Below are 70816 nucleotides of genomic sequence, written 5' to 3'. Positions count from 1 at the left end.
CGCCCCTCCGACGAGCGCTGGGACAAGTGCCTCCTCGTGGAGGTGTAGTACGTCGAGCCAGTCGGCGACGAAGTCTAGGCTTCCGAAGAGAAAGGCCTGGGATGGCTCGAAGACAGGTGGAACCCACATCCCAATAGGTGGGAGTGCAGGAAACTTCAGTGAGCTGAAGCGAGTTGTATCGCTTGAGCCCGCCATGGCGAAGGTGGCGGAAAAGTGGGCCATCCGATGACCAAAAAGTGTGAACGTACAACATCTTCCCCACGAACGGCGCCAACTATCGGTACAGAAAGTGAACAACCCATAAATATTTGTAGTTTTGCTGTACATTGTGATCGGAGGTGGCCTAGCACTCAATGACATAGGGTTTATACTAGTTCAGACAACGTGCCCTACATCTAGTTTAAGTCGGTCGGTGACTTTATTCCTTAGCCTAGGTGCTCAAAGTTTGCTATGGGGTTATAAACGAAAGGGAGAAAGATGGGGGGTACAAGAGGTCCGGTCGAGCTCTGGTCTGAAGGGCCGAGAGTGACGGGAGCTCTGCTATATGCTAAGTGTTTGAGCATATGCTCGAGGTTTGAACCTAGTGGTTCTCCTGTTGTGTGTGTTGTTCGAGTTGTTGTGTACTGATCGATATATCTGTTAGAAGAGAGCACATCCCCTTTTATAGATGAAGTGGATGGCCTTACAAGCGAGAGGGGGAGTGTGTACGTATGCTAAGTCTTGTTGCCTACGCCGTCGGGTGCAAGATGATTGTAGGCGCCCATAAAATTGTTAATGATAGATGCATGTGGGAGGTTGCGTCGTCTTCTTCTGGTATAGCAGACGTCGGTGCCTGCCATACTATTGATGTCTAGAGGCATGCATGGGGTTTTACCATGCTCGTCCGGTATGGTAGTTGTTGCGGGCGCCCACAACACTATAGGGCAAATATCGGCGCCTACAACACTGTCCTGATATGCCTGGAAGGTTGCAGGGCACTCTTTTGACATGTCCTGTCGGTACTATCCTGTAGGTGTATAAGGTATGGTCTTCGGTCTTGCGGTTGACTTGAGTGCCCTGCCTTACTTGCTTCGTACGTTTCCTGGTCCTCACCGAGCGGGCGTCCCCAGTCGGTTGGTCCTAGTTGTCTCCGACTGTGCCGGTCGGAGAAGAGCTATAAGCAGGGGTTCGGTGCATCCCCGGTTGAAGACGTAATTCGGAGTTTGGAAGCGGTGTTTGGTCAGGTCTTCTGGTCCAAGAGGCGGGCCAGAGTCGAAAGCGAGCGTTGTTCCTCTTTGGCTAGGCCTTTCGATCGGAGAGACGGGCCGAAGTTGGAAGCGAGCGATGTTCCTCCTTTGCGGGGCCTTCCGATCGGAGATTGGATCGCCCTTCTGGTATGTCATTTTAGGTGTTTGTGCCGGCCCATGAGTTGCGCAACATTTGTCTGCTGGGCTGAGCCTTTGTTTGGGAAGTCGGTCCATGAGAGACTCCGGGTTTAAGAACCCGACAGTCGCCCTGGGCAAATTTAACCGAGAACCAAAAACCGAACCGAAAAAGCTGGAACCGAAACTGAAAGAACCGGAACCGAAAAATTTGGTTCCTTATTCGGTTCCTGATATTGAGGAACCGAAATAACCAAAGAAAATTCGGTTCCTACTCTCGGTTAACCGAATTAACCGAAAGAACCGAATTACATGAATTATACTTCACTTACTTGTATTTGTAAGATTAGGTTTGGTTTATGTGTAGTGTTTTATATTTGAACTGCTATATATTTATGTTACTATATTGCTATTATTTTTTTATACATTATTATTATGAAAAATGAACATAGTGTTGCATAAATATGCCTTACAACAGGTATATTTATTGTTGTCATGAGGTCTTCTGAAAAAAATTCGGTTAGTTCAGTTAGAACCGGAACCGAACCGAAATATCCGAGAACCAAAATGCTCGGTTCCTAAAATTTTTTGGAACTGATCGGTTCCCATTTTGCAAGAACCGAATTTCATCAATAACCGAGAGAACCAAACCGAAACCGAACTGAGAACCGAACGCCCACCCTGACCCGACATGCCGACAGTATGATTTAGAAAAAAAAAATCTAAACCTAGTTTCATATGAGCTAAAATAATTTTTCTATAAAATTTCTAAGATTAAACCAAGTTATAGGATTTTTAATTGCATAATTTTTTCTGACAAAAATATATTTGGATAGATTATTGAATTTTTATATTTTTTATAAATCTATTTCTAGTTTGATTTACCTTATTGAATTTTCAACTTAGTCTGGATTACCCCTCTGATGTTGCGCTACGAACAGTAAAACCACCATCAAAACCAATTCCGGTGTAAAAGTAACTAACTTTTAAAAGTTAAAAAGATAAAAAATTGATCGATAGATTAGATTAGAGAGGGAAACCCGGACGACCCACACGAGTAGACCTTTTCCGCAATTCCGCTCTAGAAAAGGAATGAGGCCTGTGTTTTTAACCAGGCCCAAGAACAGCGTTTGAGGTCCACCTCACCTACTCCTTTTCCCTCAAAAAAAAAACAACCTTCCCGTCCCCTTCCACCGGCCACCTCACCAACTCCCCCACAAAGCCGCCGGTCAGGCGCCGACCGACCGAAACATCGTCTTCCAAAGTGTTCGCTGCCCGCCTGCCCCATTAAGTCCTTAACTACTCTGCCAGACTGCCACCAATCCGGGGAGGAAGCAACCCAGCGGGCAGCGGACATGGCGGCGGCGAAGATAGCGCCGTCGATGCTCTCGTCGGACTTTGCCAACCTCGCCTCGGAGGCTGAGCGCATGGTCCGCCTAGGCGCCGACTGGCTACATATGGACATCATGGTACGATCCCCTTCCCCACTCCGGCCAATTCCGTCTCATCCATCGCCGAGGCGCAGTACCGCTAATAGGAATACGGTAGCGGCCTCTGATCCGAGCGATAGTATTTCTGTGCAGGGTTGAGTACGCTGTAATCGTGTCCTATGTCGTGGGCAGGATTGAGCTACCTTTGACTAACTTGCCGTTGGATCCTTTTTTTTCTCGAACTTAGAGCTGGCGAATCATTTTGAAGAAGAGTTTGCAGTTGGATCAATTACTATGCAAATTAGGTTTTATGCGATACTGTGGCATTTAGAGTGATCGATTCTCGATTCTGTAGGATTTGTTCAGAATTGGTTGTTGGCCCTCTGGTGTATTACTATGTGCATGTCTTCATGGAAAAAGTTAGTTGAATATTGACTTTTAGAGTATGAAAATCATGCTTGCTTTAGTATCAGTTTCCTCCTAATGCAGTAATGCTGTACTCAAATGTACTGATTTGCTACTGCAAACTGCTAGCTCTCGTTTTGTTCATGGTACTTAGTAGTTATCCGCTCATGTCTTCATTTTCGCTAAATTCTGCCGCTTCCATTAACTGGCTTTGTTTCTGTTCACGTCTGTATGATTGATGATATAAATTTTCAGAATTGAAAGCTTATCCTATGCTAACTTCTGTTCTTATTACTCATATTTTCTTGTAGGATGGGTGAGTTGGTCTCTAATTCCCAATGTGGATATGTTACTTCTATTGTGGTTTGCTACTGAAGTGTCTAGTGGTGATAACTCTCAAGTATCATTCGCCTTTTAAGCCGCTAGCATGACTGTAAGGTCGCTTACCCCAGCTTACAGGAAGTGATTTATATAATGAATACATGCCTGAAAGTAAAATTTTCATACCCAGATTGTCACTGTCCAACTCATTCAGACCCTCATTCTTGTTCAGTTTTCACCTCTTCTTGTCTGCTTTAGACATCTTACTTATCAGAATATTCAATACATACAGCAGCATTTTGTGGAGTCTTATGATAGATTTTCTCTACAATTAAATGGAGTCCTGCACATAAAAAGGGCATGGAAACAATAATACGGAATGTCCTATGGACCAACCTGAAAAAGAAAACAACATACTTTTGATTTCGTTTTTTGCATATTTTTTTGGAATGAAACCCTGTCATCGATAAAAGCATAAGGGGTCTGCAAGTTGCAAATAATGAAAAAGAAAGTACTGGTAAGCTTTACTCAGATATTTCGGGAACTCTTTTGATGCCCTTTGAGAAAGAAAGTATCAGTAAGCATGAAGCGTCCAACTGCCAATCAATATGCCATTCACTTCTATTTGTTGGATTTGGATCAAAGATCCAACATTCCTTGAGCGTAAATAGAGAAAATGAACACTTCTTTTTTCAAGATGGTGAAAGATACTTGCTAGCATAGTCCATTATATGAAAGATACACTAGAAAAATTTATCTCCAGCTCTGAGATCCATGCAGATTTGGAGTTTGTAGGATAAAATAAAGTGTTTTAAACACACATGTTCAATCCAAAATAATGACAAAGTTGCTTAACTAAATAATGCCAATGTGCCCACAGTTTTGGCCCCAAGAATCTGTAGAGCTAGGAGTGAGGAAGCTCCAAAAATTATTGGATCTGGAGCTGTGCGAAATATGGTCTAATTACAAACAAGTGCCAAGTTTTTCAGTGCCATTACTTTCTTTACCGGGGGTCAGTTTTTTTAAAAAACCCCTCTCAAGTATCATCTTAATGTTAAGCTATTTTGATGTCTGAAAAAGGATTGATCATCCTTATAAGTTATGAACTTTGAAGGACAAACCTCCAATTGTATTTGAAAAAAAATGACGATAATCACTTCTGAAGCTATCGTTTAAGTATTTTATTTTAACTTTTCTGTCTATTTGCAAATGCAGGCACTTCGTTCCTAATCTGACTATTGGGGCTCCGGTGATCCAGAGCTTGAGGAAACATACCAAGTATAGTCTTTTGATCCTTTGCTATATGGATGGCTTCTTATTCTGCATAGTCCCAGTGGTTCTAACTGTTGGTTTTTAGAGCATATTTGGACTGCCATCTTATGGTCACAAACCCTTCAGATTACGTAGAACCATTTGGAAAGGCTGGCGCTTCTGGATTCACATTCCATATAGAAGTTGCTAGAGGTGAACACACATCTGTTGAATGGCCTAGTATTTTCAGTTCTCCTCTTCTTATGGAAAAACTTGATGCAGACAACTGGCAAGATCTCATCCAAAACATCAAATCAAAGGGTATGCGGCCTGGTGTATCATTGAGGCCAGGTACTCCAGTGGAGGAAGTTTTTCCCCTGGTAACTTCAAGCACTCACTACACCTTGTGAACTTACCATGTTATACACAGAAAAGAAACCTTTCATACTAGGTCGGAGTAATGGTGTTTTATTTTCACATGCTCTTAAAAACTCTTGAAATTTGTTGTGAAATGGTGTTTGTTGATATATGTACTTACAATTCTAGCGATTATGTCTTTGTTAACTGCTAAACTCTTTTGATCAAGTGACCATTTTGCACAAGTACCTCTTATTTCTCTTGTTCAGATGTTCATTTATTATGACCACAATACATTTGATCACTAGAGTAATTGTACTATGCAGTGCATTCTTAATTCCACATTAAAGATCACTCTTTTGATCAAGTGTGCTGCTTAGACCTGTTTCCATATAACCTTTTCTTCCATCGATCTATAACTTCCAGAACCCTTTTCAGTTGTATTTCCTTTTCTCTGAATGCGTGACATATGGACATTTCTTGCTATGGATTTCGTGAAGCTACCGACAGTTGTATTAACAATTAATTTTACAGGTGGAAGCAGAAAATCCGGTAGAATTGGTTCTTGTGATGACAGTCGAGCCTGGTTTTGGTGGTCAGAAATTTATGCCAGAAATGATGGATAAGGTTTGTTCTCATTGTTCATTATTCTATATTTCTGATGTTGAACAGTTATGTTCACTTTCTGCCATCTGTGTGAATTAGGTGCGCACACTGAGAAAGAAGTACCCTTCCCTTGACATAGAGGTATAATATCGTCCGTCTTCTTTGTCTCATAGGATTTTTTCTCTCCATCATTAATTTCAATTGGCTGAAAATACTTTATGATTTGTTATATCAGGTTGATGGTGGTCTAGGCCCTTCAACCATAGATGTGGCCGCAGCTGCTGGGGCCAATTGCATCGTCGCTGGAAGCTCTATATTTGGCGCTGCGGACCCAGGAGCCGTCATATCTGTGCTGAGGAGGAGCGTTGAGGGCTCTCAGAACAAAAACTGATTTTGGTGCTTCTGCTGCCTGTAAACTAGTTCCACCCTGGCACGTCAGATGAGCTGATCCTCAGCGAGAATAAAATTTGATGTTGGCTTTGATGCCACTATCATGTAACCCACACATTTCGTTTTCGAAGGACGCGTAAAGCTGAACTTCTTTTGCAATACGCTTTTTGTCTGCTCTGATTATCTTCTTGTACCCCGAAATATAGCGCTTGCTGTGCCGTCAAGAAATGGCGAAACATTGGCATGGCTGTTAACAAGCAAGTAAACACGGCTATAAGAATCGTGCTAATGTCTACATACTTGTGGATATCTCGTCATTATGCACTTTCTCGTTATAGACCATCTGAGCTGAGCCCTCCACCACTAGCAAACACGAGGATACAATTTAGCACACACCCCTCGTGCAGTGCATGGGAACCGTTTTTAGGCCCCGTTTAGATGCAAAAATTTTTGGCTTTTGGCTACTGTAGCACTTTTGTTTGTATTTGACAAAAAATGTCCAATTATGGACTATTTAGGCTTAAAAGATTCGTCTCGTCAATTACAGGCAAACTGTGCAATTAGTTATTCTTTTTACCTACATTTAATGCTCCATACATGTACCGTAAGATTTGATGTGACGGGAAATCTTGAAAAATTTTAGATTTTGACTTAAACGGGGCCTTAGTTTACTACTGGGACGTCGATACGGCACCTACCATCTGGTTAGTTCGCTTGACCTGTATATTGTAGTATACAATTCTGGACAAATCCTATAGATGACTGTTGATAGTGATATCGATACATTCGCACTCGACGGTGCATGATGACAATGCTCGTCCTTCCGGTCTGCATAGACAAGTGAACTGCCAAGCGCATAGCTGCAGACAGGCGAAGCGAACCAAAGCATCCGATCTGCCGGTCTGCCACTCTGCACTGCGCTTGATCCGTATGCGCCTATGCGGTGTGCCGGTGTGCGCCCTACACTTCTCATTTCCCCCTCACACCAGGCCTTCCTCCATCCATACTGGCCACCGCTGCCCACGCTTCGCCTGCGGGTGACGTGTTTAGTATAGAAAATCTTAGAAAATACGGCAAGGGAAGATCATATATCTAATATATTTTCTCATTGCGTTGGTACAAAAAATTGATCTATTTGGTACATTAAATATTGGGAAAATATAAGAAGAAAAGGTAAACTATAGTAATATGCTAGGACTATCGCTTGTCTTAAGAATAGTGTTTTTTTTTCTCACAACAGATAGGTACGCTCTCATGTTGCAATTTATGGATAATAATTATGTCGGTCCATAATTAATTAAACCACTGATCTACCAGTGGTCCGAGCTATGCCAAACACACATGCTGTTATTAATAAAATCTGGTACGATGAGCAAACTAAATAATAAGATCTGGTAGCAAATAAACCTATATTAGTGGTGATTGGTGAAGCTGGTAATGTGCAATCATCATATTGATTAGACATTTCACCTCCATTTTAATTAATTTTCAGCTTGACGGTAATGGGTCGTTTTCTCCAATAAGTAAAAACACAATTGAAAGTTCTCAGTGTCAAGCCCTGTTTGGTTGAGCTGCGGCTTTTAGAAAAGCTACTGTGGGCTGTGAGCTATGAAAAAACAGCTATAACAAAAGCAGAAGACCGTTTGGTTAGCTGTGAAACTATAGGCTTTGTAAGGCCTGGGAGACTGTTTATATACAAATTGCTTCTAAATAACTAATTTGTTCATTGATTCGCATGTAAATGAATATTTTAGAATGAATGAAAAAAATAAATTTTTTAAGTTTTGCATCATCTTGTTGATATGGTCCACAAAAATATAACAAATACTTTTGTACAAAAGGTAAAAGGACTTGTCATTCATCAGTATAATTATCTTCCTCTTGCATTAACAAAAAAGCATCAAGAGATGGATGGATGGTTCACGCTTGTTGCCTGTATAGGGTAGGTATAAGTGTATTCTAGGTGTATTTCTTCTTTTATTTTTCTATAGGAAAACGGCGAGGTGACATGGGTGTGGCCTTGCTCGTCCATTACACAGCACGGCAGGCACAGAGCACACAGCAAGCAGAGCAAGCATTACCGTGCAGGCGTGCAGCAGGAAGGGATAGAGGAGCGGTGGAGGGTGGTTCACGGCGAACGGCGGTGATGGCAGAGGAGCTCTGCTGGAGCTGCCCGCTTGGCTCAGAGAAGAAGGGAGAGGCGGGGATGACCATCGCGCTGGTGGGCAGCTCCGGCTCCGGAAGACAGCGCGTAGGAGCCTGCGCTCACCCATGGCAGCCGCGAGGCTCGCAGCTCGCTGTGGCGGCCACGCCCGCGCAAGCCTGCGACGGCGGCGGATCCCGCGGCGGCGGCCTCACCCGCCGCTGGGGCTCGCCGGGCAGGGCCGCGCGCCGGAGCTCCCGCTGGAGCTGCACCCGCACCGGGTCCGCGCCCGCGCCGGGGAGCCTGACGCCGCCGCCGGCCTGCAGAAGTGGAGATGCACGAGAGGGAGCGCGACGATGCTGCCGGAGTGGAGGAAGAGGGCCACCGCCGGCCTGGAGACAGAAAATGTTCAAGAAAATGGTGTCCAAATCAACTTACAGGTGATATACTGTGAGCGATACCCGTGAAGATAGAAAATATTTAAGAAATAGTTTTTATTGATAAAACCTAAAAAATTCTTTCACGTGGTATTACATTTCTATACGTGGTATCAATCATACGAGACGATGATTTTACAAGTGATCCTCAACTTTAAGCAATTATCAAGTGAAAAAAGTTCCCTCACATACAAGAGCTCAAATTTATCTACTGAATGACCTATGCTATGACATAGAGAGAGGTACCCCACCTATTGTTATAAGGTCAAAGATTCTACATGGATGATCTCAAGAGCTATGGTGGTGTCATTCCAACATATGGTAGTATTTATAAAAAATAAAGATTCAAGTGTCGACCATCTATCCCAATGTAATCCTTTGTATCAATGAGAAGCACATCTTTTATGGAAATTGATGACAAAGGAGGAGAAGTTGGAACAAAGATATGTAAATGCATCATGGGGAGAAGTAGAAGTTGGACATGGACAAAGAGGGAGCAACATTGAAGAATTAAGAAGGATCAAAATTCTTGGACAAGAGAAGCACACAAGTAGGGGAGTAAGCTCATGAACTTTTATTGTTTGCATTTGATATATGCATATTCATGTGTTTGCTTACATGGCATAAGTTTTTAAATTTGATATGCATGCTTGTGTGGTGTATGCCAGCTGTAGAATTTGATTGATGATTTAAAAACTAGCATGCATAGGATGGTAGCTAGACTTGTGTTTTTCAAGCAAAAACTAGAACCTTACGTATAATGTTGATCTCACGTAGTTTCTAGTGTTTTTGTTGTCTAGCTAACCGTGGTGCTAAGGATAAACTTAAAGGTGCAACTCCGATTGGTATCACGCATCAAATGTTAATTATTTACACCATAGCATCATTGGTAGTAATTACTCTTCCACAAATCCAATCTATGCATATGTGCGATCTTTAAACCAAACACTCTAGCATATATGTAGGGGGAGCTAATACTACTAATTTGGGTTTATAGTACTTGTCCAAAATCATTTACACGTGGTAAACTTGCTTGGACAAGAAACATGAATTCAAATGAGCTCAATTTTCATATCTTTGTAGAGTTGTCATCAATTATCAAAAAACTGGAGATTGAAAGGTCCTTGTTTAGTTTTGATAATTGAGTGACAATCATAAGTGGACTAATATATGTTTGAGTGAGATACCCAGGTGAATAGTCCACAAGTACATCATGTGTGAGCAACCTATGCCATGAAGGTGAAATAGCTTGGATATGTTGTAAGGCTCACACATGTGATGAAGGAGCTCATTGTATATGATACATGACATTGAGTCATGTGACTAAGGTGGAGAAGATCAAGACAAGACTTAGATTGATGTACCTATTGCAAGCGTGAAGAGCAAGTTAGAGGCTTTGGAGCGATGGACCGCGTGGCGGTGAAGCTTGAGCAAGACTTAGCGCCGATGGATGAAAACAACGGTAAAGAGCAAGTGAAGTCAAGATTGATGAACCAATATGATCATATGATGATACAAAGTGGATCATATCATTTATGATTGGTTGGTGCATGTGTTGCATCAACATCGGAGAAGATGGAATGGAATGCGCAAGGCAAAGGTATAACCTATATGACATTTCATTTCACCGGTCATAGATGTGTAGAGAAGTTTATGACCAGGTTTAGAATAGATGGCCGTACTATTAAGAGGGGCAAACTTGTTTACATATCGGTCATCTAGTGCCACTTGAGCGATCTAACTTTGCATCATTGCTAGGATTGAGTGACGTGGTAAATTGAATGACTAATCATTTGAAAAATATTTATGAAAATGCTCTTGGGGCTATAAATAGAAGTGTTGGACGGCCTTTGGCCTGTAGCTGAGCACCCTTAAGCCTTGGTGGCTTATGTAGGTGTGCTTGGAAGCCCTCTAACTCATATACGCTTGATAGTGATCATCCGATCGAGTGAGTAAGCGATTCTAGTATGATTGTATTGTTAGATTACATCAAGTGGCACTAGGTGATCGAGTTGCAAGTCAGTGGTGCTTGTCACTCCTAGAGGTTGCCAACTCCTAGATGGCTTGGTGGCTTGTGACTCCATTGAAGCATGTGAGAAGATTATGCGGTGCTCCAAAAGCGGATTTATGAGGGGGATTGTGCTCACTCCGCAGGGATCATGAAGAGCAACTCCATTAAAGCGTGTCATTGAGCTATCCTCACTTTTAGGGTAGGTTCTTGCGGTGCTCGACGTACGGGCTTGGTGGGTGATGCCAATTAGTCATCGAACCACTAAGTGAGCGGTTGACACAATGGAGACTAGCGTGTTGGTAAAAGCTCTAGTTTAGTTTTGGTTAATTGATGAAACCCTAAGTGCTAACCTAGTTTATCAAAGTGATTATGAGATAGGTAGCACTATTCCAAGTGGTGAAGCAAATAAAGATCATGACATGATGATGGTGATTCCATGGTGATGATCAAGTGCTTGGACTTGGAAAAGGGGAAAGGAAAACAAAAGGCTCAAGACAAAGATATAAGTGATAGGAACCTTTTCGTTTCGGTGATCAAGACACTTAGCAAGTGTGATCACATTTAGGTTCGATAGCCGTACTATTAAGAGGGGTGAAACTCGTATTGAAATGCGGTTATTAAAGTGCCACTAGATGCTCTAACTCATTGCATATGTATTTAGGATCTAGTGGAGTGCTAATACCCTTGAAAATGTTTGTGGAAATATGCTAACACACATGCACGAAGGTGATACACATTGTGTTTAGCACTTAGGAGCAAGGGTTTGAAACTCCACCGGTGGAGTGCCAACGGTGCCACCGACGCTCTGTACAGAAAAGATAGAATTTCACAGAGTGCACCGGACGCTGGTCACGCAGTGATCGAACGCTGGGGTTCTACGTCCGGTCAGTGGCGTACAGTGAAGTTCGCCCTCGGTCTCTTGACCAAACGCTGAGTTCAAAAGTGACCGGACTCTGGCTGAACACTGTTCAGCGTCCGGTCATGCTAATGTGGCGGTGCACAGAGATGAGGGAGAATGATCGGACGCTCAGTGAGTCTGATCGGGCGTGACTAGATGCGTCCGGTCGTGACTGGTACCTTACTGGAAATGACCAGACGCTGGGGTCTTGCGTCCGATCACTTTCAAGCAGCGCGTTCGGTCATAACTTAGATGTACTGATGACCGTTGAGATCAGGCAATCCACGTTTGAAGGAGGGGACATGTGGCGTGTATCGCATGACCGGACGCTAGGGTCCTGCGTCCGGTCGATCTGACCGGTGCATTCGGTCGCCCCGACTTTTCAGAGAACAGAGAGCCAACGGCTCTATTCGTGGGGGCTCTCTATTTAAGCCCTATGGTCAGCTCAAGCTCACCTTCTTGGCCATTTGCATTGATATAGTAACCTTGTGAGCTTAGCCAAAGCTCTCCCACTCATCTCCATCACTGATTCATCATCTTTGTGAGATTGGGAGAAAATCTAAGTGCATTGCTTGAGTGATTGCATCTAGAGGCCCTTGATATTCGTATTTTGCTACGGGATTCACTTGTTTCTCTTGGTGGTTGCCGCCACCTAGACGACTTGAAACAGCGAGGATCGTCGAGTGGAGTTTGATGATTGTCTCCGGCTTTGATCGTGGTGATTGTGAGGGGTCTTGTGCCTTCCCCAGCGGAGCGCCAAAACATAACTCTAGTGGATTGCTCGTGTCATTGAGTTATCTCACTTGTTGGTAGGTTCTTGCGATGTCCAATTGTGTAGACGAGGTTCGTGCAACACCTCTTAGCCATCGAACCACCAAGTGTTGGTCGACACAACTGGGATTAGCGTGCCGACAAGCACATGAACCTCGAGAGAAAAAATGGTTGTCTCTTGTCCTTTGGTATTCTCCCGGTGATTGATTTAGTATTCATCTTGTGATTAGTTCACTCCTCTACACGGCGATATAATCACCCTACTCACTCATTTATATTCTTGCAAACTAGTTGTAGCAAGCTCTTTAGTGTAGCTAGAACTGAGAGCTTGCTTTGTAGTTTAAGTTTATCTAGTGAAGCTCTTTAGTATAGCAAGTGTGATAGTTCTTAGTGAGTAGTGATATAGCAAATTGTGTGTTTAGTGATCATAGCAACTAGAATTATTGGATAGGTAGCTTACAACCCTTGTAGAGCTAGAGCAAGTTTGTATTTTGCTATTTGTTATACTAATCAAATTACTCTAGTTGATTTGTAGAATTTTAAATAAGCTATTCACCCCCTCTAGCCATATTAGGACCTTTCAGTTGGCAAGCACGTGAACCTCAGGATAAAATCATCGTGTTATCCTTGTCTTCGCGTTGGTTTGCATCCTTGTCACACAAGCTTGAATTTACTTTTCATACATTGTTCTTGTGTAGTTGCTCTTGTAATTAGTTGACTTGTATAGTTTGCTAGTTACCTTCTAGCTTGTGTAGCATAGAAGTAGCTTCCTTGTATGACTAATTCGGGTTGAGTAACCTTGTTAGTCATATTGCTTAGTTTATATAGCTAAGTAATTTGTGCTCTCTAATTTGGCATTAGTTGCCTTGTTATTGAGCTTTGTGTGCTTTGCATCACTAGAATTGTGTAGGAGCTCTCCCATTGTTTGAAGTACTAGTTGCATAGGTTCATGTGACCTTGCAAGCTAGAATTGTTAGGTAAGCTCTAGCTAGCTCGACACCTTTGTTGCCTAATTAGGATCTTTATACGGTGCTTGAGTACTTAGATAGAGGGGTATAGTCTTGGTTAGACCGAAAGTTTTAATTCTACATTTGTTTTAGTTAGCCGACGTAGTTAGTTTTAAAAGGGACTGTTCACCCCCCTCTAGTCCGCCATCTCGACCCTACAACCAACCAAACCCAATTTATGGCACTATCAACAGATCAATTAGCTGATGCAGCATTGATAGTAGAACGGCAAACTGTAAGTCTAGCGATCTATAAATCTACTTGTGCTGTGATAGAATCATGGACGTGTGCCATACATGTGAAAGCTCAAGCTATCGGCTAATATAGCCGATAGATACATAGCGGGTGGATGATGCCATATCCCCTTAACGAGTAGATCCATTATCCACCGAAACCTGATCTAGTGCGCTACCAACAGGTTGATAACGAAGACAGTAAACCGAAGATCGATGGCTAGTGAACCTATTCCTTAATGGGAATATGACTCCAAACACTTGCTATGATCGATCTAGATAGAGGTAAAACGGTCAAGTAAAGCAGGATCTAACGTCAAAAGGTAGATTTTAGCATTAAAACAGATAACAGACAATAGATCCAAAGGTAAGGACCGGGAAACCTTTAATCTAGATTGAGCAATTTGTGATATTATGCCAAACAGTGAACCATCTAACACAATATCGATAACTAACCTATACCACGGCTCATAAAAAATCAATCAGCTGATGTAGCCTTACGAACAACGATATAGATCGAAACCTTATACTATGACTTGCAAGAGATCAATCAGCTGATGTAGCCATACAAGTAATAATATAAGGGGTGATGGATACTCACAAACAAGCCAGAGGTCAATCAGCTGATGCAGTCCTGCTTATCCGAAGAACTCACCGAAATCTACTCTACTCCTACTCCTAAGGGTGGCGCGAGGCCGGTAAAAAGTAAAGGTACTATTTTGATTGATGTGACGATGTTTATTACAATAGTCGAGGTTCAATATTTATACCCAAGGCTTGGCTACGAGTCCTGGTCGAATAAGACCGATCCCGAATCTTGGAAAAGAAAATGAAACTCTCTAAAATATGATAACTTGGACCTTAATTTTTCCCTTCTATGAAGTCCGACGTGTCTTCTTGCTCCATGCCTTATCATCTTTGCCAATGAGGCCCATTCCCTTGAAATGATGACGTCATCTTATTCGGTCGTCGGTGAAAGCATCTAGGCCCCTAGTTGGGTTTTGGTGATTAATGACAATACAAGATTACTATGACTAACGTGTATTTTGCACAGGCGATTAAGTTAGGTCATGGTAATGGAGATTGATTGGGCAATCGAGGTGGTCATGCCCCTACGATGGAAATTGTTTTGGTTTTCAAAGGATGGACGACAAGGTTAAGGATGACTAGTTCTAAGTGTCGATTAGAGTTGGAGAGACACTGAGAGTAGTTTAGGACTTTGTTTTTCCTTTGGCCATACTATTAAGGGGGGTATGGATGGGTAGCTCGACCTAGGTGAGTCTAGTGAGTTAGGTGTGGTGCACACTTGTTAAAACTAGCGCTAGGTAGCTCCTACATATGCCTAAGATCTAATGGAGCAAACTTCATTCACGTATGATCGAGAGTTGGAAGTGAATGGAGGGTCAAATATTGACCAGACGCTGGCTTCAGTGTGACCGGACACTGGTGCAGAGTCTGGTCAGTTCATTTGACTGAGGTGAAATCGTTCGGTGAGACCGGACGCTGGAAGGTCAAGTGATCGGACGCTGAGAGACAGTGTCCGGTCATTTCCTGTAAGGTTCTAGAGAGGGAAAATCGTGACCGGACGTGTCCAGTCAGTGCTGACCGGACGCTGGCAGCGTCCGATCACACTATAAACTCTAGAGTTCAGGGTGTACTGATCGGAGCATCCGGTCAATGTGACCGGAGCGTCCAGTCACCCCGTAGAGGCACATAATGGTTCATTTTTTAGCCCATATTATAAATAGAAGCTCCACTCGTGTGTGGAGTCACTTTTGCTCATTTCAATAGCTGAGAAACACCTTAGAGAGTGCCAAGAAGAGCAAGGTCCTAGTGAGGTGATTGAGATTTGAGAATCCCAAATAGAGCCCTCATTAGTGAAGATCAAGAGTAGCAAAGTGTGCATCCACCTTCTCATTAGGCTTGTCGTGGTCAAGTGAGAGTTTGTGCTTGTTACTCTTGATGATCGCCATCATCTAGATGGCTTGGTGGTGATTGGGAGCTTGGTGATCATCCAGAGAGCTTGTGGATGACCCAACTCACATTGTGAGCGGTTGTGGGTGATTCACCGCGATGGAGTGTCAAAGAATCAACCCGTAGAGAGCACTTGATCCTTGCGCGGATCAAGGGGGAGCTACACCCTTACGCGGGTGCTCCAACGAGGACTAGTGGGGAGTGGCGACTCTCCGATACCTCAGCAAAACATCGCTGCGTTCCTCTCCCTCTCCATTTACTTTGTGCATTTACTTTAAGCATTTACTTTGAGCAATTCAATACGTGTCTTTACATTCATAGAATTGCCATGCTAGAGTAGGATTGGAATTTAGGTTGCAAGTCTTTTGTGTAGTAGAACACTTAGAAACACTTTCTAGGTACAAGGGGTTAATTGGGCTAACCGTAGGATTTAATTATTGCAAAGAAATTTAGAATTAACCCAATTCACCCCCCCTCTTGGGCATCTTGATCCTTTCAATTGGTATCGGAGCCTCGTGCTCATGTTTTTAGGCTTAATAGCCTAGAGCAAGATGTCTCACAAGGATGGACCTCCTCCTATCTTTGAGGGAAATGACTTTCCTTATTGGAAAATTTGCATGGAGGCGTATCTTGAGGCTCTAGATGTTGGTATACTTAGAGCCGCCTCACAAGGCTTCCCAAAACCTTGGGATGCTACTGACTTACAAGGTGATAAGGTAAATTACGAGAAGTGGAATGCAAAGGTTCGAAACACCATCTTTAGAGGCCTTTGCAAAGATGTGTTTAATCGGGTGAGGAACCACAAAGACGCCCATGCACTATGGTCGGACGTTTGTGCGCTCTATGAGGGAACTAAGAGTGAGCATGAGGAACGCTATCATCTTGTCATGAAAAAGCTCAACTCTTTTAAAATGCTTCCTAAAGAAAGTGCTAATGAAATGTATTCACGTTTAAATGTTCTTGTAGAGGAAGTCAATGGGCTTGGACTTACTCAAATGCAACCATCCGATGTTGTAAAAAAGATCTTGAGTGTCCTCCCCATTGACAAATATGGACATATTGTGACCGTGCTATATCAAGGTGATCTTTCCACCGCTACACCAACACAAATCTTGGGAAAGATCAATGCTCATGAGATGTACATGCACATCACACCTCAAGATGGCTCATCCTCTACAAAGAAGAAAGAAAAAGACTTAGCATTCAAAGCTAGCCAAGAGAAGGGCAACACAAGGCTTGAGTATGAGAGCTCAAGTGATGATGAAGTTGATGATGAAAGCCTTGCTCTCATGGTAAAGAAAACCACCAAGATGCTAAAGAAGCTCAACAAGAGTGGTATCAAGTTCGATGGCAAGAAGAAGAAGTTCTCCACAAGCTCAAGAAGAAAGCCAATCTTTGAGATGGATTGCTACAATTGTGACGAACTTGGTCATCTAGCTCACCAATGTACAAAGCCCAAGAAAGATAAGTTCAAGAATAAGAATAAGGGCAAGAAAGATGACTCAAGCAATGAAGATAAAGATGAGAAGAAAAAGAACAAGCCATACAAGAAGAGAGATAGCAAGAAGAAGGACTTCCACAAAAAGAAGAAGAGTGGAAAGGCTTACATTGTCGGTGATTGGCTCACGGACATTGATTTGTATAGTAGATCATCCGATGATGATAGTGACGACGAGAAGGTGGCCGCTATTGCTATTGATTCTTCATCATCTTCACCGCCACCACCACCATCATCCTCTACTCACCTATGCCTTATGGCCAAGGGTGAACTCAAGGTATCACATGATGATGATAGTAGTGGTGATGATCATGCTCATAATGATGATAGTGATAGTGATAGCGATGATGAATATGAGTCACCTACCTATGATGATCTTGCTAAATTGCTAAAGAAATACACTAAGATCATTATAAATATTAGAGCAAAAAATGAAAAGCTTGAGATTAAGAATGATTCTCTTTTAGCTAAATATGAAATAGCCAAAAAGACTAGTGTTGAGCTTAGAGAAGCAAATGATGCTATGTCATCCAAACTCAAGGAGCTCAAATCTTCTAAGAAAGAGCTTAAAGATAAACATGATAAACTTGAGTGGGTGCACAAAGAGCTCATCACTAGCCATAATAAGCTAAAAGGTGAATATACTACTCTTAAGATTAATCATGATAATCTTGTTATTGCTTAAGAATTTTTATCCAATGAGCCATACGATGCTACTAACAATGTTGTTAAGATTGATATAGCTACATCATGTGATGATTTAATTGATGAGAGCATTGAGCAAGGATCTAGTGGCAAAGGCAAGCAAGTGGTTGAGTGCAATGACTATGATGAGTATATCAAGCTCAAGCATGACAATGAGAAGCTCAAGAAAGAATTTGAAGAGTTCAAAATTTACAACACCATTATGCTAGAAACTCTTGATCATGATGGTGACTTGGTCCTTGAGAATGAGAAGCTAAAAGAAGAGAACAAGAAGCTCAAGGAAGAGAGGAACAAGGTTGCACTCAAGGAAGATACAAGTAGTGATGCACTCAAGGAAGAGAACAAAAAGCTCAAGTTGGAAAAAGAGCATCTCAAGATTGGATTGAGCAAGTTTACAAGAGGCAAGTACCTTCAAAGTGAGCTCTTGATGAACACCGTCATGAAGATGGATAGAAGTGGCATTGGATATGTGGCAAATGTAGAGAAGAAGAAGGCTCAAGTCCAACAACACCAATCAAAGCCAAAGCCAAAGCCAAAGAGATGCTTTGAGTGTGGACAAGAAGGCCACTTTGTTCATGAGTGTCAAACTCCACCACCACAACCCTTGCCTAAGCATGCTAGACCCTTTGCCTTCAATGCTCACTACATGCTTAGAAAGGATTCTAGTGGAAAGATAAAAGTGATGTTCTTAGGACCTCCAAATAAGAATAGGCCTAAGAAAATTTAGGTTGTAAAGTCACTTGTTAAGAAGGTGAAGGGCCCTCAATAAGTTTGGGTTCCTAAAGCTTGATCTCTTATGTGTAGGTGAACTACAAGACCGGTGGAAGTCATTGGGTTATTGATAGTGGTTGCACACAACATATGACCGGTGATTCTGTATGTTCACCTCACTTAATGAAGCAGTAGATGGATAAGAAAGAATCACATTTGGGGATAATTCAAAGGGCAAGGTTAAAGGATTGGACAAAGTGGCAATATCAAATGATCATTCCATCTCCAATGTGCTATATGTTGCTTCATTAAGCTTCAACTTGCTATCCGTTGGGCAATTATGTGATCTTAGCTTCCAATGCTTGTTTACCGAGAAGGAAGTTATTGTATCTAAGAAGGATGATGAACAAGTGATATTCAAAGGATTTAGATATAATAACCTATATCTAGTGGACTTCACCTCCAAAGATGCAAACTTGAAGACTTGCCTATTCACCAAAACAACACTTGGGTGACTATGTCATAGAAGACTTGCTCATGTTGGGATGAGCTCACTCAAGAAGCTAATGAATAATGATTTAGTGAGAGGGTGGAAGGATGTAAAGTTTGAGAAAGACAAGCTTTATAGTGCATATCAAGCCAGCAAGCAAGTTGCTAATGCCCATCCAACAAAAGCCTTCATGTCAACCGCAAGAGTGCTAGAACTCCTTCACATGGATTTATTTGGACCAACAACATACAAGAGTTTGGGAGAAAATCTTTATTGTCTTGTGATTGTTGATGATTATTCAAGGTATACATGGGTATTCTTCCTTCATGACAAATCTGAAGTTGCATCTTGCTTTAAGAAGTTTGCCAAGAGAGCACAAAATGAATTTGAAGTGAAGCTCAAAAAGATAAGAAGTGACAATGGGAAAGAATTTGACAACATAAACATAGAAGCTTATTGTGATGAAGTTGGAATCAAACATGAAGTCTCTGCAACTTATACTCCTCAACAAAATGGTGTAGTTAAGAGGAAGAATTGGACATTGATCACTCTTGCAAGAATAATGCTTGATGAGTACAACACCCACGAAGCTCTATGGGCGGAAGTAATCAACAGCGCATGCTATGCATCCAACCGCCTATTCCTTCAAAAGTACCTTGGCAAGACTCCTTATAAGTTGCTCGATGGGAAGAAGCTGGACGTCTCCTTCTTTATGGTGTTTGGTTGCAAATGCTACACGTATAAGAAGCGGCAACACCTAGGAAAGTTTTAAAGACGTTGTGATATTGGTTTTCTTGTTGGTTACTCATCACAGTTCAAAGCATATAGAGTATTTAATCATGCCACCGGCTTGGTTGAAGAAACATATGATGTAGAATTTGATGAATCTAACGGCTCCCAAGGAGCACATGAGAATTTTGATGATGTAGGTGATGAACCATTGAGGGAGGCTATGAAGAACATTCCGGTTAGAGACATTAAGCCTAAAGATGATGAAGATGATGTACAAGTGATTGATCCACCTTCTTCATCAAATATGCCACAAGATGATGAAAAAGATGGGAGGGTAGAAAATGAAGATACTCATATCTCCCATGAGCAAATGGTGATACAAGCACAAGATGTTGATGCTCCACAACCTCCTCCCCAAGTGGTCAATAGAAGAAATACACCTCTACTACAAGATCACCCACAAGATCTTATCATAGGGAGTCCATCAAAGGGTGTAATGACTCGCTCACAAAAACTTGCCTCATTTATTGCTCATCACTCTTTTGTCTCTTGTTTTGAGCCTACTAAGGTTGAAGAAGCTCTTCAAGATCTGAATTGGATAAATGTCATGCTTGAAGAGTTGAACAACTTCACTTGCAATGAAGTGTGGACTCTTAAAGAGCGGCCAAAAGGTGCAAGAGTCATTGGAAGAAAATGGGTATTCTGAAATAAGTAAGATGATCAAGGTGTTGTTGCGAGGAACAAGGCAAGACTAGTTGTAAAGGGGTTCTCTTAAGTTGAAGGTTTGGATTTTGGAGAGACTTTTGCACCGGTTGCAAGATTAGAAGCCATTCGTATCCTCCTTGCATATGCATCACATCATGAAATGAAATTATATCAAATGGATGTGAAAAGTATATTTTTAAATGGCTTTATTAATGAACTAGTCTATGTTGATCAACCTCCTGGGTTTGAAGACCCTATATATCCTAATTATGTTTATAAGTTGTCCAAGGCACTATATGGGCTTAAGCAAGCCCAAGAGCTTGGTATGAGCGCCTTTGGGACTTCCTTATTGAGAAGGGCTTCATAATTGGGAAGGTCGATATCACACTATTCACCAATAAGCTTGATGGACATATCTTTATTTGTCAAGTGTATGTTGATGATATCATCTTTGGATCATCAAATGAAGACTCTTGCAAAGAATTTGGTGAATTAACGTCGAAGGAGTTTGAGATGTCCATGATTGGTGAGCTTACATTCTTTCTTAGTTTTCAAGTCAAGCAAATGAGAGAAGGGATCTTCATCTCTCAAGAGAAATATACAAAAGATCTTCTCAAGAGATTCAAGATGGATGAATGTAAGCCAATCAAGACACCGATGCCAACTAATGGACATCTCGACCTAGATGAGGGAGGTAACACGGTTGATCAAATTCTCTACCGCTCTATGATTGGTAGCTTGTTATATTTAACCGCATCTAGGCCCGACATCATGTTTTGTGTGTGTATGTGTGCTAGATTTCAAGCTAAGCCTAAGGAAACACATTTAATTGCCGTAAAAAGAATCCTTAGGTATCTTAAGCACACACCAAGCATTGGCCTTTGGTATCCCAAAGGAGCTATATTTGAATTAATTGGCTTTCGATTCAGATTATGCCGGATGCAAAGTTGATAGAAAAAGCACATCCGGAGGGTACCATTTGCTTGGTAGATCACTTATGTCTTGGTCCTCCAAAAAACAAAATAGTGTGGCTTCGTCCACCGCCGAAGCGGAATACATTGCCACGGGTGCTTATTGTGCACAAATACTTTACATGAAATAAACTTTACTAGACTATGGTGTAGTTCTAGAAAAAGTACCTCTTTTGTGCGACAATGAAAGTGCGGTAAAACTTACAAATAATCCGGTTCAACACTCTCGCAACAAGCACATAGATATCCGTCATCATTTTCTTGGAGATCATGTTGCTAAAAATGATATATCACTAGAAGGTGTAAGGACCGAGGATCAATTAGCGAATATCTTCACTAAACCGCTAGATGAGGCAATATTTTGTAGATTGCAGAATGAACTAAATGTGCTTGATTTTAGTAACTTCACTAAAAATTGAGCTTGTGTTGTCCCTTGCATTGCATTGTAACATACAACATGTTTAATGCTTTATAATACATATAGGGCTTGTCTAACATGATTAAGATAACCACCGAAAAACGTATAAAGAAGCTTAACCTTGGATCAAACTTGACAAGCAACTAAATTTGCATTCAAGTATTGCATATGCATGAATGTTATTTTGTCGTTTGTCTTCAAATCGCCCTCCTTTCACCTATTTTCTTAAAAAGAATTATAGCCTAAGTCAAAATTTTTTGAAAAACTTAAGGGTTTGAGAGAGGTCACTCACATTAGTCTCAATTGGTGTTTATTTAGATCTTATTGGAGTTGGGACTTGATTGGGAACAGGCAGCGCGAAGGAATTTGAAGACTCGCTGAAGAAGGAGTGACCGGACGCTGCACCGGACTCTGGTATCCAGTGTCCAGTCAGTTCACAGGAGGTGAACCTACTGCCAAAGGAGTGATCGGACGCTAAAACAGTGTTTTCCAGCATCTGGTCAGAAGGTGCTTCAGCGTCTGGTCGTTCATGAAGACATCAAGGCTAGGTGACCAGACTCTTGCTGCGTTCGGTCGATGTCCACCAGATGCGTCAGGTCGTGATTCTAGAGGAATTGGACCTCTCTGGAATCGATCGGACGCTGGGTGGTAGCATCCGGTCACTACCACCGGAGCATCTGGTCAGTAGAAAACGTGCGGCTTCAGATCTCTTTCTTCATTTCCTCTTCTGATCCGCCTAGAGGGCCACCCTATTTAATCTCAGCGTGACGTTGACCTATCCCTACTGCCCCCATTGCCATTGCCATCTCATGCTCCAGCAACCGCAAGTCACCGCCCTAGTCGCCGCTGTTCCATGCCACCGCCACAACCGCACCTAGGTCGCCAGATTCGCCTACCCGCACGCCACCTTAGCCGCTGTGCCAGCCCGCGCGCACGTCGTCGCTTGCCATCGCGCCACCAGTACCTCCTCAAGCTGCGTCGTGCCCTAGCCATAGCTTGCCCTCGCACCGCCACCGCCTCCCTATTGCCTGTGAAACGTCGTAGCTTGCCCGCGCCAGGTGCTGCTCCTCCACGCCCGTGCCCTGCCAACCACCACCGCGCCGGCGATCCACTGTAGTTCCATAATCGCCGGTAAGGCCTTGTCCTATCATCGTTGAACCCTAACCCACATTGCTTTGTCCGTAACCTAAATCGATTTCAAAGCATTGTTCTCAATTGCATTTAGGGCAGTCGCTTCACCGCAAACCCTAACCCTAGACTCAGTGGTTTCCCACGAATCGCTTCTCTTTTCTCCTCGGATCGTCGGTTCGTCAGGTAGCAATGCCTCGCGTTTCAATTTCGTATCCAAATTGCTTGCTTTCTAGGGTTTTGCATCTATTAGGTACATTGTATTTATTGTATATCCTTCTATTCCATCATGCAGCGAGTCGGTGCCATTGAGATCGTGTGGCAGTTGTCAGTTAACTCGGAGCCAAGCTCGCGAGTACGGAATGAGGCCAAGCCTCAAAAGTGTCAGAGGCAGTTGTTTCCTGTTAGTGGCAGTTGTTTCTCTTCAGATTCATCAGATGGCTCGCACGAAGAATGTCGGTGGTGGTCTAGGAGATGAGGATCCCAGGCGTCCACCTCGCTTGCCTGTAGATCCTAAAGGCAAGGTGATGAAGAAGGTTGCATCAAAGAAGCACAAGTACCCTAATGTAGAGATAGCCAGAGCAGCTATAGTCGCTGAGGCCGTAGAGCGTGCCAAGAGAGGAGGTGCACGTAGTGGAGTTGTTATTGCAGATCATCTGTCACCAGAAGCGCAAGGCATATTTGAGCGTATTGAGCGTCTTTATGGTGGTTCACCTAGGACTATCATGATGGTAGGATGATGCCTTGCCATTGAGGAGCCTTAGCCTCAAGGGGAGTCACAGCAGGTGCCACAGCAGACTTAGGAGCCTCAGCCAGCTCAGGAGACATAGGAGGGACAGCCGTCACAACAGTCTTAGGAGGGTGAGCAGGTTCAGCAGGCCGAGGAGACTGAGCCAGCACCACAGCCATAGTTACGCCACTCTAGTCGTACTCGTGTCCTAGTTTCACCGAGGCCAGTCACTCAGCAGAGGGGTTCTCGTCCACCACCTCGTCCACAGGGTCCACCTCCAGTGACCCATCTTGACTTGAGGGCCGCCACGGCCAAGCAGGTTCAGTAGCTGAGATTTGTTGATTTTGAGGTGTGGTTTCCCCTGAGGAGGGATAAGAGAGTTTCAGAGGGCTTCTACACTCCACTGTAGGAGGACTTCTACAATGTCTATCTCAACAGTGGGGCAATTTTTAGATCTCATAGGGTGTGCCACATTGACTCTATAGTTGTAGCAGCTGGAGAGCACATTTGCCCCTACCTTACATATCTGCTAGGGCTATCAGGTTTGATTGGATAGACTAGACTATATGTTCCATCTTGGGTTCGGCAGTTCTATGTTTCTCTTTGGATTGACCCGCAGCATAGATATATTCACTTTGGATTTGGTGGCAGAGACTATCAGTTGACTAGCACCAGGGTTAGGGAGATTCTCAGGCTTTAGGAGTAGCCAGTCAAACTTCACGAGGTGTGCTATGGCCAGACTACACCTCCCAGACAGCTGCATGGTGGCAACGTGCCCCCTACTGACTTGGTTCATCACTGTTTCAAGGAGCCTTTTGGCGAAGGGTTGAGGAGGAACCCCAGTGACCTTAACCCCACTGCTCGTGTGCTTGAGGCTATTATGAGAAGGACACTGCTTCCTAGGATGGGATACAGAGAGGGATTGACTCGGATACAACTTTGGCTTATCAACTCTCTGATGTAGTAGATAGTTTTTGATATTTGAGATCTTCTTCTGTCAGAGATGGAGGATACTATAGCTGAGGGCTTCAGAGGTCGTAGGTAGTTGTCCTATGCTCACTGGATCACCTGGCTTATCCACAGAGCAGTCACAGTGAGGACACCAGAGATGCTTGCAGAGTATAGTGGTGCTACGACTGAGTTCCCTGCCTATAACATGACACAGATGATCCATCATAGCACTCCATAGGCACCTAGTCAGCCACGCCGTCGTCCTGATGTGCTAGAGTCTGCAGCCCAGCAGGATGATATCATCAGAGGCATTGCAGCTACAGAGGAGGAGGAGCTTGCTCAGCAGGAGGGGATGGTCGTGAGCGACCCTAGTGACAGTTCTGATGATGACTATTAGCCCATTCCTCGGATGCCTCCTCAGTGACATGACCATGAGGCCGACAGCTCCAGCTCAGCACCACCTGCCCCACAGACCGACCCCGCTCTCCTTGCTATACTTGAGCGGATGAGGCAGGACTAGGCACAATAGGCTTAGGAGACAGCTGCTACATTTGCTTAGTTCCAGACTCAGCAGGATGAGTTCTAGTGCTAGTAGCAGTAGATCCAGCAGCAATAGCTAGCTATACATTAGCAGATGCAGGCTCTACAGCAGCAGCAGTAGGCCATGCAGCAACAGCAGATCCTCATGCAGTAGCAGCTCCTTGGATTTATGCAGCATGTTGTGACTGCTATTGGGGCTCTACCATCACAGCCTTCGCCCTAGCTTGGTCAGACTGTCACTACCTCGATGACTCCAGCATTATAGCCCAGTGGGCTTCAGAGTCAGGGACAGCCACCAGCACAATTTGCCTCTCCTACAGAGCAGGTGTCCCAGTATTTTGCTATGTCACTGCCAGCTCCACAGTTCACATCGCTTTAGACAGGCTTTACACCAGATGAGATGCCCTCACTGCTAGTACCAAAGACCATAGTGTCCAGAAGCCTTGGTGCTTCCTTTAGTGAGTTGACAGGGCAGCCTACACCGCCACATTTGTATGCCCCAGGTCCCTCTACAGTAGCTCCCGTCGCCGTGACTACACAAAGGCTTCCTTCCTCAGTTGTATCTTTTGATCCTACTACAGGCATACCAGTAGAGTCATAGGCAGCACCTGTCCCAGCTTAGACCCAGACCGCTTCAGCGACACTTCCAGCTATAGAGGGTCAGACAGCCCAGAGCTCTGGATTAGACAATGATGGCACCCAGTTTCACCTTGCCCCTCGTACTTTAGCGCCCGGCTCATCCGCTGCAGCCCCGCCGATCGACCCTTAGATTTTGGTGTTTGACGCCAAAGGGGGAGAGGGTTCGAGTATGGTAGATTTAGGGGGAGCAGCTTAGTTATCTTATTAGCTTATATATTACATTTGGAGTTTTTATGTGTGATACACTATTTTGCATTCATCGTGTGTTTACTTTCATGCATGGAACTATATATATATGTGATAGTGATATCTATGTGACCGTGATATATGACATGTGTGCTCTCTACTTTGAATTATTTATATGTCATATCACTTGTGTTATGCTCATTTGCCTTTGCTTCCGCGCTTTACTCTGATGCAAATGAGCTTTATTACTTATACTCATGCTTATTTCATATCTTTTGAGTACATCATGTTGGCTTGGTTCATATAAGCTTGACTAACACCTTTGTTCTTATTGACAAAAGCTTATATGATCCAAGCATGTTAAAAACCTCAACTCTTTCACATACTCGAGGTGGTATTGTCATCAATCACCAAAAAGTGGGAGATTGAAAGCATCTAGGCCCCTAGTTGGGTTTCAGTGATTAATGATAATACAAGATTACTATGACTAACGTGTGTTTTGCAGATGCGATTAAGTTAGGTCATGGTAATGGAGATCGATTGGGCAATCGAGGTGGTCATGCTCCTACGATGGAAATCGTTTTGGTTTTCAAAGGATGGACGACAAGGTTAAGGATGACTAGTTCTAAGTGTCGATTGGAGTTGGAGAGACACTTAGAGTAGTTTAGGACTTTGTTTTCCTTTGGCCGTACTATTAAGGGGGGTATGGATGGATAGCTTGACCTAGGTGAGTCTAGTGAGTTAGGTGTGGTGCATACTTGTTAAAACTAGCGCTAGGTAGCTCCTACATATGCCTAAGATCCAATGGAGCAAACTTTATTCACGTATGATCGAGAGTTGGAAGTGAATGGAGGGTCAAATACTGACCGGATGCTGCCTTCAGTGTGACCGGACGCTGGCGCAGAGTCCGATCAGTTCATTTGACTGAGGTGAAATCGTTCGGTGAGACCAGATGCTGGAAGGTCAAGTGATCGGACGCTGAGAGGCAGCGTCCGGTCGTTTCTAGTAAGGTTCCAGAGAGGGAAAATCGTGACCAAATGCGTCCGGTCAGTGCTGACTAGACGCTGGCAGCGTCCGGTCACACTATAAACTCTGGAGTTTGGGGTGTACTGACCGGAGCATCCGGTCACCCCGCAGAGGCACATAACGGTTCATTTTTCAGTCCATGTTATAAATAGAAGTTTCACTCGTGTGTGGAGTCACTTTTGCTCATTTCAACAACTGAGAAACACCTTAGAGAGTGCCAAGAAGAGCAAGGTCCTAGTAAGGTGATTGAGATTTGAGAATCTTAAAGAGAGTCCTCATTAGTGAAGATCAAGAGTAGCAAAGTGTGCATCCACCTTCTCATTAGGCTTATCGTGGTCAAGTGAGAGTTCGTGCTTATTACTCTTGGTGATCGCCATCACCTAGACGGCTTGGTGGTGATTGGGAGCTTAGTGATCATCCGGAGAGCTTGTGGATGACCCAACTCACATTATGAGCGGTTGTGGGTGATTCACCACGATGGAGTGTCGAAGAATCAACCCGTAGAGAGCACTTGATCCTTGCACGGATCAAGGGAGAGCTACACCCTTGCGTGGGTGCTCCAACGAGAACTAGTGGGGAGTGGCGACTCTCCGATGCATCAGCAAAACATCGCCGCGTTCCTCTCCCTCTCCATTTACTTTGTGCATTTACTTTAAGCATTTATTTTGAGCAATTCAATACGTGTCTTTATATTCATAGAATTAGTCATGCTAGAGTAGGATTGGAATTTATGTTGCAAGTCTTTTGTACGGTAGAACACTTAGAAACACTTTCTAGGCACAAGGGGTTAATTGGGCTAACCGTAGGATTTAATTATTGCAAAGAAATTTAGAATTAGCCCAATTCACCCCCCCCTCTTGGGTATCTTGATCCTTTCAGTCGGCAACTTGGTTAGCTGATTTTTCTGAATATTTCAGCTTTTCCTTGATAAGTATCGACCTCGGGGTCCTCTCTTTTCGAACCAAATTTTGGTATCAACAGTGCCCACATGCCCGACTTGTTTTGATGTGATGATAGTAAGGAGGAGAGGCATTAAATGTGCCCACCTCCTTTTGACCTAGCATGTTTCAAATTTACTGTGTGAATTTCTGCATGTAAATACCTTCTGTCCACTTGCTTACTGATAGTAAATTTTTGTATGTAAAAAGAATAAGGCATTACATGTGTTGTTAATACTATGGCTCTATATGTGGCGTCCTGTCTCCAAATTTAATGGTAGTGAATTTCTGCATGTAAATACCTGCTGTCCATTTATCTATCCACATGTGTTGTTAATACTATGGTCGTGGACGTGGCGATCTGTTTTCAAATTTACTGAGTGAATTTCTGCATGTAAATACCTTTTGTTTATGGTAGAATAGTCATTTTGGTCCATGAAATATTACTCGAGGCTCAGTTTTATCCCTAAACTTTTAAAACGGTTGTTTTAGTTCTCAAACTCTATTATTAGGCCCAGTTTTATCCTAGAACTATGAAGATGATCATTTTAGTCCTCAAACTTTGTATTTTGGGCTCAATTTTATTCTAGAACTATAAAGATGACAATTTTAGTCTTCAAACTTTGCGTTTTCGGTCTTTAAACTTTTATTTTCAGACTCAACTTTGTCTATCGTTCTATGTGGAACACTATGCTGTTGCACCTGGTTAGCTTCAACACCACCAGCAATTGGAGATAAAAAAATAATATTCCTGCAAAAACACTTTAGTGCCCATTTGTAAGTGCATTTAGCCCTTAAGTTGGTTTTGGAATATGAATACAAATGTTGAAAGTGTGCCATCCGATTAGGTAGTTGGGACGACGCTAGGGACAATAGTACCTAACGATGACTGTCCATCTCAAATTGCGAGTGGTGCCGGACAAATGACAAAGTTGTGACAAAATGCATTTTGATAATTCATAGATGAAATTGTGCCTAAAATATAAAAGTTTTCTTTTTAGATAGGTAAAATTGAGTTGAAAAATAAAAGTTTAAAGACCAAAATGCACTTTGGTAGTTCATGGATGAAATTGAGCCTAAAATGCTCAGTTTAAGGACTGAAACGATCATCTTCATGGTTCTGGGATGAAATTGAGCCTAAAAATAGAGTTTGAGGACTAAAATGACCATTTTAAAAGTTTAGGGATAAAACTGAGCCTTAAGTAATAATTCGGAGACTAAAACGGCTATTTTGCCTTTGTTCATTTATCTATGCAGTTACTTATAGTAAATTCTTGTATGTAAAGAGAAAAAGGCATTGCATGTTTTGGACGTGGCGTCCTATTTTCAAATGTACTGTGCATGTAAATATTCGTTGTTCATTCTGTCCACTTGCTCCATTCAATGCCAGTGGCTGGTGGACGGTAGGGGTAGAAATTAGTGACATGCCTACTTACAGCCTAGTAGATGGCTTCAGTACATGCTGCTCATTTATTCACCTGCTACATTTAATGCGCATACGCCTACCAGGGTGATACATCTAGGCCGTGTAATTTTTATCCAACGTATTACTCAAATGAAACTTACGTGGACATGCTGGGCGGCCGCCAAGCGGCGCGGGCTCGTATCTCTAAGGCCAGTCTCAATAAACATGTCATGGAAGTTTCATGAAAATTAAGGCCGTGTTTGGCCGGGCTCCGCTTGGCCTGCTCTTGTGCGAGAGCCGGAGCCGGAGTGCCGGAGCCTCAAATTCGGGCTTCACCTGCCGTACGCCAAAACAGCTTCTGCTCTCTCATTTCATGGCAGAAGGGCTCCTCCGGCCTGTGCCGTTTGGTGCGGCTCTGCTGCCGGAGCCAGAGCCGGAGCCTCTAAATGAGTTGACACGACAGCAAAAGCCACTGTTTTGCATGTATAGAGAGTATTGTCGTTTTATGGCCACGAAACGAGCTCCACGCGTTGGAAAACGGATGAAACCTGCACTGAGCGGCTTCCTTTCGTTTCATCTGATCCGTGCGGCCAGCGGCAACTCTCGTGTTTCTTCCCTTGCGACGGCGGCCCCTTCTGCGGCGGTGGCCCCTTCTACGGCCCCTGCGACGGCGGCCGAACGCAGCCTAGGCCTGGCGTCCGCGGCCTCCGTGCCCATGCGTGGCGGCCAGCCCTCGGCCTGGCGGCTCCGTGGCGAGGCCACGGCTAGCAGCAGGAGGCCGGGCGGCGTGCGGATGCGGATGCAGATGCGGTTTGTACGCGCTGGCGCTCGTCGCCGTCTCCCGCGCTCGCATTCAGGGCCCGGCCTGTTCGGCGACTGGCGGGCACAGGTGGAGGACCGCGGCAAGGAGCTGATCGCGCGGGCGGCGTGCTGCAAGGCATCGTTCGGGGCGTGTTCAATGGAGTACTTCAGTGTGTGCGGGCGTTCGATTGACTGCTGAATGCATGTTGCTGTTTGGTTGAATCTAGATGCATGGTGCTCGGCAATCCGGCATGCAGACATGCAGTTGTAACACCTGAATATGGAAGCTTATAATTTCGATGATAAGCTGTGAATCTCTTGGCATACTCGATCGATATATGATGTGGTTGGCTGTATCCTTTCTGCAAGAGGTTACACAGTTTGCTACCACAATTGATCGCAACACAGTATGCTAATTAAATGTTAAAGTTATCCTATAAAACTGTGAAACGAAACTGTATACTGAGAGACCTATTTTATCTGAAGTGTCATGTCTTGGACCTTGGAAACTGGGACCGACACTGGCCTAATGATATCTGACTGTTCGGCCCGTTCGGCCGCTGCTTCCATCCGCACCGCGGGACCCCACTGTCAGTTGTCACGCATACACGCAATCACGCTCACCGGCCGCGCACACAACAAGTGACAAGTCCGCCTGACCTCCGCCCACCAGAAACCTGCGAATCAATCCCGAATCCCGATCGGCCGGCGGCGCGGGAGGCGATGCCGGAGAAGGCGGTGGACGACGTCATGGAGGCCGCGGTGGGGGTCCACTTCAGCGGCCTCCGCCTCGAGGCGCTGCGCCTCTCCACCTCCGCCCCCTCTTCCCCTTCCTCCTCCCTCGCCGCCGCGGCGCACGCGCACTCCAACGGCGCCGTCTACGCCAACGGCACCGCCGAGCTCCCCTCCCCTGCCGCTGCCCGGCAGCCTTTCGTCATCGGTAGGTCGTCATGCGACCCCTCCCTGCTAGCGCTCGCCGCTCGAGCGGGTGGAATGGCCGGCTCGGTGTTGGTCCCGCCCTTTCTCGGCTTCTCGTGCTGGCTGGCCGATCCTCATTTGGTGGCCCTGATTCAGAATTTCTGCTTGATTTTCTCAAAGGGGTTTCTGGAGGGACCGCGTCGGGGAAGACGACGGTGTGCGACATGATTATCCAGCAGCTGCACGACCACCGCGTCGTGCTCGTTAACCAGGTGTGTGTGCTCACTGCTGCTTCTGTGGCTGCGAATGGATTGTTTTGGTTTGAGAACGTCCTGCTGCTGCTACTGCCTCCTGTCAAGCCTGGTTATGTGTAGTGTATTCAAGTTATGCAGTTCGAACTGGAAGATCGGAGATGCAACCTAGTGATTTCATAGATGGGGGATAGCTGAAGATTCTTGTGTATCTGTATGGAAATGCTAGTGAGGTTGTGCACACCCATCCATTTGACTAGCTTGTGGGCTGCGATAGTTAGAATTGACAAATATGGATTAGGTTTGACAAGTCATGCAAACCAATCTGATGATGGTAACTTCTGAAAAACCTATTGAAACTTGAAACTCATTTTGAGCTTATCATTTTGCAGGATTCATTCTACCGTGGCCTAACTGCTGAAGAGTCTGCACATGCACAAGACTACAATTTTGATCACCCTGGTACTGCATTTACTGTTTTGGGTATCCTGCCTGTGTCAGCGATCAGAGCTGAATTGATTTGTTGACATGTGAGATGGACTGTATTCTTTGCTTGCAGATGCATTTGATACAGAACAACTTCTGGAATGCATGGGACAACTGAAACGTGCTCAGCCTGTAAATGTTCCTATATATGATTTCAAGAAGCATCGTCGGTGTTCTGACAGCTTTAGGAAGGTAGCAGTCACTCACAAACTTGTCAGCGTGAAAAAGTTGCTAACCCTTTGTGATTTGGAGTTCATGTCATTGACCTTTGAATGATTTTGTAGAACGTTTCTTTCCTTCTTTTGTATGTCTGTAATTAGATGACTGTTTCATACCATGAATTATAAACCTAACTCCAACCAAACTGCCTTTGCGTGTTTTTTAGAGCATTTGCAACTTTATTTTTGATCCTCCTTATCTGCGCCAGAGGGGCAATCTACAGTAAGGCAAAGAAATTGGAGGTTTGGTTTTTTGTTATTACCATATTCTGTTTTTTCTCTCTCTTATAGCTATAAATATTGGTGCAGAGCGACACACTTTTTCTAAAAGTAGCATTGTAAAATTACATGAGGTAAAAAACAGGGTTGAATTAGCTGGCATATATAATAAAATCATGATGATACTATATATCTCATCAGTTGTCATATTTCAATGTTCTGTGTTTTTGTTTATTTCAGTAATTCAATACCAATATACCTAAAAAATTGGATTCTTATTTGTCATGTTTAAAATTAGGAAGTTCATGTGATTGTAAGCTGATAATAAACTTCACAACCCTTTTACTATCTAAGCACCTGGTCCTATTTCATTTTGCCAGGTCAATGCATCAGATGTCATTATTTTGGAGGGCATTTTAGTCTTCCATGATCAGAGAGCTCGCAATCTGATGGACATGAAAATTTTTGTAGACACAGGTTTATCCTCATTCTCAGTGTAGCATTTGTTTTGTTATAGAAATTATGAATTGCTCCTTAATTTATTTAGCTGAAATGGTGTTCTTGTCGTGATGCATAAATCAGATGCTGATAGTAGGCTTGCGCGACGAATCAGGCGTGATACAGTTGAAAGAGGAAGAGATATTAGCTCAGTGCTTGACCAGGTAGTCCTTCTATTATTATTATTTACCTTGGGTTTATAACCCTGCGGTATATGTATGCCCTTTACATCTTCCCCTTTTTTGTATACAATTTTTGCAACATGAAATGCTGTTGGCATGTGTAGTATGGGAGGTTTGTGAAGCCAGCTTTCGATGATTTTGTTTTGCCTTCAAAGAAGTATGCTGACGTGATCATTCCTCGAGGAGGTGATAACCATGTAGCAGTTGATCTGATTGTTCAACATATCCGTACCAAACTTGGTCAGCATGACTTGTGCAAAATCTATCCTAATGTTCATGTTGTTCAATCAACTTTTCAGGTAAAGCTAGAAATCTTTACCGATGGTTTAAATTTATACTGTTATTTTGCTAATTTCATAATTCCTTGCCTTTTGTAATGAATTTAACAGATCCGAGGAATGCATACTCTTATTCGTGATAGGGAAATTACTACACCTGACTTTGTCTTTTATTCAGATCGATTGATCCGTTTGGTACTACTTTATTTCATAACCTTTATTTCCCTTCTTCAACTTCATGGCCAGTTATTTCATTTAGTTGATGTATGGATTTTCTGTGTAAGGTAGTGGAGCATGGTCTTGGACATTTGCCATTTACAGAAAAGCAGGTCATTACTCCAACAGGTATTTTGCATGTGGCACCTTATATCTCGTAGCCGCTTAGTTGTGCACCTTATGAGTATTTTACTTTTTTCTTTCTATTTTGTTCCATCCTGAATGTTTGACTTTCAGGTTTAGGCTCAGAGGAATATCTTTTGTAACTGTCTAGAATAAGTTAATACTTTATGCCATCTTGGTTCCTGAGATAGTCTACTATTAGTTCTGAGAAACTTAGCCACCTCAACAGTAATGGATTACCTTATCGTTGAAATATGATAACTTGTGCCACATTGTTATGTATCTATCTGTGTTTGCTGATAACATTAGTACCACTTTGAAATGGCAATTTGTGGCTGGCTGTAAAAAAATATTTGGATAGGATTTGCTTTTGTTGTGTTTGAAATATCTTTGGAAAACCAAACTAAAAAGGCATAAAAAGCTTGTTGATGATCCTTCTCATTTCAGACAATTTGTGTTTTTTTTGTCATTGTTTGCCTAGGTGTATCTTACATTGAGAAATAAAAATACTATGATTTTGGTTGAACATCATCTCATCATATTTGTCTGGGTTCAGGATCTGTTTATATGGGAGTTGACTTCTGTAAGAAGCTCTGTGGAGTGTCTATTGTGCGAAGGTAAGCCAAACACTAACACAAGTAAAAACATTTCAAGAAGCAGGGATCTTAATGATGTACAGTTGGACACACTCTGAATTAACCATGACTCATGATAGATGTTAAACAAGAATGTACATGAGGACTTGTTATGTAGAGAATTTTGCATTATATCTTGGCGTGTAGAAGCTTCTGCCTTTTGTATTTGCCATGCTCTTTTTTAAGCATCAATGGCAGGTGCTCTGCCTTTTCATTTAGCATATTTGCCATGCTCTTGCAACATAGTTTTGTAAATAAACCAGACTAATTATGTGGAACATTTCCTCCTGCTTTATCTGGATACTCTTCGTTTATGAGTATTTCGTTCCTTTTATGATTCATACTTCACCATCATGAATCATTATGACCACTTGGTAGCCAATATGTTCATGTTTAACTTCTGTGCAAGCAACATGTTCGAAATTTCACGTTATCATTCGCATGCATCATGTCCATAACCACCACCCCCCCCCCCCCCCCCACACACACACACACACCCCACACCCACACCCCAATGAACTGTTGCAGTAAATTTTGTACATTTTAAATATATTAATAGAGTTATGGAGTAATTTTAGCTTTATTTATACCTCATTTAATTGCAGTGGTGAGAGTATGGAGAACGCATTGCGTGCTTGTTGTAAAGGAATAAAAATTGGTAAAATTCTAATTCATCGTGTTGGAGACAATGGACAGCAGGTAAGCATTCAGATATTATGATAAACGATTCCTTAACAGGTACTCCCTCCATTCTGAAATGTAAGGTGTTTCAGGTTTGTCCTAACTTCTAAGTCAAATTTCTCTAACTTTGACCAAGTTTGTAGAAAATATAGTCACATCTAACCAATTAAATACACTATCAAGACATTTCATGGTGGATTTAATGAAATTAATTTGATGTTGTATATGTTGGTGCATTTTTCTATAAACCTGGTCAGTTTTAGATAAGTTTGACTTAGGAAAAACTAAAACATCTTACGTTTTGGAACGGAGGGAGTATGTTTCAAGTGATTGAACTAATCACCATGGATAATTATAATAAACTTTCTGCATCTAGCTTGTTTATCACAAACTACCAATGGATATTGCTGAACGACATGTTCTACTTCTGGATCCAGTGCTTGGTACAGGTCAGTTTTGCCTACTATTCTGTTTCTGCTGCTTGTTTGTTTGAACTGAAGTTGATTTAGGTTGTGACGACAAAAACAGATTCAGGTTGTGATAACAAAATTACATGCTGTAGAAACTATCCACATATGTCCAGAAATTATTTGGTCTACGAGATATCCTGATACAATATCACTCAAGGATAATCCATAATGCATTCAAAGATGTGCAATCAATGAAGAATCTTGTTTATTGGCATATCTGTTTGGAAGTGCCCTGAATCTTGTAAAATCTGATGCATTGCTGAATTAACTGGTCATTCTTTATGCCCTCAATAAATATGAAAGTTTGGTGTTACATCCTTCTCTTGAGTTTGAAGCAGATACTTCTTGTGCTTCATAGTTAGTTTGTGCAGTATTTATCAGGCTATGAACAGGTAGCACAGGTCGATCTCACTATGCTCATGATGATGAATTTATTTTATAGGCAACTCAGTGGCCCAAGCAATTGACCTTCTTATAAGAAAAGGTGTTCCTGAGGGTCGGATCATTTTCCTCAATCTCATCTCGGTATATTTTTTTTGCATATTTAATGGTTCCAATGCTTATTATCTGTTTTGTTTAGTTGCATAACCCCTTCTACACACCCCTTTTTTTGTGTGTGTGTGGGAGCAGGCTCCTGAAGGGATTCAGTGTATTTGCAAGCGATTTCCTTCGCTGAAGATTGTAACGTCTGAAATCGATTATGGTCTGAACGAGGAATTCAGGGTGATACCAGGACTGGGAGAATATGGTGACCGCTACTTCGGCACAGACAATTGATGGCTCATACCACTCTTGGCGTGTGAAGTCTCACTTGATCCCTGGATAGGGATGATATCTTGGAAGTAACATTCACTATGGAGGCCGTAGTTGTGTTTAATAGTTGTACAACCTTTGACATAAAAAGCTTGACCAAGGGCAGAGGGGGATGCCAGAGAAGGATCTCTGTGAACTCGGAGAAGGTGTTGTACGATTTTAGCCTTGTACGGGTGCAGAAATATTGTTCATCACCTGATGTTTTCAAATAAGCGTCTTTGATTCAAATATTTCTCGGTGAAGTCACGAGATCAAAATTTACAAAGCGCCTAATTTGGATTAAGAGGGGGCGAATGAGGTATGGAACTGGAACTCCGACGTGGTGGTCGAGATGCTTAAGGGCTCGTTCGGTTAAGTCGTTTTGAGGGCAGGAATCAATCCGGCCAGTGGGGCTTATATAAATTAAAGTAATGATTTCGGCCAGAATTCTTTCTGAGCTTCATTCCCAAAGAAGTGAACGGGGCCTAATAGGGCCTGTTTGGTAGAGCTTTATCTGATTCAGATTCTCTGAGAAATCTGATTCTTTGACTGAAAGTGATTCTCTTTAATTCTTTAGCGTAAACTCTTGAAATCATGATGGAGAATCACTTCACAGAATCAGGAAAAGCTAATTTTTTCAGCTCTCAGCCTTCTAGTTCATTTCAGAGAATTACTTCACGAAATCAACAGAGAATCACTTTTTTCTAGAAAACCAACAGAGAATCAGCCCAAGGAGTTCTGCCAAACGGGGCCTATGTATGCTGTCCGCTGATTCAAAGCATTGAACGACCAACACAGACGCTGACAAGAAAATAATAAATTATTGCTATTGTCAAAGGAAAAAAAAACGTGTCCGAAACCGTAGAACAGAGATGCAAACCGCTTAAGCTGCAAAGGATAATTACCGCATTTCAAGGCAAATTGTGACTATACTTGCATGACAAACATTGATTAACGAAGTAGACATGTCCCAGTAATATGATTTCAGCTAGGTCGGGTGGGCCATGGCGTACTCCCCAGCCCAGTCTCTGGCGGCGCTCTCGACCTTCTTCTGCCTGTCCCGTCTGATACGTCTTGGGCGCGATTGGTTTCATTCCCGGTCGAGCCAGGCTCGTACATTGGAACCAGGTTCTAGCCAGCCTGGCTAAGCTCATGCAGAAGAGTTTTGTTTGAATGGCTGCACACATCTATCCTGGCTAGACTCGGCTGGTGTTTGGTCAGCTGCATGCACGTCAAATACGAACCTGAGATGAACGCGTTCAGCAGTTTCGGCCACAGCGCGAGCGTCTGCGGAGCCTGGCCCGGTGGAAACGAAGCCTCGCCGCGTTCCTACCGAGCCTGGCCGGGGGCGGGGGGGCCTCCTTTTGCATCTGGCGGGACAGGCCCAAAGCCAGGATCAGGACACCAAACAGCCGAAATCTGCACGAGGGCATGCATGTCTGCTGGCATGCGGCGCACCAAACACGCCCCAAATGGGCCGTGCATGATTCCGTTGACGGAAAGAACATTGTTTCGATTTTATCAAATCCTCTTTGGACACATGACCCACCAGCATATGGGCAGTCAGATGGGCCTCTTATATCCAATGGTACAGGCCGGTCCTCCGTGGACCGTGGTTGGGGCTGTCGATCTCAGCCTGTCTGTCGAAGTCTCGAAGAGATTATGCAATCACCAGCTAGAGGTGTCACTCACTTGAGGGGACTTGCAGTATACAGGTGACCCATGACCATGCATGCCGCTGAGGGGGGCTCCATGGACATGGCAGCAGTAGGGGGGCATGAGCCCCACACGCCCCACTGTTCGATCCGTCTCTGTGCATGCCCAAAACTGGGGAATGGAGCCAGGATTCCAGGAGCAAGTATGCGCATAACCTAGAAGCAGAAAGGAACTGAAGCGTGCACAACCCATAGACGCTTGTCCTTTTGCTAAACAGCAATAAACTATAGGACGCATGATGAATTTAGGATAGGATACAAGTATTACAGTCCATTTCAATTCCGCGTAGAGACTTATTTGGATGCACTCGTATTTAGCTATGAAAGTGAATCTGAAAGATATCAGTCATCGAGGCTCATTTATGAGATTTTCGGTCTGTTCGCTCGTTGGTTTCAACCAGCCCAAACCAGCCAGCCAACAGTGTTTTTCTCTCACAATAAACCAGCACTAGCTAGCCCAAACCAGTCCAGAAACCAACCAGCGAACAGGCCGTTTATCGTGTTTTTTACTAAAACAAAAAAATGGTAGTGGTAACAATACTACGGTAGAATGGCATACATAGCAGGCTAAAGATCAACAACTCGCTGATGTCAGTAATGGATTGAATGTCCCCACAATTTGTTTTGAAATTCTTGCGCCAATAGATTTTGGTGTGATGACAAGGCCAACTTGCGGCTATCCAAGGCAACAGTGACTCCAGAGTGACTCCAGTAGACATGAGCAACATTGGGTAAATCCAGTAATGTTTCATGCAAAAATGGGAGCTACGAATTCATAAGAGCAGCAAGGTGGGGGTTCTAGGTGGAGCTAGGAAGAATTCTGTGGGTGTTGAACAGTGGAGCATGGTTGGTGCGAAACGAAGATGAAGCACCAATTGCCTTGAATTTTTTTTATGAAAACACATATCAGTCACTTGAGCCACGCTGATGCATCTGAAAAATAATATATTTTTATTTATCTCAATTCCCAATTTTATAAATCAAGCTAAATTTAGAGCATTTTATGACCATTAGCACCCTGCTCATGGGTCCCTTTTTGTTCTTCTACAGCTTGCTATACACTGCAGCGGCTCTAAGTAAGGTATAAGACAATTCAAAATTTAAACATACCAGAGGGTCAAACAATTGAAATTTTTGTGTAAGGCTGGTATTATCAGGCTCAACAAATAATTGAAAACTACATCGATCTTGTCTCGGCAGAAATTTGCGGAGCCATGGGATATGAATGGAATAGAAAGGAACATGAGCGACATTTATTTAGCCCGAATTGATCGATGGTAGTTTTTTTTAGATAATGAAAAATAGTTCCGGCTTCAGTCTTCTTTGAAAAGAAACATCAGTGCACATAAAAAACAAGAAAACACACCTCATTAAAACTTATTACAAGGTTATGAACTAGAGACTGAGGCAGTACACATAAGACCATCCATTAAACGCAAAAAAAAATCATGGCACTTATTTCAAGTAACTTACATACCTTGTGAATCTGCAGCCTGTTCGGGAGGCCATAAACGATCGTGGATTATTTACTGCTGGCTAGTTTGGTATGAGAGAAAAATACTGTTTCTGGCTGGAAATTTATGATCGTTTACGAGCAAGCGAACATGCTAATGCTAGTTGTATAGAATTGAGCCAAAAACCAAAACCAGTGCGTCCCCTTAACAAAATCGATGATAGTTGTATAGAATTCATGCAAACGGATGTAGTTAGGAAGCATTTGGAGAAGACAATTATAGTCAAATAAATAAAAAAATATTTAAAAAAACTAAAATATAAGGCTGTCCTCAGCAATGTTTACAAATAGGTGACATGGAGGTTAAATATAATTCAAAATAAAAGGTTAGATAGTGGCAATCGTGTCAGAGATGCAAGCTTGCATTAATTGCTCATTTACTCTAGTTTGCACGTTGGGCATTAATGCTGGCGCGCGAGGTGTGCGCGCGCAAACTGCTTTGCTGCATGGAAGTTTCATTCAACGTACGCCCACGGCCCCGTAATGCGAGGTCACAAGTTAGGATTCCCTTCCCGAGTCCCGACGCGGGTCATGACTCATGACGAAGCGGGAAGGCAAGTGGCACCGCGGAGCGCGGGTCACCTGCCAATGGTGTGCAGTGTCGGTCTGCAGTGCGCCGGCGTTCGATGTATTCAGGGCTCCAATTCACCAAAGGCCACACGTTGAGTTAGCTCCCCCGTTTACTTATCCAAAAAAGGTGACTCCCCATTGGACATTGCCGTCGATCCTACTAGTTGGAGACTTTGGCGTGGAGGTTGGACTTAGTAATCATATTTATGTGGATTCTATACTTGGTCTTACTGACGAGCCGCCATAGATATATAGTTGCCCAACAGCTCAAGGCCGGAAAGGAGACAAAATATAATGCGCTGAGTCAAATCGCTTAGGATCTCAGGATCTGGATTTTGTCCCTAAAACTGTTTCTCTAGACGAACGGGATCACTTTTCTTACAATGTTTGGCTAGTTATCTAGATTCGAAATTTACAAGAATAAACGAGTGGAAAGTGATGAGAATCTGGAGAAACACCCTTTTTTGACGATTCTTGCTCGCAGGTAAAACAAAGAGAAGTGATTCTCATTGTTTGTCATTCTTTTACGAACGTTCCGCTAGTTATCTAGGTTCGTAATCTCGAACAGTAAATGAGTGGAAAGTGATGAGAGCCTAGAGAAAACTCTTTTTTGTGATTCTTGCTCACAGGTACTAAAACCAAATAAGTGATGCTCATCGTTTAATTTTTGAGAGAAACTTTTTACCAAAATATCCTTTTGGCAGGTCCAGTGATTCATGCAAGAATAAAAGCATTTCTCGCTATCAAACATAACCTCGTTGAGTTGTTACTACAAATCATTCTAATCGAGCTCGATATGTACTCCTACATACTGGCTACTGGCATAGTACTCCACTCGACGCTTCGCGGAGTCTTCACTTAATTACCCTACAGTGACCCAACCGTCCTCTAGAGTACTGCAGATGAACTAGTCATGATCAATCATGCAATCTGCTTTTCCTTTCTAATGCTGTATCGACCGCCCGTTCCAGAAAGGGCACATCTATACGTGTGCATGACCACGTAATACTAGGAGTACTAACCCCAAATTGCTAGGTCCTCATATGGCACTTGTTTAACGGCTCAATGAATTAACAAACTGTGTCTTGGATTTGACATCTTGGCATCAGCCACTGGTAGAAATTAAAGCCCAGACATCGAGTCACGAGCGTGTTCAGTTAGGGCATCCCAATTTATAAATAGCTAGCTAGATAAGACATAGAAATAATAAAAGATGAACACTGTAGTGGAGATTTATGTGAGCTATGAGAGAGGTGTTTCTAAAAGATCGTGCTAGACTAGTTATTTAGAAGTCGCTAGCTGTTAGATCTCTCACCTCGATAACCAATAGAATTTTTTCTAAATTAGCTATTTGAAAACCATTGAGGACGCCCTTAATTAGCCATCTACTGATTCCCCTTAAATAAAAGTTGGTTGTCCTACTTGTACTACCACTCCACTACAAGTCTACAACTCTACAAGCAGAGGGGCCGGGTGCTGCCTCCTGGGTTGTGCTTGCAAGTGCGGCAAGGCTCTGTTCTTCTTCGAGATGTCGTACAGACACAGCACCAAAAATTTCTGGGGTTTCTTGCTCGGAGCAGCCGTCACCGCGGCCTGCATCCTGCTGCTAGTGCCGCCTGCTCCGTGCCCCTGCGGCGTCCTGCCGGCAGAGCGAGAATCCGTCGTCTTGGGTAACGGAACTCAAGCTGATCCCATTCCCAGCACGAAGAAGCTTCACATGGTCCGTGCATGCATTATATAGCAAGGACCCCTTCTTTGCCATATGTAAACTATATATAGTACTAATTATCCATAATGTTTTGATTCGAAGTTGTTATCACTTCATTGGTTTGCCTGACTGTATATGATGACTTCTTGACGTGTCCACTGTTACTGCAAGCAGGCCGGCATTTCAAATTCAACCGACCACGACTTGCTGGAGCTGCTGAAAAGAGCCGCCATGGATGACAAGACCATCATCATGACCTTCACGAACGAGGCGTGGACGGCTCCCGGCTCGCTCCTTGACCTCTTCCTGCAGAGCTTCCGACTGGGCGTGAGGACGGCGCCGCTGCTCAAGCACCTGATCGTCGTCGCCGTGGACGCCAAGGCGTACGAGCGGTGCCAGCACGTGCACCAGCTCTGCTATTACTTCCGCGTCGACGGCGCCGACTTCGCGGCGGAGCAGACGTACATGCAGAAGGACTACCTGGACATGATGTGGCGCAGGAACCGGTTCCAGGCCCGGATCCTGGAGCTCGGCTACAGCTTCGTCTTCACGGTGAGCACTGAGCACTGGTGTCGGGGTCCGTCAGAGACGTACAAAGCAGCAGCAGCTCCGATCGGAGCTGAAAGATCTGCTGCAGAACTGATTGATGCGTGTGTGCGTTCCTGCATGCTTATGTATTATGCTGGTATAATGTGCCGCAGGATGTGGACATCATCTGGCTGCGGAACCCACTGCTGCGCATCCCGATAGGCGCGGACATGGCCATGTCGTGCGATTTCTTCGGCGGCGACAACCCGTACGACCTGAACAAGTTGGCCAACGGCGGGTTCGTGTACGCCAAGGCGAGCGCACGGATGGTGGCGTTCTACGGGAGCTGGTACGAGGCGCGGAAGGGGTACCCGGGCGCGCACGAGCAGTACGTGTTCGACCAAGTGAAGCACGAGCTGTCGGCGCGGCATGGCGTGCGGGTGCAGTTCGTGGACACCGCCTACCTCAGTGGCTTCTGCGACCTCCGCAAGGACTTCTACAGGGTGTGCACGGTGCACGCCAACTGCCTCGTGGGGCTCAAGTCCAAGCTCCAGAAGCTCACCGAAGTGTTCGACGAGTGGAAGCAGTTCAGGGAGAAGGCCGCGCTGCTGGGCAGCAACACCACCGCGCTGACGGACTGAGCAGTGATAATTATCATTGCAGCAGTGTCCATGTTTTTACGTGTTATTTTTCTTTCTCAGATGCAATTTTAGAATTTTAGTTAGCGTCACAAATTAGATGCCGCCTCACGATGAGAATGAATACTTTTAAGCGATCATATACCAATAATCTTAGTTCTTGCATTACGAGTTTATTATGTATGAGTTTACGAGGTGACAGATCGACGTACGAAACAGCAGCTTTGTACATTCCTTTTATGGGTCTCTTTAGTGCGTGGGGCTTAATTACGAGGGCTTCAACTTCTGCGTAGTGCTACTATAGCAGAAGCTAATGAAGCTCCTCTCCCCTGGCTTTTCACTGGCTTCTTTTGATTACTAGCTCATTTTTTGTTGTAGAGAAGAAATGAGTTCTTTTTTTTCCCACACCGGTAAAACCAAATTTCATTACCATGATAATGAAATTACAGAAAGTCACAGTTTTTACGAGTCACGCAACAAGGACATGTAACATGAGACTAATCCAAGCACATGATCGCAAAGGGAACACATGCAAGGATACAAACTACTGCTACTACCCAGGCTTAGCGCAACGAAATGTCACCAAAAGAGACCCAGCAAGATTAAACGGGTTCCATACAAGGTATACAGCACAGAATTAGCGCACAAACTGCGCAAACCATAAAGCTGACTCTCAACCAACGTAGGGGATCAACTGTTGATCATCGTTGGTGTGAGATTGCGCATCCTGCCTATGGAACGAGAGGGCCACCATCTTCACTGCTCCCGCTCCTTGAACCGGCCACCTGCTGCTCAGGCCGTCCTTCAGCATACCTGCCCAGTGTATGAGAAAAGAGCACATCATACATAAAATCTCAGTGAGAGATTTGATTCTTTTATTATCAAAGCACACTGTATTTCTGGTCCTCCAGATTGCCTAGCAAACAGCAGACAGACCCACAGCATGCATCTGGGAACCCTGTGGAAGGGTATTATGAATCCAAATCCAGTATTGGTCCATATTTCCAGGCCTACAATTAGACCCTAAAGAATAGGCTAGCAAACTCCGAATGTATTTAGCCGTTAAGCATCCAACGAAACGAGCTCTTTTTTTTATAATGTTGTGCAGTGTTGCTACAGTAACTGTGTCAGTAGATGCTGAAGTCGTGAGATCGGTTGCCAAAGAGGGCCTGTATTTATACGGTAGCGTTATTCTACACCACTCCTATCCAACGTTCCGACTAGCACACCCCCGATCTCTTGCTTCCGTCTGACTGGTGTTCTCTTGTATTGTTGCGGCTAACTCACCTCACTCTGTTCGCTTGGCTGATAAGTCATGGCTGAAAGTACTATTGATTGATTTATTGTGAGAGAAAAATAATGTTCGTTGGCTGAAAAAGTACGGCTTATAAACCAAACGAACAGGACGTACTAGTCTCTTGCTGTCATGCTGCTTGGTCTCGGATGTGGTGGTCAGTGTCTACTGTATCTTCCCTTCCTGGTGTCGATGTTCTCAACTCAATGGGTGAGATCCTCAGCCTGTTCATTTCGGCTGGATTGGCTTATAAGCCACGGCTAAAAGTACTGCTGGCTGGTTTGGTGTGAGAGAAAAATATTGTTCATTGGCTGATAAGCCAAGGCTTATAAGCCAGATACGAGCTGCCGAACAGGCTGAGGATCTGTCACAACTGAGTTCTACGCAGTAACCACATGTCAGTGTAGAACGATGTGCACCGTAGTTGTGAGGGTAGCTTCATTCTAGAACTCTAATATTCCTGCCCACTACCAGTTCCACCCCGCCTTATGACTATGGTGAGTGAGATCGATCCTCCAGCTTCATTAGAACCTGTTTGACGTAAACTAGCTTTGTGAAATCTTGGTGGGTTCCATCTAGCATGGGCGGCGTACGTTGGCTCGAACGAAGTAGGTTGGGGTTGGGGTTGCTCCTCCTGGGATACATGTGCTCGATCATGCTCGCCTCCTGGTCATTGTTTCATACACGGGCAAGGCAAAGGGATCTCGGTGGCAACCCTAAACAAGTAAACATGCGTGCTTGCACAAAGTGATCATTGTCTAAAAATTGTCGGTTGCCTTGTATGTATGTGACTATGGCATTTTCCAATAGACCAAGGCTAGAAGCAATTCTATTGTCTAAGGATGCACATTCTATACTCCCTACTCTAGTAAGACTCCTCGCCTCTATTCTATCATAAACTTAACTGGTGAGACCCAAATTTTATTGATCATAGCAAACAAGTACTTAAATTCATCGGCACACACAGTTCATACATCGGCTCTTGAGTTCAAAGTCATAGTGATCCAATGATGCATAAACCTAAGGTACGCAGGATTATGGATATCTTTGGTCCTGGGAGTGTTATATGTCTTTTTATACTATATAACGAAGCAGCAAGAAGATGTTGCGTTAGAAGCGCAGGTTGCAAATATATATTTCAAGTGTGGTGTTTTTTATAGGTATGTTGCAACTGTTTTATATCGATGTTGCAATAGTAGATCGAGATGTTGCAATGACTATACACTTGTGTTTTAAGTGTATGTTCCAAATGTTTTATCTGTTTTAAACGTATGTTGTAAGTGTTTCATCTAGATGTTGCAAAAGTAGATCTAGATGTTGCATATATGTGCAATGGCTATACATACACGTATGTTTCTAGTGTATATTCCAAATGCTTCATCTGTTTCAGACATATGTTCCAAGTGTTTTATCTTGATGTTGCAAAGTAGATTTGGATGTTAATTATATGTAGGTGCCCCACAGGGTTTCCCGTGTGCGTCCATGAAATGAAGCGGCCGCGTGTGGTCAGGGCAGGAAGCAGCGGTGGGGTCCATGCGTAGGGGGTGAAAAAACGGGCGTGGTTATTCGTGCGAGGCAGGGTAGGCGACTTGAGGGGACCCGCGTGCACACGAAACGAAGCCTAGGGGGTCCTCACGGAACAGACGTCCAGACGCTAGGAGGTCCAAAATATAAAAAAAAAAACACTCTTGTCAAGCAGCGTAGCAGTAGCTGGCAGTTGATCACCTGCAAGCAGCGTTCAAGAGCCAAGAAACATTGGCATCAGGTAGCTTAAATTTGTGAACGGATCATTGCTGGAATCATACACAGGGAAGTCTATTTCAAATGCTGGCAGCTACGTGAATGATATGCTTGAAAGACGAGAACGAATGCGAGATCAGATCGTGTCTCCAGGGAAAGAAAGAACTCTGTAAACAGCGGCCATATTACGCGTGAAGTTGAGCGCGTTTGGGACGGTGGTGCCGCACACCTGTGTTGCGTGCGTGGACTCGGGTGTATACGGCAACCCGCGACGGCGCGACGCAATCGTCTCATCGTGGTACACTGGTACGGGAGGGAGAGGATGCAGCTCCGAGCACCGGTTTGCCCGAATGACCGTTGCATCGGAGGCGAGGATGGCGTGAGCCTAGTGCCCCACGTTCAACCATGGCGATGGGAGATCGGAAAGCGGACACAGTGGGGATTTTTCGCGCCAGATCAGCGATTGGGAGGGGGCTGGGGGCCCTGCGCGGAAAGACACGCCCCCGCGTTTCGCAACAAGAGCAGCCAGTTCGCTGGGTCGTAAACGATCATAAATTTTCAGTTAAAATAGTATTTTTCTTTCACATCAAACTAACCAGCAGTAATAATCCACGATCGTATCAGCACAAGTCGAACAGGCGGGAGGACGGGCGTTACAGGCCTCTCTTGCGCGGTGGACTGGTGGTGGTGGGCCGTAAAAGCATGATTGCCCAAAGCTTAGACTTTAGAGCAGCCCACAACGTCTCATTAAGCGGTTCGCACCTGCGCCGGCGCCGGCGGCGATCATATCAGCATCTCGCGGACTCGCAGGTACCGTAGGCGTGAAGCAGTCATCACACTTGGCGGCGACTCCAGCCTGAACAAACCAGTAGCGTCGACGCATCAGGCGGGCGCGGGTGCTCTGGGACGCACCTCTAGTGATTCGCCTGCTTCATCGGGGACAAGCAAGTTGCGCGATGTAATGTCTATATCAACTCATTTGCTTTACTGTTCTATATAGTTGTAGCTGTTTACCTAGCAATTCGAATCGACTTTTCTTTTTTTTTTTCTCGAATACACGAAAGATTTACGTAACATTGTAATTAAGAAGAAGAGTTTAATCATACAAACGACGCGCTTCATAGGAGCGCCCTCGGTGGTCTTACAGCCGTAGACTGGACCATCCTAGCAAATCATTCAAAGCTTCGATATTACATAAAAAGGTCAACAACCGAGCTAAGGGTAGTGCTGCAACCTACGAAGCTGGGCGCCTCGGCTGCTGGCTGCGCAGTCCTACTCCGGCGTCCGAGAAGAGCTTTCTACCAACCCTGGTGTTGGCCGCTGGAAATAACTCGTCCAGGGCGAAGCTGGGCGCCTCGGCTGCTGGCTGCGCGGTCCTACTCCGGCGTCCGAGAAGAGCTTTCTACCAACCCTGGTGTTGGCCGCTGGAAATAACTCGTCCAGGGCTTCAACTTGGCTCGACGTCAAGTTTCCAGTGAAAATGACGTCGTATGCTCCCTTGGACGCGGAAGAAACTGGTGTCGGCGGCGGCGCGATGCCCATCCTCTGCATGAGTAGTACCTCGCCCCGCTTGGAGGTGGGTACATGCGACAACGGCTGAACGGCAATCCGCCTGCTCCTGATTGGCTGGGGGCACTTTGTTGCCGCCTTCTGCCTTGGAGGACTAGCGATCAATGGCGACTTTCTCTTGCACTGCAGCTCCTCGGTGAACCTTGCGAGACGCCGAGCGGCCTCACATGGCGTGGGCGTCGCGTCGTCATCCTCGACGTCGAGTCCCACCCGAGTAGGCGTGAGCTGTGGTAGCTCCTGCACTAGCGGTAACTGAGGCGAGGGAGTAGCCGGCGCCGGAGACGTTTCCTCAATCCCTAGAGAGGCAGCCTTCAGAGTACGGCTCACGACGAGCGAGGCGGCGTGCTCCTCCAGCATCGGGTCGAAAGAGATGACCAGTGCGGGAGGCCCCGCACTCACGCGCAGCGCCAGCGCCAGCGGATCTGGCTCGGGAAAGCATAGTGCAGTGGTAGAAGTAGGTGCCTTGTCGGCGTGGTCGGCAGGCGCACCCGTGCCGATGTCCTTCGGCTTAGTCTTGCGTCGCCGACATCGTTGTCGTCTCCCACCGGCGCCCCCCACAGCCCTCGGTGCGGCACCCTCCACACTGCCGTGCGGCGCGTACTGGGAGGACGGAGGGTCATCGCGAGCAGAGTACCGTGGCCGGTTGGCACCTGCCGCCGCCGAGGTCGAAGCAGTCCTTTGCCTGCAGTCCTTGGCGAGGTGTCCGAATTCGCGACAGCGCAGACAATGCCGTGGCAACCGACAAGTCGCTACTCGGTGCGAGTATTCTGCAACTAACTTGAGTTAGATACGGAATGATTCGACGTACTTCGAACACGTATATATTTTTTTAATCCAAGTAAAATCAAGGTGCCTTTTGAAATCCATCACACTGATTTTCATGGGGCTCTATTTCAATCTGTTGTGTATTATTAGCCTTTAAGGTAATCCATACATATACTAGGGTCTACTAGCCTCTTTCCTATACTTTCTCTTTTATTTAAACCATGTACATACATGTGGCCAATTCAATAATGTTGTGCTTGCCCACTGGATCCATCTTCTATCCTGTTTGTTGAATTTGATTTGATCTTTTGTGTTCCGCCCTCAGTGGCAATGTTAACCTGCTGCTACTGACCTACCACTAATTGATATGCCACACACCAAAGATTAGGGTAAACTAGAGCTTTTTGTATTTATATATGCAAAGATTGAAGTCTATATGATACTGATTTTGAGCACATTGTGTTTTTATAGTATTATGATGAGATCTCTATTATGATCGTTGATATTATCAGTGGACTCAAAAAAAATTTGGCATCATTGCACCATTGTGGAGGGCCTTAGTTAGGTAGTCGCCCCTAGGACAGATTCACAACATGAGCGTGGGACCCTAGCTAAAGAGGTTGGATCAGGCCATGGTGGAGAACGACGACACGCGCGGTGATGAGGCCTTGCCCTTGCGCGAACCGCATTACGACCGGCGAGCTGATGGAACAAGCTGCACTCGCAAACCGAACATGAGTGGTTGAATGGTTGATGCAGGACATGCTCTGCGCTGTAGTGGTCTCGCCTGTTTGAGCAAGTGCATTGGTGTTGTCTCATAGACAATCTCATATAGTGCTACGTAATTTAAAGACAATTTAATAAACAACATATACAATGATTGTCTTTTAAGTTGTCTCATAGTAACTCATAATTTCTTAATCTATATATCTATACATAGAATAAAAGTAAAATTGTAAGTCACATGACAATAATAACTCATACAAAGGTAACATAGTTGTCTTATAGTCCCAAACTTTAGCCTATGAGACGGTTGTTTCGCGAAACAACAACCTCTTTCTCTCTTCCATCACTCTATATATCCTTCTCCATATCATAAAATTCCACATATGATACTGCTTGAGACGGAATGTGGTACTACTGACGTATATCAATCTACTTGGCCTCAGTACCGCTTGAGGAAGATAACGGCCCAAGAAAATGACGCGACAAGTGTATGGACCCGATGCTTCATGCAGGCCTGCACCACGACAACATCATTGCGTGGCCCATGGTATTATGGTAATAGCCCAAAACAGCCCCAAACTACATGATCAGAGTGGATCAGTGTGCAGTAGAGAGGAGCCATTCACAGATTGCTGGCTTTCGGGAGATGGTCGATTCTCACCTATATTGGTGACCTCAATATCATGGCGGTGTATCCATGAAGCCAATTGGTTCAATTGTGCAACTAGAAAAAATTGCAACCAATGCAACTCAACCAAATCATCACGGACTCCATCCATTGTGTGGAAACTTACAAACCACGAAGAATATGCCTCGTTATTATCGGCATTATTACCAGGTTCATGCACTCTATCACCTCCGACGTGGAGAAACTCATCTGACACGTCCGGGCGCACCCACCAAGATGCAAATTCTCACCTGACTGGAGCTAGCCTATCAAAATTGGCTTTGGACAACAGACAAGCTCATCACCAGCGGTTGGCTTAACCAACGTGTCTGCCCACTCTGCCGAGCACAAGACGAAATTGCACATTGTCGCTACTCGCTTCTGGTGTCATTGTCTGCTCACATTGGCGCTCCGCCTTGCCAGTGGCCAGCAGCAACAGCTCGCGTCCATGGCGGCTGAGGCGCATCGTTTGGGGGTCGGGGGTAGCGGCGCACTGGACCTCCAGCTCCGCCTGTGGGAGGACCGCGCGACCCCGATGGAGCTCCGCCTGTGGCAGGACTGCGCGACCTCAATGGACGCCAGCCTGACAGCTCCTACGGTGGCGTCTCCGCCTGCTTCCGCTGCGGCGAGGCAGGAGCAGCGAGCGGATAAGGATGAAGCCGCTCGTGTGTGTGTTTTTAATCTCGTGGGACCCACCTAACCCAAACCCATAAGCCAAACAATGGATTGGGCTTGGATTGTCATATGCCTAACCCAAACCCAGCCTACCATAACCCAAAACATTTCTCTATCCCAAACCCTCTAGCTATCCAAACGCCACATGAAGGGCTTGCATTGGACGCTATTATCATTTTAGAAGGAACCTAGTAGACAACGATTTTCGGCACTATCACGTTAAAGAGGAATGCCCACGCCTTGACATTCGCGGTTGCGAAACACATAGGCGCCCTAATCGCACACAAGAATTTTATCATGCCAGGAGAGTAATTTGTGGGCTGCATCTATTTCCTTATTTTATTTTTATAATATGGGTATAGGCATCTGTACTCTTCTTCTTCTTCTTCAGTAATGCAAAAGCGATACAGAACTGCTGTCATCTTTTCATGTTAAGGTTATCCCCAGTATAGAAGTTTCATTATTCCCACTTGACAAATCAGCAAAAATAACAACGTGGCATAAAAATTATATGGAAAAAGGAGATCGGAGATGAGTTTCATCTACGTGAAGCCTAACACGCATCATTTCTAACGCATTGAAAACTGAGTAAAACTCCATTGGAAGTATTTTGTTTCATCCCCACGTGTTGAAAACCGAGTGAAACTCCAGTAGAAACAACTAATTTTATAATACCATGCCACATTTAAATATGTAGGCTTATAAAACTATAAAAATTAATTAATTAATTAAATTGTGGACTGTGGGTCTTGTTTTTTTCCCCAAACTGGAAGCATTCTCCATTACGAAATAACCGGCGTCAAATCGTTGGCCACCAAAACCTGGGTACAAGGAGGGATGACCGACACCATATCTAAACTTAGACCGACCCCATGGGCAGCCAGACTATGAGCTACTGAATTACAAGAGTGGGTATATGAGCTACTTTCTTAAAAGCAAAATTACAAGAAAGGTCTTTTAGGGTCTATTTGGTTTTCTATCTAACTTGTAGCCTGGCTAGAATTCTAGCCGGGGCAGCCTTAGCCGGCTACCACCCAGTCAATCTCTGGTTGTTTGGTTGTCTGTACTGTCTATGCCTAGCTAGCTTTGTGTTTGGTTGTCTGGTTTGTTGTGGTATAGTCATCTCTTTTCTGAATCGATAAAGTTACCACTTTGAGGCGTGCCGGGGATGAAACTTCATTAACCTGACTGCATCCGTAAGTCAAAGGATGAAACAGGGCAAAGGATGAAACAGGGCATAGGGCATGTATTGTAAGAAATCCAGAACGAGGAAACAGCAGTAAAGTGCAGTTTGCTGAATGCATGGCCAAACACAAATGATGCGGCCTGCTTTATTCTCACTTGCATACTTGATAAAAAATATAAGAACCGAGGTAACAATGGAAGTAACTCAGTATTCAAGGGTAAACAAAAAGGAAGTAACTTGCGAAGAAGAATAGCAACAACAGCTTGTGAATCTTCAATCAATTGACTACCACACTAAGTGCAGCAAATGTTATGGCTCATACTTCTTGCATGATTTTCAATTAACCTTCCTCTGTTTGACATCTTCGTTAGCTGCCATAGCAAATTCTTTCTTTCTTTAAGTTTTTGCGAGGAAGCTGCTGTAGCAAACTAAATGTGCTTGATCTGTAATACAACAGCCAGGGATAGACCTGGTCTGAACACATGCAATATGGGGCTGTATGGTTGGGTGACTAACTTCCAACCAGACTTCAGTAAGCCAACTTCTAGTTGTTTGGTTGCCTGTAAAGAGTCCGTAGCCAGGCCCAGCTAAGCCCCTTTAGATGCCTTAGCCAGGCTCTAGAAAAACGAGATGCCATTCCGTTTTTCCGTGGCTAGGCTTGGCTAAGCCTGGTGTTCACGTCTTGTCACCGCCCGCGACCAATCCTCCGCGCTCCTCTGCTCTTCCGCCCGGTCCCCCTCGGTGCTCGCCATGAGGCCCCTTGCTCGCTCCTCTCCCCCACGGTGCTCGCGGCCATGGAGGCCCCAGCCCCGGAAACGCCGGCCAAGCTAGAGTTTGCTCGCCCTGCCTGGGAAACGCCGGACGGCTTGCGGCAGCCGAGCTAGAGTTTGCTCGTGCGGGCACGCCCCCACTTGCCCGACGGAGATCGAGATGGCGGCCGCGGCCACGAACGTCACCGCTACGGCCGCCTGCCTGTGCCTCCATGGCCGCTGCCGGAGCGTGTTCGCGCCGGGGCTGGGGCCTCCATGGCCGCGAGCACCGAGGGAGAGAGGAGCGAGCAAGGGGCCTCATGGCGAGCACCGAGGGGGACCGAGCGGAAGAGCGGAGGGGTGGAGGAGCGCGAGCGGAGGAGCGCGGAGGATCGGTCGCCGGCGGTGACGAGACGTGAACACAGGGCTTAGCCAAGCCTGTCCACGGGAAAACGGAATGGCATCTCGTTTTTCTAGAGCCTGACTAAGGCTTCTAAAGTGGCTTAGCTGGACCTAGACTCTTTACAGACAGCTAAACAACTAAAAGTTGGCTTCGTAAAGCCTTGTTGGGAGTTAGCCACCCAACCAAACAGTCTCAAGGTAAACCACTCGCTGAGCTCCTATCTATCTCCATGGACAACACCGCATTGACGACCGCTGCTGCATCAGGTTCCAGGATTATATTCTGAATGCCCAGATCAGCTGCACTTTCTTGTTCGGCTGCTGGGTTTCCGCTGCTGCGGCTGGCTGGCCCTAGTTGTCGGCTACAGTAACATGCGAGGGAGAGCAGCTGTCCAGCCGATTCCAAAACCCGAGCTGATTACATTTCCTTCATGATCCCGCAATATAAAGCCCCAGCCGCCGCTATGACTTGACTGACTGAAGGCACCATCGCAGTTCAATTTCACCACTCCCATTCGGAGGTCAGCACCATCTTGGTTTCGGCACAGCTTGTACTAGTTCAGGCTTTTGCCGTTTTTCAGAACTGAAAACTCTTCAGCATAGGAGCGAATGTACTGGACCATCTGCGTGCTACCTCTAGGCGTATCTCCTTCACGAATACAGCATCTCTCAGACCACCATACATATAGCAAGGTAACAACTCTGCTTTGGACATCTTCCTGAATGCTTTCCAGAACTTGTTTAGCTGAAACAGCCTGTTCCAACTGAACTCTGATGTGTTCCAGTTGCAAATCTCTCCATAGCTTGCGAACATTCTTGCATTTAAAAAACAAGTGGCCACCATCTTCATCCAGGCGCCCACACAGGATGCACACCGTATCTAACTTCATTCCTCTGCGTTTAAGATTCACTCTTAATGCCAAGCTGTTATGTCCAAGGCGCCAAAGAAAGTGCAGCATTTTACGCGGACAAAGCCGATCTGTCCACAACCGCGTCCAAAGCCGATCTGTCCCTGCACCCCCAGCTGTAGTGGATGAACTCCCACCACTATCCCTGGCCCGTCTCTTCTCTTCTACACAGACTTTGTATGCCGACTTCACCGTGAACAGGCCATTTTGGTCGTAATGCCAGGCCGCCAAATCATCCATTACTTCATGGACTGGGATGCTGAGAATGATATCTGCATCTTCTTCCCAAAAGATGTTGCGTACCAACATTTCATCCCATGAACCTGTATATGGATTCAACAATTCATTAACTCGAGATAAAAGGGTGGCCCCCTTCGGTGTAAAAGGCCTGCGCAAGTGCTCTCTTGGTAGCCAGGCATCATCCCAAATATTAATCTTAGACCCATCCCCAACTCTCCATATTAAGCCCTTTTTGAGAAGATCAACAACCGACAAGATACTGCGCCAAGAATAGGACATGTTCCCAGTTGGTTTGGCCCCCAGCACATCTCCAGTCGGATAATATTTTGCCTTTAGAAGCATCGCACATAACGAGTCCGGGTTCATCAATAATCTCCAGCCTTGTTTAGCGAGCATCGCCATATTGAAGCTGTGAATATCACGAAATCCAAGACCACCTTCATCCTTCAGCTTTGTCAATTTGTCCCAACTAAGCCAATGCATCTTATGTTCATTATCCTGCTGACTCCACCAAAATCTACAAATCATCGCACTAATCTGGTCACAGAGTGTTTTAGTAAGATCAAAGCATCCCATAGCAAAGGCTGGGATAGCTTGTGCTACAGCTTTAATTAGAATTTCTTTCCCAGCTCTTGACAACATCTTCTCCTTCCATCCTTGGATCCTTTGCCAAATTCTATCTTTCAAATATCTGAAAGTTGCAGTCCTCGAGATCCCAATACGATCTTGTAGAGTACATTACAGAGACTTATAGGGCGAAGATCGGTAACTCTTTCCGGCATCTGAACTTTTGGGATGAGTGCAATAAATGTTTCATTCCACTTCTCCGGCATAGGTCCACCACGCAGGAAGGCCAGCACCTCTGAAGTTATCTGTCCTCCTACTAACTCCCAAAATTTCTTGTAAAACACCGCAGGCATGCCGTCAGGCCCCGGCGCTTTCAGATCACCAATATTATCCAGTGCAATGTTAATCTCACCAGAGGTGGATTCAGCTAACAACTTCGCATTCATCTCCTCAGTGACACAGGGTTGGACGGCGTGTAACAATTGCTGCACATCACCCTGTGCACTGGACCTGAAAAGTTGCAGAAAGTAGTTAGTGATAAACACCTGCTTCTCTACTTCATCTTCCACCCAACCCCCCAGCACTATTATCAAGTTTCCCTAATCTATTCCTGCGCTTCCTCTCCGTACAGGCTGCATGAAAAAAATTTGTATTTCACCTACACGACATTTTTACATAAGTGCAATAAAAGCTAGCACGGGAAATAGCCTTAAAAATCCAACAATTCACGATGAAGCTTTTTTTTTTGAAAAAGTGAATATAAGCTTGTCCAGAAAACAGTAAGTATTTGTAAGTAACCGGGATGTGGTACCCAAAGCGGCAATGCGCACGGACGCTATGGACGTGATTGGTTGGATGTATGTTCATGCACAGAATCTTTTATAAATCGGTAATTCTAGAAGCAGTTGTTCGTCCGCTCCGGGCGCTCCGTCGATGGGCCACATGCTGGCCTAACACTCTCTTCCTGTCTGCCTAGGAGTTTCTAAAAAAAAAAAGAATCAGTTTTCCTACCTTGCGGCCCTTTTCCTTCCCCAACGATGCAGTCGCACCCCGCGCGCAGCTCGTAGCGCCTCGTCGTCCACCAGCGCCGCCGCGCGCCCCCACCGCCTCCTCCTGCACCAACCCAGCATCGTGCCGCCCTCCCTACCCACCTGTCGTGCCACCACGCTTGCTCCCCCGCGCCCCGGACCATCAGACCGCCGGCTCCTTGAACTCGGGGTGGGAGCCAAGGACCGTCGGCTGCCCTTCTTCCGAGATTAATCCGTCGCTTCCTTGAACTTAATGTGGGCGCCATCTTCTTCGCTCCTCGTCCCGGGCCGCTGCCTTCGGTGAACACATGCCGATGTGCCTCCATTCTCCCAAACAACAAGGAGATATTACGTTGAAAGCACATGTTTCAAGTGTTTCAGAGGTATGTTGCAAGTGTTTTCATATGGATATTGCAAAAGTGGATCGGGATGTTGCATATGTTGTAATGGTTGTACACGTATGTTGCAAACTTCTATTCCCAATGTTTCATCTGTTTTTTCCAGACGTATATTGCAAGTGTGTTTATTTGGATGTTTCATATGTTTCACACATATGTTACCAGTGTAATGTTGCGTATGTTTTACAATGTTTTTCAAGTATTTTTCATGTGCTTTTTGCAAGTGTTTCAGATGCATATTTCAAATGTTTCATCTGCCTTTAGACATATGTTGCAAATGTTGCATCTTGATGTTTCAAAAAATAGATCGGGTGTTGCATCTTTATCCTCGTTTTTTGCTGCCTCGCCTCGGTGTCTCCTCCTCCCGTCGTCGTCAGCTAGCATCCGCCGTCCCCTCCCCCTCTTCTCGATGCTAGTGACGTTCGGGGCAACACGAGCCCATGTGGCACGCAAAACGGTGCAAAAACGACGTGGAAAACGGCTATAGGCGCGGACGTCCGGACGCCCCGTCCGTCTATAAATACCTGTGTTTGGATGGTCGTATGCTTCTTGAAGCCGGCCCAAACTCATGCAAAAGGAGCCTTCGGGCCAGGCTTTAGTGGAACGCGGATTCCATCGGTTCCTGCCGAGCTGGGCTTGCCGTGGTCCATGTGACCGTTCCCATCACCTTCCTATGCTCTGCTCCCTTCATTCACAGTTCTTGCTTAGCAGGTGGTATTGTTACCACATGAGCATATACTATATGGATAATAAAATATATATACAAAAAAAATCAAAACAACTTATAATTTGGAACTGAGTAGTATCAACTATTTTGTGCAGTCGTCCAATCAATCTCGAAAGAACCTGGTCAGCTTGTGACACCCACGAAACATAACGATGCTTTCACATATTGCATTCGCAGAACCTGGGTGTGCTCAGCCTGGCCGATCCACCCAACCAGGTCAGACCCTATGCACTAAACCAATCACGCCCTGTATATACCAGTGCCATATTTTTACACATCTGCTTTTTTTTTTTTGAGGGGATACACATGCTGCTGATGGTGGGACGCATTGGGAGCAACTGAAGAACCTGAAGGCTCAGATAGTGCAGCCCATCCCGCCATCCGGCACGCAAGACACAGAGCGACAATAAGCCCACGCAGAGCAGCCGCACCAGGCGCCCTAATGCGCGCATGTTTGGGCTACAGTGTGCTTGATCCCTAGGCAGTAGAAGCAGCTGCGTTGCTCGGACGGTTGTCTGACCATTCCATTTCCTCCATCTCACCACCTCTCCCTCATAAAGATGGCAACGCCCCCGATAGCTGATACCCGATGGTTATTCGATCCATTAGAAACGGGGATGAGACAATATCTTTACTCATGGACATTTAAATGGACAAGAATCCATCCCCGACGGGTATAGCGGATACAGAAACGTGCCCTATTTATCCGTCCCCGTTACCTATTGGGGAACCCGACTATTTGAGCTGTCATGCGAGTATTAGACCCAAAGAAGCTCAACATAGCTATTTTGGCCCAAATCTGAACAATCATATATATATATAGTTTGTGTGTTCTAGGAACCCTAGTTCAATTTTTCCTCACCATCTCCGTCAGCAGCACAAGCACGCCTGCCTCACGAGCGCTCGTGCCCCTCGCTTCCTCAGTTCAGTCTCTCTGCCACCTTTGCTCTTCCTCCTCGCAACCTCGCTCCTTCTCCTCGATATCTCCGAGACTTCGACACTTATACCCGGGTGAAGAAGAAACGTCTCCGATTGCAAAGCTGCGACCCCAAGTGTCCTTGTTTATCGAGTATGCAGTACCCATCGGATATTACCCGACTGATGCCCGACGGGTACGGGGACCGACGGGTACGGGGATGGACAAGAATCTATACCCAAGACAGTTAACGGGGACGGGATGAATTCTCCGTGGCGGGGAAAAGAACGTTCCGACCATACCCGACGGTAACATCCCCGTTGCCATCCTTACTCCCTCTCCTGTCTCCTGTATATAAACACAAGCGAACGGCGGCCCCTGACGCCCACAAACAGACTGCAGCTCACTTGTGTAAGCTGCCTGTGAGGCGGCCGAGATATTCCAGCACCGGCGAGGGGGAACCCGGGTAGTAGGTGGAGTCGTGGAGACGATGATAGGGTGGGGCGACGTGTACAAGGTGGTGGCGGCCATGGCGCCGCTCTACTTCGCGCTGGGGCTCGGCTACGGCTCGGTGCGGTGGTGGAAGCTGTTCACGCCGGACCAGTGCGACGCCATAAACCGCCTCGTGACCTACTTCGCCGTGCCCTTCTTCGCCTTCGATTTCGCCGCGCGCATCGACCCCTTCGCGCTCAGCTACCGGGTCCTCGCCGCTGACGCGCTGTCCAAGCTCGCCGTGGCGCTCGCTCTCGCTGCTTGGGCCACCGCAGCCGCAGCCGCAGCCGCGCGCCGTGGCGGCGGAGGCGGCAAGGGCAAGGACAGGGCCTTGTCGTGGTGCATCACGGGGTTCTCGCTTGCCACGCTCAACAACACGCTCGTCGTGGGCGTGCCGCTCCTGGACGCCATGTACGGCAAGTGGGCGCGCGATCTCATCGTGCAGCTCTCCGTGGTGCAGTTCATTGTCTACTTCCCGGCTTTGCTGCTCGCGTTCGAGGCCAGGCGCGCCGCCGGGGGCGCCGGCAAGCTGGCCGTTGCGGAGGAAGCTGCAGGTGGCGTTGACGAAAGCGGCGGCGGCGTGGGTGGCGAGACGGCGGTTCAGTCGTCGTTCTGGCCGCTGGTCGGAGCGGTCTGGACGAAGGTGGCGAGGAACCCGAACATCTACGCTGGCATTCTTGGCGTCTCGTGGGCTTGCGTCACCAACAGGTTCGCGTCATTTACGCAGGCACGCCTTTCCATGCACCATTTGCGTTTTGATGTAAACGTGTGCATGAGATTGCTCACTGCTCTAAAAGAACTTCCTGCCATTTCCATTGAAATCTAGGCTCCCCGAGTTCATTTGTGGTGGATGTCGAAGACACTTTTTTGTTCTTTCAAATTTGTAGGAACAAAATCGACTTAAAATTTGTAGAGATCTATTGGACGACTAGGGCCTTGTTTAGATTGTAAGTTTTTTCACTTTCTCTCCATCATATTAAATCTTTGGACACATGCATAGAGTATCAAATGTAGATAAAAAAATGACTAATTACATAGTTTGATTGTAAATTACGAGACGCATCTTTTGAGCCTAGTTAGATCATAATTAGACAATAATTATTAAATACAAACGAAAATACTACAGTATCAAATACGGATTCCTAACCTCACTCTAGACGAGGCCCAGCTTTACTTGCAACTCGCGAAGATCTCATATCGCAACTCACTGTAGCACAGTGCCCGCACAGTGCATTAGCTTGTACTAGCTTAATTCTAGGTGTATTTTTAATGTGTCTAGCTAAAGTTTAAACAAATATACAGTAAAAATATTAATGTTTATGACATCAAATAAGTATGGTATAAAAATATATTTTATGACAAATCTAATGATACTTATTTGATATTTTAAATATTGATATTTTTATTTATAGTTAATCAAACTCGAGATACTTTAATTTAGTACTATGCTAGAGTTGTATTCTTTTATGAACGGAGGAAGTAGATAACTATATACCTATATGTAGTAGAGTTTGCATGGGTGAATAAAAGGTCATAAAATAGCTACTCCACTCCAAACAGGGTTGAAATTTGACCCCCCAAAAAACAGCGAATGATATTCGCTGTGTAGTGTAGTGTAGTGGATGCCACACCACCAATAAAACCGGGCAAAATGGAACAAATTCCTTCTTGTTAGTGGAACAACATTACAAAAACAAATCAATTTGGAGTTAAAGCACATCGATTTGATTGAGCACCCGCCTTACTATTTAACTTAAGCATACATTGAAACAATCAGTGAAAAATATCTAAAGCATATTACTCTAAATGATATAGTCCATTCATGCATGTATTAGAATAGGGAGCCACTTTGGCATAAAGTTGGTGGAATGTCTGGTGCAAACAAGCAGTTGCTGAAAAACTGAAAAAGGTGTAAGCTCGGCTAATTCCGGCCGTTCTTTTCCGTTGCTTCGTTTCTCTTCAGGAACGGCACTAGCCTCTGTCTCCCTGTGCGCGCCGCCGGGCTGTAATTTTTCCCGTAATGCGTTACAGCCACACGCCACTAGAGGGCTAGCTAGAGGCGTGCTGCCCCCCTCAGTGCAGCGCCCACGCACGGAACTTGTTAGCGATGTTGCTAGCTGCCACAGTGCCACTTGAGACATAAATTTTGCATTCGTCAAACATTTTTCCGTGCATGAGCGCACTTGGGCACCCAATTCAGAGTTTCCACAACGCTGCACTTGAGCAGCAACAAACGTTTTGGTTTCGTCTGTACGTGTTGTTGATCGGTGCTCGATCGACGCAGCAGGTGGCACATCGAGACGCCGAGCATCATCGAGGGCTCCGTGCTCGTCATGTCCAAGACCGGCGTTGGCCTCGCCATGTTTAGCATGGGTACGGAACTAATAGCGACCGCGTCATATATAAGAACACGGTACAACAACACTGAGTCCACATATTGAATTGATGGTCCGATCCTGTACGTGGTGGCAGGGCTGTTCATGGCGCTGCAAGAGAAGATCATCGTCTGCGGCGCCGGGCCGACGGTGCTCGGCATGGCGCTACGGTTCGTGGCCGGGCCGGCTGCTACTGCCGCCGGGGCCGTGGCTCTCGGCCTCCGCGGCGACGTCCTGCGCCTCGCCGTCATGCAGGCCGCGCTTCCCCAGTCCATCACCACGTTCGTGTTCGCCAGGGAGTACGGCCTGCACGCGGACGTGCTGAGCACAGCGTGAGTAGTTTCTTTCTTTCTTTTTTTTTTGCCTCATCCGCAACTGAGACAGCACTCCCGTGCTGAAAATCTTGCAGGGTCATCTTCGGGACGCTGGCGTCATTGCCCGTGCTCATCGTCTACTACATTGTTCTAGGATTGATACGGTGTTAATTAAGTATGCGTGCGTATTGTGAGCGTCTTCGTTATACTTTGTAATTTTTTTTAAAAAAGTCATGTAGCAAGTAGCGTTACCTTTCTTTTTTCAGTGATGTACTGATGTGCCCCTTGTCGTCAGCAAGCAATTAGATTAGCTGCCAATCATCAAGCTTGTGTGTTTGCTCTTCTGTAACAAATAATTAATGACCACTGTGCCTGATTCCATGAGAGCAGCACTAGTGATTTCTGAGCACTGCAGAAAAGATTTCTATATATTTCTGAATAGTTAAGCCCTTGTTTAGTTCCACCCTAAATTCTCAAAAAGTGCTATAGTACCTATCACATCGAATGTTTGCGGCCCGTGCATGGAGCATTAAATGTAGACGAAAAAAACTAATTGCACAGTTTAGTGGGAAATTACGAGACGAACGTTTTGAGCCTAATTAGTCCATGATTAAACACTAATTGCTAAATAAAAACAAAAGTGTTATAATAGCTCCAAATTCCAACTTTCTGAAACTAAACACGCGCTAAGAAGTACTGACCAGTCAGGTGAGAGTGGAAGCAGAACCACATGCCTCGTTTCTCTACCTGAATCCTGATAGAGTGATAGACAGGTAGCATCTGAAGACTAAGGCTCACCCTAGAGGATCGAAACTAGGTGCGAAAATTCTGCCGACGAATGAGCAGTTCTCAGTACTACAGAAGTAGAGAGGCAGGCTCCATCATCGATGGATCAGGCCGGGCCCGAACAGGAACAGCCGATGTTTAGCAGCACGCATCTACACACCCAGTCCCCATTTCTTCCATGAAGAAACCAGAAAGAAACAAAACACGCAGGGGCATATCCCTTCAGCCCAAGTGTACGTACGTTCATGGGAGGATGAAGGATCGGAGCTCTAACAATCAGTCCGTTCGCTTGTTGGTTTAGTCAGCCCAAACTAACCAGTCAATAGTGTTTTTCTCTCATAATAAATCAACATCAGCCAGCCCAAATCAGCCCAGAAACCAACCAGCGAACAGGCCAAATGGGTGGCCATGGCACGGTATTTTGAGCAAAGCATCCACTCACCGTGGCCCTGTTTATTTAGAATTGTTTGGCTTATAAATCATATTGTTTTTAGTTAATAAATAATATTTTTTTCTTATACTAAATCAGTACATGGTTTATCGGTCCAGCGTGCCCACAGGACGCATGTTCGCGGTGGGGAGCGGGGAGTGGACGTAACGCGCCATTATGGTGGGTGTGGGTGTCATCAACAGTCCCACGGCAAGGAAATTGATCTGACAGCTCAAGGGCATGTTGAACCATGTCCGGCAACCAATCTCTGTCGTAGCCACTCTCATCCAGTTCCCGAATATATTCCCGGTTCAAGATAGAGTGGATTGTTGGGCCCGGGATGTCCGCATGAATGGGCCGATTGGTTACTAACATTCTCGCACACACACTATAACTAGAGGTAGAAAAGAAAGAAAGATCAAAGCACACACACAACATAAACATCAGCGTTGACTAAAACTCTGTAGAGGAGATGGTAAAACTAAACTCGCTCACTTTACTGAATTACATTTAACTCTACACATCTAATCATATTACACAGACATGCTAGGCTGTCATGCTGCTACAGTACTCGATGTGACAGTAGGACTGACTTTGGCGTCTGCCCCTGCTATGGCTTCAGTACGACAGGAGAGCCTTTCGGCACCTGCCCCTTCCGCGGCTACAGTGCAGTAGCAGGGGAGTCCTTTCGGTGTCTGCCCCTGCCGTGCATACAGAGATGGGAGAGCAGCAGATTACTTTACAACTCTTCCCCTAATCCTGCTGCTAACCCTAGAACCTCCACCATGCCGATCATCTTCTTCAGCTCCATGAACAGAAGACGGCCGAGTGGCTTGGTGAGAACGTCCGTGAGTTGCTGACCAGTTTCGACGAACTCGATGACGATCTGCCCTCCATCGACATCTTCTTCAGCTCCATGAACCGAAGACGGCCGAGTGGCTTGGTGAGAACGTCCGCGAGTTGCCGATCAGTTTCGATGAACTCGATGACGATCTGCCCTCCATCGACATAGTCCCTGAGGAGGTGAAACTTGATGTCGATGTGCTTGCTCTGGTCGTGGAGAACTAGATTCTTCGCGAGGGCAATGGCGGGCTGGTTATCCACCATCAGTGCTGGTGGGTGAGCTTCCACACCGGTCAGCTCGTCCAGCAGCCGAAGCAGCCACATAGCTTGGCACGCTGCTGTGGCCGTCGCCACGTACTCTGCCTCGCACGTGGATAGCTCCACCACCTTCTGTTTCAGCGACAACCATGAGATTAGAGCCGACCCAAGGAAGACGAGCACGCCAGAGGTGCTTTGCCGTCTGTCGATGTCCCCTGCCATGTCTGCATCGTAGAACATAGTGAGCTACAGCCCATTTCCGCTGGTCTTGGGGAAGACAATCCCCTGATCCACCATCCCCTTAACGTAGCGCAGCAGCCGTTTCACCGCGGCCCAATGATCCTCTCAGGGATCCTCCATGAAGCGGCTGATGTAGCCCACGGTGAACGCAATGTCCGACCTCGTGTGTACTAGGTAGCTTAGACCACCGATGATGCTCCGGTAGAGTGTTACATCTACCTTCACCGTGGTACTGGCCTTCATCAGCTTCAGTCGCTCCTCCATCGAAGTCACGCACGGCTTACACTCAGCCTTGCCGCTCCGCTCCAACAGCTTTGAGGTGTACGCGCTCTGACCAAGCATGAGCGTCTCCTTCCCCTATCTCACCTCGATACCGAGGTAGTAGGAGAGCACGTCGAGATTGCCTATTAAAAAATGAGCCACCATCTCGCACTTGAAGCTATCGATATCCTCCGCACGGGCACCGATGATGATCAAGTCGTCCACATACACGCCCATGACAAGCTCCTCCTTCTCCCGTCACTGTGTGTAGAGCGCGTGCTCGGTCATGCACCGTGAGAACCCAAGCTCATCCAGCGGGGCGTCAAGCTTGATGTTCCACGCTCACGGAGCCTACCATAGCTCGTAGGGCGCCTTACGCAGTCGGAGCACCTTATGCTCTGCTCCCTTGACGACAAAACCCAGAGGTTGCCTAACAAAGACCATCTTCGCTAGCTCACCGTTGAGGAAGGTCAATTTTATGTTTAGGTGATGGACGCGCCAGTCCTTCACTACTGCTAAAGGCAGCAATAGTCAGATAGACTCCATGTACGCTACCAGCGCAAAGACTTCCTCGAAGTCGATGCCCTCACGCTAGACAAAGACTTGGGCGACGAGGCACGCCTTGTGCTTGATAATGGCTCCACGCTCGTCCCGCTTGACCTTGTACACCCACTTTAGGCCGACCGGACAACATCTTGGAGGTGGATTGATGAGCCCCCAAGTCTCATTTTCCTCGATCGCCTTCATCTCCTCCAACATCACCCGTCGCTAATTTGCATCGTGCTCGATCAGCACGAACGTCGGTGGTTCCTCTGCACTGACGAGAAGCAACTCTAGGTCATTGAGCAGCCCACCCGTCGGCCTGAGGATCCTGTGCCACCAACGATGTTGTTCAGCCTATGGAACCACACCTCCTCACCGTCATGGAAAGAATCCACGAACTCTGTGATGTCGCTTAGAGGTGAGGTGAACTCAATCAACGTCGATGGAGTCCTCTGTTCTACCGAAGTGGTCGGCATAGCACCTTGAGTGCTCGGCACCCCAGCTGTAGTGCTCGCCACTACTCCTAGACCGCTTGTCACCACTCCTGGAGTGGTTGGCACCACTGCAGGAGTGCTTGGCACTAGTCTTAGAGTGGTCGGCACCACTACAAGACCTCTTGGCTCCACTACGGGAGCACTCGGCACCCATCCCGGAGTGGTCAACACTACTGTAGGACCGCTCGGCACCACTCCTAAAGTGCTCATCATCCCTCCCCGTGTGCTCGGCACCTCTCTCGAAGTGCTCGGCACCGCCCCAGGAGTGGTCGGCTTTGTTGCTGGAGTGATTGGCACCTTCTCTCCAGCGTCTCCACCACCATGGATGACCAAGTGCTCGACGACGAAGGTGCTGGTGAAGCCGCCAGCTTCCCCTATGCCTGAACTGTCCTAGTCCCAGGCCGCCTTCTCGTTGAACATGATGTCACACAAGACAACCACCTTGCCTCCATGTGGGTCATAGATCCTGTAACAACCCAAAAATCCACACACCAAAAATCACAACTATAAAATTTTTGTGTTAGCCCTATGTGATGTTGAGTGACACATGTAGAAGCCCAACCCTAGTTTTGGATTGGATGCGACCCAACTAGGTTAAAATCATAAGCATAGTTTAGTTTTATGCCACATGTGTAATTAAATTCCTAAATAAATAAATCATGCATGCATCCTTAGACCCACTTGTGATTTGGATTCTTTTGCCTTATGTGATGTTTAACTAACTTACTTAATATTTATGATAAACCCTAACCAAATTGGCAACAAATAAAAGAGAAAGGAAAGAAGAGGGAGCAGCAGCAGCCTAGGCCTACTCGGCCTTGCGAACCAGCTCGCCTGCCCTTTCACGCGCATAGCCCACGAAGCCGGCCCAGCATCACCCTACTACCTGCGCGTGCACAAGCTGCTGACGAGCCAGACCCGCCCGTCAGTCGTCACGCACTGCATGTCGCCGCATCAGGACAAGTTGACAAATGGGCCCCCTCTGACAGCCGCACAGCAACAGGGTCTTCTTCCTCCCCACGCCAACCTCTCCCTCGACCGGGAACCGACCAACGTGGTAGGCATGGGCCCAGGGTCACGCAAATTGCATGACCTTGTTCCCCCTTGCGCCGCGCTTACGCTACCGCATGAGAGCCGTCGGATGCACCGCACGCATCACCACCGCCCGATCGTCGTTCGCCATTGGAGCCCTTGGAGCTCGGCTATAAAAGCCAACGTCCGTGAGCCCTAACCCTTAGCCCGTTCGCCGCCGCCGCTGGTGGCACAACACCACACAGCGTTAAGCCAAGAGAGAGGGAGGAGGGAGAAGCAAGGTGGAGAAGGAAGCCGATGTGGGGAGGACCTCGCTAGAGCCAGGAGCGCCGCCCCGATCAGCTACAATGATGTAGCTGCTCGGCACGGCACTGCATCGCCTCATCACGGCCTTGCCTTGCCACCGCACTACCATCCTACCACCACGAACCCTATGGTGAGCCATCTTACTGAGACCACCTCCCTAGCCAAATGGAACGTGCACCGCCATGATCAAAACCTTGCTGAAGCTTCGAACTCCAGCCTAGCCCAACTAGTTAGCTAGGGAGACCGCCATGGCCACGCTTGCCGAGACCCAGGACATGCCGAGTGTGCTGACATCAGCCAAAAGGAGGACCCCAGCCATGACGTTGTACATCAGAGCAGGAGCGCACATGCATAGGCACGCTCACCATGGCCGAGAGCACAACCATGGTGAGACCACCACATCTTCTATGTTGCGGTAAAGGCGACGTTGACACCCCGATTGGTTTTGCCATGATGAGAGACACACCGCGCTCACCTTAGTCAAGGAAGGAGCCCACCGGAGCCCTGTGTTGCCGCACCGCACCTGGTCGGAGTGCCACCGCCTCTGTTTTGCCCCCACCACCATGGCTGGAGCCACTGGGAGCACCAGGAGCTCCTTCAACACACCCACGATGGGCATAGAAGCACCGTGGAGCTCACGCGCTCCTCCAACTGGGCTCTCGCTACCACCGCAGCCCTGTCCATGCACGTCGACGAACCCACGCCGCCGTTCACCACGGCTGGAACCCTAGAAAGCCACAACCACCACCTTGACCCCACCACTACACTCGCTAAGGCTTGGCAACGCCTTTGCCTACCTTAATCATGCACCAGTATCACCTGAGAGGTTCACCAGAAAGTTCACCACCGGCGGGAGCACGCCGGGGAAGAAGCAGGGGAATTTTCCCCTCGTCGACCATGACCACACCGACCATGTTCCAAGCAGCTCCACCGAGCTCCGACCATGACCCCATCGACCATGTCCCGTGCAGCTCCGCCGAGCACCGACCATGACCACACCGACCACATCTCGAGCAGCTCCACCGAGCTTCGACCACGACCACGTCGTGCACGTGAACCAAACCCTAGGAAGGAGTAAGTGGACCAAGTCCTTCATAGACCGGCTCTGCGGTCTATGGACCAACGTAGGCGGGTTCACCATGAACCACGCCTCACCTGCGCCCGTGGATCACGACCCGTTAGTGGCCCAGTAAGATGACGTGGTCACACCAGCACGCGCCATGTGGTGGGCCAAGACTGGCCCAAATCTAGGCCCAACCAGCCCAGTCGAGGCCCGGCCTGTATTGGCCATTGACCGATCAACGATGACCGTTGACCAGGGCCACATGCCAGTGACACCGCCATGCGGGACCCCACCTGTCAGTACTAGAACCAAGATGATGATGTCATGCTAATGTCATACTGATGTCAGCATACCACACGGACCAATAGGAGCGTGACACGTGTCAGCACGATATTAATTCAACCTTGTCCCATTTTCAGAAATGATTGAAACTTCGGAAATTCATAACTAATTCATACGAACTCAGAAAAATACAAGACCAGGACCAAAATTCATCGAAAATCGAGCTCTACGCAATGAACCCATGTTTGAGTGCATTTGGTTCTTTTGAATTTTCATTGCTTTTTGTGCTATTCTATAGACGTCGCTAACGCGACTATAATGCGATCGTTTACAGACTCGGAGGAGAACCAGACGGACGAGGACCGAGAGTACCGTGAGGAGTATAGAGACGACTTCACTGAAGGTGCCACATCCCACCCAACCTCGTAGCACCTATTATGCATGGCTAATATAGAACTGCTATTGCTTTACTTTATTGTTATATTCACACTATGATAGGACTTGCATGGTAGTATGCTTACTTGATGGTCTTACCTTGACGCAACCTTACCCCTGCTTACCCTGCTATTAGGCTAGACACACGCTCGCTGCTATATTTCACTGTTTATTATTTCTACTATGCTTGTATATACTACATTGATGCGTGGTGGAAACTGGAGTTATCTAGACTTTGGAGAGAGTGCTGCGTGTGTAACTTGGGTGCATGGAGGGTAAGTGTAACACCCTCGGTGTTATGCCTTAATCAAAATATTAAATCATGTCATGAGCATCATGTTTATGTATTATTGCATGTGGTAAATGAGAAATTAAATTTTATTGCACTAATTCTCAAATTGAGCTCTAATTTATTCATTGTCCAAGTTGTCCTTCCAGCACGTCATCTCTCTCCACGTGAGAGCTCCATAGCCACAAAGTCAAATGATAAATTATTGTCATTCACTAATTATTAGCATACCACTTGGCAAGATTTATATCTCCATCAACGCGACGCGCCACTGTCATCTCTCATTGTTTTAATTATCCCGCCTTTACTTCGCTTGCTAATCACCTTAAAAAAATTATCAGTGCATGACGCACTACCACTATCATAGTGTGTCGCACATGCTACGCATTAATCTCACTCACAAGTTCGATCGACGAGCAAGCCGCTCGCTCACTACTCTGCAAACACGGTGTATGAATCCTTTCCTCACGCAGTACTATAGTAGCATGAGTTTCAAACATGTCAGAACCGGTACCAGAGCAGATTTTCAACATGCCAGAATTGCAGCAACGTAGGTTTTCCAACAGCAGCACTGTAGCAGCGCAGGAATCACTGCTCACCCTGTGGAAAACACTGTTCACGCGTGGAAAACACTGTAGTTTCGTAGAAAACACTGTTCATCCGAGCAAGCACGTCGCTCCCCTGGCATTTTATTACCTTTAAGCAAGCTAGTTAGCCACTAATCTTACGACGCGTCGCTGTCGCACCTTTGCTTCTCCATTTCCTGCGTCTCCTGCCTTTAAAAGGATACGCCGAGCTATTTCGCTCTGCTGCTCACTTGCTTCTCTCAAATCAAGTTTCTCTGTTCTTACCCATGAAAGCTTCGTCTATCGATTTTCTCCCGTGCTGCAATAATCAGCTGAGGTAACTAGTTTACAATTGATCTTCTTATTCTCTAATGTTTCCTTGACATGTGGTCTCCTCCTCCATTAATTCCTTGACCTGCATAAATGAACCAGCACCCCACCGCCAAGCACGTTCAGCCCCAAAGCCCACTCCAATCCTGACGTGCTCGTAAGTCCAAGACCACTTAAAGTTCAATCCTTGAATTAATTCTCTCATGACCAAAGACCACACCACCGCACACGGCACGGAGCCAGAGGACAACCCTGCCAACTCGTTTTGTGCTTCCAGACTACTTAGCTTGTCATAACCACCCACAACCAGTGCTATATATGGTTCTGCTCTGCTCCACGCAGGGCAAGCATTTGCTAAGCTCCCTGGTGTCTCTCCTCTTGCATTGCCTCCGCACATCGATCACCGTAGGTGGCACTTCATTCAATTCTGAGGTAGCTAGCCTGTAAGAATTCCTTCATTCTTCTTCTTATTTTCTTGACTCATGGTCTCATCTAGTAATTCTTGACCCACAGTCATGTGCAAGTCAACAAGTTCAATTACGTGATTAGCCTCCTCCAATAATATCATTTTCTTCATCTCTAGAGCTCATTTGAATTTATTTATTGATTGTGAAATAAATTTTGTTAGATTCCTAAATTCATGATCTATCTGTTAGTGTAATTAGTTCGTATAGTTCAGTGATACCTTTAGGGTTACTTTATTATTTTGAAATGCTTATTATGGTTATTTAGAGAATGAATTTTTATGATGCATGGTAGCTAGTGCACCTTGTTTTATTATATATATAGTAAATTGATTTTAACAATAAGGATGCCTTTAGTTGCTAAGATAATACATGAAATGTTTTATATTTGTTTAGTGGGAATAATAGGTAACTTTACGTATTAGTCATTAGAGTTAGCTTAGTAGCTTGGTAGATGTATTCTTATTTTAAGAGTTGCGGTTGCCTATATATTAATTATTGCATCATCATCACTGCATGCATATAGAGGACGAGCCACTGGAGATTGTGACCTTCGGCGAGCAGGAGTACGACGAAGTCGTCGAAGAGTACGAGGAGATCCTCGTGCAGGAGGACGTTCCGGAGCCGCACGTCACTGACTTTGCTGACACCGCGCCTGCCCAAGGCAAGCCCCGGTGCATAACCCCTATTTTTAAATGATCTGAATATATTTATATGATATGCATTTATGTTACAGGCATTTTATGGAAGCTACATGCATAAATATATCCACCATGAGTCCTACTAGTATAGGTCGAGTAGCTGCTATGCTCAGGATGTCGGTAGCGTGAGTAACCTATCGTTACTCGCAAATAGGTGTTTAAACTGTGATATCATGATGAAATAATGGAAAGGAAAATGGTGACCGGATAGGGATGTGGATTTGGTACTGGTGGGTGTGAGGGGTTGTGTCCTGCGGCCAACAGGGCATAGCCCGGTTACACTTTTTCCCTGTCTGTGTCGATTAAGGACCGGTCGTTGCATATGACTCTAGGCAAGTCACAGATTATTGTCCTGAGCACATACTTGGGTATGGGCATAGGGAAGGCTTGCTACTCTCTTGTCGCGGATCCGGCTCTTTCTGGACCGACTGATGGGAAGAGGAGGTGGTGGAGGTCCTTGCACCGCACTGAGTCCGGGACTCAGGATGTGGGGGCTTGGACTCCAAGTTTGGACGGGGACCTAGACACCCAGGGCAGGAGAGTGGTGGGTTAGTCCTGCTTGTGCCTGGGATACAAGCAGGGCATGTGTCTTCGGGGCACCTAGCTAGGCACATTGATTCGCGAATCGCCGAGTTATCCGGTACGGCTTGTCTGCGGTTTAGCACCGTAGTAAGAACTAAAAGTTGAAAGGAGAAGAAATGGAACTGATTGCTCAACTCTTGCTTGAAAGTAGAACATGCTTATATAGATTGACTAGATGAAAACTTAATACGGCTGATGATAATAATGCATCAATAAGGACTCACTATTAGTATTGCTTTTTGCTAAAAGAGAACCAGCAAACCATAAAGCCTAGCATATTCCTTGGAGTCGGGAAAGTATTCCCACTATCGGATAAGTCTTGCGAGTACATTGTGTACTCAGGGTTTATTTACCCCTGTTGTAGG

At 45.7% G+C, this 70816-nt stretch overlaps 4 protein-coding genes across 7 annotated transcripts; all 4 read left to right on the top strand.

Moving 5' to 3' along the window:
* Positions 1 to 2545: 2545 nt before the first annotated feature.
* Positions 2546 to 6282, top strand: LOC136546565 (ribulose-phosphate 3-epimerase, cytoplasmic isoform-like). Of its 2 annotated transcripts, XM_066538542.1 has the most exons (8): positions 2546 to 2830; positions 3508 to 3512; positions 4733 to 4795; positions 4875 to 4981; positions 5051 to 5148; positions 5660 to 5752; positions 5831 to 5872; positions 5967 to 6282. In XM_066538542.1, the coding sequence occupies exons 1-8, from the start codon at positions 2717 to 2719 to the stop codon at positions 6120 to 6122; spliced, it is 678 nt and encodes a 225-aa protein (XP_066394639.1). In that variant the 5' UTR covers positions 2546 to 2716; the 3' UTR covers positions 6123 to 6282. The 2 variants fall into 2 exon arrangements, with proteins under 2 accessions (XP_066394639.1, XP_066394638.1); XM_066538541.1 differs by lacking the exon at positions 2546 to 2830 and having other exon boundaries at positions 3508 to 3634.
* Positions 6283 to 30763: 24481 nt separating this feature from the next.
* Positions 30764 to 36422, top strand: LOC136542129 (uridine/cytidine kinase UKL1, chloroplastic-like). The gene is made up of 14 exons (XM_066534426.1): positions 30764 to 31109; positions 31268 to 31359; positions 31731 to 31800; positions 31898 to 32016; positions 32642 to 32738; positions 32844 to 32923; positions 33046 to 33240; positions 33331 to 33414; positions 33504 to 33564; positions 34115 to 34175; positions 34799 to 34892; positions 35251 to 35323; positions 35787 to 35869; positions 35975 to 36422. Exons 1-14 carry the CDS (start codon positions 30893 to 30895, stop codon positions 36119 to 36121), a joined length of 1473 nt encoding a protein of 490 aa, XP_066390523.1. The 5' UTR covers positions 30764 to 30892; the 3' UTR covers positions 36122 to 36422.
* A 5040-nt stretch (positions 36423 to 41462) lies between these two features.
* Positions 41463 to 42811, top strand: LOC136544245 (uncharacterized protein At4g15970-like). Its single transcript, XM_066536471.1, has 3 exons — positions 41463 to 41654; positions 41817 to 42194; positions 42344 to 42811. Exons 1-3 carry the CDS (start codon positions 41463 to 41465, stop codon positions 42809 to 42811), a joined length of 1038 nt encoding a protein of 345 aa, XP_066392568.1.
* A 14952-nt stretch (positions 42812 to 57763) lies between these two features.
* LOC136546564 (probable auxin efflux carrier component 5b) lies at positions 57764 to 60996 on the top strand. Of its 3 annotated transcripts, none has more exons than XM_066538539.1 (4): positions 57764 to 58565; positions 60145 to 60230; positions 60330 to 60564; positions 60642 to 60996. In XM_066538539.1, the coding sequence occupies exons 1-4, from the start codon at positions 57856 to 57858 to the stop codon at positions 60715 to 60717; spliced, it is 1107 nt and encodes a 368-aa protein (XP_066394636.1). In that variant the 5' UTR covers positions 57764 to 57855; the 3' UTR covers positions 60718 to 60996. The 3 variants fall into 3 exon arrangements, with proteins under 3 accessions (XP_066394636.1, XP_066394635.1, XP_066394637.1); XM_066538538.1 differs by having other exon boundaries at positions 60142 to 60230; XM_066538540.1 differs by lacking the exon at positions 60145 to 60230.
* Positions 60997 to 70816: the final 9820 nt, after the last annotated feature.

The sequence above is a fragment of the Miscanthus floridulus genome, chromosome 3 (genome assembly GCF_019320115.1).
Source record: "Miscanthus floridulus cultivar M001 chromosome 3, ASM1932011v1, whole genome shotgun sequence".
NCBI lineage: Eukaryota > Viridiplantae > Streptophyta > Magnoliopsida > Poales > Poaceae > Miscanthus > Miscanthus floridulus.
Note: the sequence above shows the minus strand (reverse complement) of the source record. Positions and strands in the feature narration are given on the sequence as shown.

Excerpts from the sequence above, each read along its gene's own strand:
- LOC136546564 (XM_066538538.1), top strand. The coding sequence starts at position 57,856 with ATGATAGGGTGGGGCGACGTGTACAAGGTGGTGGCGGCCATGGCGCCG. Across the intron at positions 60,231-60,329 it reads CCTCGCCATGTTTAGCATGG|GGCTGTTCATGGCGCTGCAA; the intron begins GTACGGAACTAA and ends ACGTGGTGGCAG. Across the intron at positions 60,565-60,641 it reads GCGGACGTGCTGAGCACAGC|GGTCATCTTCGGGACGCTGG; the intron begins GTGAGTAGTTTC and ends AAAATCTTGCAG.
- LOC136542129 (XM_066534426.1), top strand. The coding sequence starts at position 30,893 with ATGCCGGAGAAGGCGGTGGACGACGTCATGGAGGCCGCGGTGGGGGTC. Across the intron at positions 31,801-31,897 it reads CTACAATTTTGATCACCCTG|ATGCATTTGATACAGAACAA; the intron begins GTACTGCATTTA and ends CTTTGCTTGCAG. Across the intron at positions 34,176-34,798 it reads GGAGTGTCTATTGTGCGAAG|TGGTGAGAGTATGGAGAACG; the intron begins GTAAGCCAAACA and ends ATTTAATTGCAG.
- LOC136544245 (XM_066536471.1), top strand. The coding sequence starts at position 41,463 with ATGTCGTACAGACACAGCACCAAAAATTTCTGGGGTTTCTTGCTCGGA. Across the intron at positions 41,655-41,816 it reads GCACGAAGAAGCTTCACATG|GCCGGCATTTCAAATTCAAC; the intron begins GTCCGTGCATGC and ends TACTGCAAGCAG. Across the intron at positions 42,195-42,343 it reads GCTACAGCTTCGTCTTCACG|GATGTGGACATCATCTGGCT; the intron begins GTGAGCACTGAG and ends AATGTGCCGCAG.
- LOC136546565 (XM_066538542.1), top strand. The coding sequence starts at position 2,717 with ATGGCGGCGGCGAAGATAGCGCCGTCGATGCTCTCGTCGGACTTTGCC. Across the intron at positions 5,753-5,830 it reads TGCCAGAAATGATGGATAAG|GTGCGCACACTGAGAAAGAA; the intron begins GTTTGTTCTCAT and ends TGTGTGAATTAG. Across the intron at positions 5,873-5,966 it reads ACCCTTCCCTTGACATAGAG|GTTGATGGTGGTCTAGGCCC; the intron begins GTATAATATCGT and ends TTGTTATATCAG.